The 71,148-nt window shown below is 36.6% G+C and overlaps 5 protein-coding genes across 8 annotated transcripts; 3 read left to right on the top strand and 2 right to left on the bottom strand.

Annotated features, from left to right (window-relative positions):
• Window positions 12,506–22,194, top strand: LOC18771675 (calcium-transporting ATPase 4, plasma membrane-type). 2 transcript variants are annotated; one of them, XM_020567685.1, is made up of 8 exons: window positions 12,506–13,152; window positions 16,340–16,394; window positions 16,509–18,613; window positions 18,705–18,863; window positions 19,996–20,167; window positions 20,263–20,561; window positions 20,749–21,051; window positions 21,397–22,194. In XM_020567685.1, the coding sequence occupies exons 1-8, from the start codon at window positions 12,982–12,984 to the stop codon at window positions 22,114–22,116; spliced, it is 3,984 nt and encodes a 1,327-aa protein (XP_020423274.1). In that variant the 5' UTR covers window positions 12,506–12,981; the 3' UTR covers window positions 22,117–22,194. The 2 variants fall into 2 exon arrangements, with proteins under 2 accessions (XP_020423274.1, XP_020423275.1); XM_020567686.1 differs by lacking the exon at window positions 12,506–13,152 and adding an exon at window positions 15,404–15,693.
• On the top strand, window positions 38,409–45,197 carry LOC18769409 (putative calcium-transporting ATPase 11, plasma membrane-type). Its single transcript, XM_007204606.2, has 7 exons — window positions 38,409–38,720; window positions 40,518–40,572; window positions 40,673–42,633; window positions 42,725–42,883; window positions 43,818–43,989; window positions 44,085–44,383; window positions 44,571–45,197. Exons 1-7 carry the CDS (start codon window positions 38,550–38,552, stop codon window positions 44,874–44,876), a joined length of 3,123 nt encoding a protein of 1,040 aa, XP_007204668.1. The 5' UTR covers window positions 38,409–38,549; the 3' UTR covers window positions 44,877–45,197.
• Window positions 45,908–50,031, bottom strand: LOC18771817 (probable sugar phosphate/phosphate translocator At5g04160). Its single transcript, XM_020567684.1, has 4 exons — window positions 49,436–50,031; window positions 48,504–48,607; window positions 47,444–47,672; window positions 45,908–46,322 (listed from the first exon to the last, which is right to left on the bottom strand). Exons 1-4 carry the CDS (start codon window positions 49,877–49,879, stop codon window positions 46,176–46,178), a joined length of 924 nt encoding a protein of 307 aa, XP_020423273.1. The 5' UTR covers window positions 49,880–50,031; the 3' UTR covers window positions 45,908–46,175.
• LOC18770052 lies at window positions 57,184–66,456 on the top strand. Of its 2 annotated transcripts, XM_020567668.1 has the most exons (10): window positions 57,184–57,306; window positions 57,441–57,509; window positions 57,603–57,937; window positions 61,260–61,820; window positions 62,605–62,790; window positions 63,007–63,228; window positions 63,795–63,977; window positions 64,224–64,406; window positions 64,662–64,802; window positions 65,047–66,456. In XM_020567668.1, the coding sequence occupies exons 1-10, from the start codon at window positions 57,240–57,242 to the stop codon at window positions 66,058–66,060; spliced, it is 2,961 nt and encodes a 986-aa protein (XP_020423257.1). In that variant the 5' UTR covers window positions 57,184–57,239; the 3' UTR covers window positions 66,061–66,456. The 2 variants fall into 2 exon arrangements, with proteins under 2 accessions (XP_020423257.1, XP_020423256.1); XM_020567667.1 differs by lacking the exons at window positions 57,184–57,306; window positions 57,441–57,509 and adding an exon at window positions 59,474–59,686 and having other exon boundaries at window positions 57,517–57,937.
• Window positions 67,015–70,222, bottom strand: LOC18770377 (increased DNA methylation 2). Of its 2 annotated transcripts, XM_020567659.1 has the most exons (4): window positions 70,084–70,169; window positions 69,536–69,601; window positions 67,710–68,755; window positions 67,015–67,386 (listed from the first exon to the last, which is right to left on the bottom strand). In XM_020567659.1, the coding sequence occupies exons 3-4, from the start codon at window positions 68,740–68,742 to the stop codon at window positions 67,133–67,135; spliced, it is 1,287 nt and encodes a 428-aa protein (XP_020423248.1). In that variant the 5' UTR covers window positions 68,743–68,755; window positions 69,536–69,601; window positions 70,084–70,169; the 3' UTR covers window positions 67,015–67,132. The 2 variants fall into 2 exon arrangements, with proteins under 2 accessions (XP_020423248.1, XP_007203069.2); XM_007203007.2 differs by lacking the exon at window positions 69,536–69,601 and having other exon boundaries at window positions 70,084–70,222.

Genomic DNA, 71,148 nt, shown 5'->3' with positions numbered 1-71,148 from the left:
ACTTCATATATCGTTATTTCTATAAAAAGTGCCTTGCATATATCAAATGTATCCCTGAGGTTATTAAAAATTGTCTACATTATGAATCAGACGAAGATTTTGTGACATGCATGGAGTTTCGTGTCGAAGCATGTTATAAATAAAAAAACACATGAATAACTATTGTTATAAAAAAAAAAAAACACGTGAATAACTAATGTTATAAAATAAAAAATAAAAACTTCAATGACATTAAATTATTTTTTCTTCTTTTCAGGTTATATATATATATATATATATATATATATGAGGTGATGTTTTGATTGTTGGTTTCCATGTGTGTGAGTGCTTAAAAATAATGAGCTAAAAGGTTGAAGCTTGAATTAATCTTTTTGTAATTGGTATTTTGGGTTTGTTAGAGAAATGATTGTGACAAATGAGACACAATATGATTTGGCTAAAACAAGCATTCAAATATCATAAAATTCTACCGCTAATCCCAGTGGTGAGGTCCCTCCCCCCTTGGTTACCTGTTCGAATCCTAGGATAAGTGCCCTCCTTCTCAATGCAATGTATCTATCGCTAATTTTAAAATTTTAAAAAAAAAAAATCATAAAATTCTCAATGTCTACATATTTTTCCCCGAGCACATGTGAACTGTTTTGAAAATGTATCTTAAATTTCTATTGTCTATAGAGAGCAGAAGTAGTAATTCGAGTCTCATTCTTCTCCATTCTAAACATAAACCTAGGGGTGACCCTGGCATGATGCAAGTGGCGCCGCTACACAGAGCCTCCGATTTTTGAGGGCCTTCGAAATTTTTTTTTTCCTTTATATTATATATATATATATATATATTAATATTATAAAAACTGTATATATATTCCAAGGTACAGCACATTGACATAAAAATGTATTTGATGGAGCTTGTTTCTAACGCAGCCCTTGGTACAATACCCAAGTTCAAATCTCAATGTCATTCTAACAACAAAATTTTAAATAGTTTTTAAAAAAAAAAAAAAAACAAAAGCACATGAAAAGGAGAAAGATTTCATGCTTTCTTCTTTCTCTTGTCTTTTTGGTCAAATCCTTCTTTCTCTTGAACTCTTATTTTTTTTTAACCGAACATACTAATATTTAACTTTATCAAATGAAAACATTAAAAATTGTGTGAATTTGATTTGTGATTGTTATTACATGCTAATTGATGATGAATTTTAGTTATAAAAAAAAATTATGACATTAAATCATGGCAAATTTTTTATATATAAGTATTTTCATATTAGATTGTGTGAAGGCTCCAATTTAAATTTCACACAGAGCCTTCAAAATCTCAAGACCAGTCTTGAACTACCCTTACTAACCTCATTAGAACTCTCATAGCTTTCAATCCAATGTGCATAAGTGGTTCTGGAACTCATGGTTTGCAGAGACAGAAGGAGAGTTAAGAAGGTTAGGGTTAAAGAAGATTGAGGATTTCAACTTCCAAGAAAAACCTAAATTTAAAAATATTGTCATGTACGGTTGTATTTACCTTAACATCATATTGAAATAAGTAATTCAATATTTATGGACAATTTGGTGTTCAACTCAAATTTTGGGTTTTAGTTAGAAAAAAGAAAAAAAAGTACGTGCTTATTTTTTTCTAGACTATTTTAGTTGCAACGTGCTATATCTGAATGACAAATAAAAAAAATCTTCTCTTCTCTTGTTCGAGAGATTCTTATCGATCATCCCAAGTTTCTCCTCGGTCTCATGAGACCAGGCATCATGGCTCATATTTGAGCAATTAATCTCACAAAACTGCAACTCATAATTAGTAAAATACGGAACAGAAAAAGTACAAAAAAAAAATGTACGTATATTATTTGAAAAATACAAATGAAAAGTTCGACCACTATATAATTAATTTAATTTATTTAAAATTTATAATATATATTATTTTTATTCAATAATATATGAAAAATACGTGTATAATATGTGAATTTTTTTATGTATTTTGTAAATTTTTTGGATGGCTACTAGGTTTATATTTTTATATTTTTATTAAAACTTAATAGAGTTAATTAAATGGATAGGTATCAAAAGTTTAAAAATGATGTGTCAGATCTTAAGTTGTTAGATTATAAGAATAGCCTAGATGTTGTGAAATATCAGTAAATGAATTGTGTGTAAATGTGGAGGCTTGGGATCTATATGCACCTACACGAACATACACAAATATAAACTACTAACAATTTCTTTATAATTTGGCAAGAAAAATGATATGTTAAGTAAATATCTAAATATAAATAAATTGAAGGAAATTTAATTTTAAGGATGAGGTCGGGTTTGAAAGCCCATTCGGAGCCATTTGAGCTGAGAGGAGACAATGGCGGCGGCGACATCATGATGTCGTGGAAAAAAACTTGTGTATATTTTTATTTTCTGGAGAACTTGGTCGGGAATAAATTAAGCTTATAAGAGCATCTCCAAGGGAGATGTCAAATATCAAACATCAAATTTAAAATTGATGGATGATGTGGCAATTTCACATTTACACAGTTTTACACTCCACTCGATATGTAAAATAAATAATTATTGTAATAGTCAAATCATTTAAGATAAAGAAGAAAAAAATAAAAAAAAATAAATGAAAATAACAGCCATCCGTCTTTAAAAAATAATAAAATATTTATTTGACATCTTGCTTTTGGGATGTCAAAAATAACATCTCAATCCCCAGCCTTCATTCCACATCAGCTTTGACACATCAGTTGTGAGATGTTATTTCTAGCTGTTAAATGTTTATTTGGCACTTTTGACACATCGGTTGGAGATGCTCTAAAAACAAAGGTTGAAAACATAGTTATGAGAGGCGGTTAAGAGTGTGAATAAAAAACATGGCAAACCACTACTAGAAAAAGGTACTTAAGGCCATAGCAAATGGCTGCGGTTACTACGCATCAGTGGCTTGTAATCTCATTATTTATTCTTAATGTAATTATATAGATATTAAATGAGAATAATAATGCGAATTGTACTGTAGTGGAAATTCAAATGTGAATTTTATTTTATGCATCGAATTATACATTATATTTTCATTTTTTTTAAAGGTATTAGTTGGCCAATGTTTTAAAATAGTGGCTCTCAAACAATATTAATATTTTAATTAATGGATGCAGACTTTTGCAAAGGTGAGAATGCATGGTGGAATTCACCATTTATAGGTCACGAACACTCTTTATTGTGGCCAAAGTTAATGACAACAACCGTAATTACTACAATTTTCATCAAGGTAGAATGAGAATGAGAGAATAAGGAACCTAGAGAATAAGAAGAGGTGATAGCCTTTCTTCTCCATGGTGGCTGACCAAGAGGGTTTGGGAAAGAGAGGTTTTGGTTTTTCCTTTCTTCCAAAATATCCAACTTGAAACCCTAAAGAAGTATGGTGATATGGCTATGAATATATAGAGACATTTTGTCACACATGTGTTCCCAAAAGCCCCCTTTGTGCCGCACCCTCCCTATCCTTCGTCTTTTTGGGCTACATTGGTCTAACACGTTAATCTTTTAATATGATGCAAGTCCATGAGGTCCATTTCTATAAATATTTAAGTCATATATGACCAAAATTAAAGTTCTATAACTTTAATTAATCAATTAAACTTAGCTAATTAGTTTAATTGATTTAATGACCTAATAAATAAATCACTATCTTGTCTAACAAGTGTTGGTCTTAGTCAACCTTATGTTGACCGTGTCAAGTCTTGGGTCAATTGTTTGACCTTTGACTTTGATCCAGCGGCAAAATCATTTATTCTCTTTTCAATTCTCGATCCATACCTTTTCCGAGTGCGATCTTGTAGGTTTTAATTACCGAGGTTGTTCGTAAGAATAGTTACTTCTAAAGTGAATATGAATTGTATATTTTTGTACAATTCTCCCTATTGGCAAAGGCTAATTGTTATTAGTCCTCACAAGACTTCCATAAACCATGAGTGACACTTAGCAGTATGTCGTGGTCACCCAAGCTAAATAGAATTCATTTTGAGATCCTAGTTAGTTTGTGATTACAATGTAATTTGATCATTCTCTATTACAATACTCTATGTTGTGTATCTTGGGATATTGTTAACTTTTGTCAATTCCCTAACATGACATCTTTAGGTTATATGATTCACTTGGATGTAATTGCAAGCCAAAGATTCAATGAATCATATCTTTAGAGTATTCTCTCTTCTTAATTAGAGTAGAGATTCCTTGTTGTGAGTAAGACCTCCATACAAGAATTCTTGAGTTGATCACATTTAGTGAACTTCATCTCCATAGAGCACTTACACATTTGTCTCAGTGTCGCTACACGAATGACTTAAAACTAGTCATCCATATGACTGAGCAGACATAACATGTACCAGTCTTCACAGCTCACCATTGTCCAATTGGTGATCCTATGACTGGGAACCTTTTAGGATACGATACTTATATGATGGAGAGGTCTCATGAATTTAACTTCTTTAGACTGTTTTCCATTCATATCTTTATCCATGGACTTGTTACTTTATGTAGATTATGTATCTGTTTGGGCCAAAATATTGCATGCCAGCCCATTTTTTGTCAAAAGGCCCATGAACAAAACGTTTTGGGCTTTTTATCTATGGGAAGTAGAAATCAAACCAAGAAGCTAAATTAAGCTCAGGCCTTTTTAGCAGATTGTGAATATAACCCTAGTCTAAATATATATATATATATATAAAAGAACTATTATTGGCCATTTTAAGAAAAATCTCACTCTACCCAAGGAAAAGGCAAGTCAGCAGATCTTTCTATAAGTAGGTTTTTCTCAAGAAATCCCATGTGACTTTCTGACCTTGGAAAAAGTCAAAATTTTCAACTATCACAGAGGAGGTGATAGGGAGTTAATGAAGGCAGGTCTTACAGGAGGACTCTCCATTTTCTGCAACCAAGGAGAGAATATCAAATCCCCTTTTAATATGCAGAGAAGCTCTGCACCAAAGTATGTGGCATCTCCAAGAGATAAGCAGACTATGTTTTTCAAGAGATAAGGAGGGAGCAAGGAGGTTGCTCACTAGAAAAAGCAAATTGACTATCATCATAGACTATGTTCTTTTTACAAAGAACGAACATGGAACAAAAGAGAGTTGGTTTTTCTTTCAGAAAAGCAAGGAAAAGACCTACATGAAAGCTGATTGTTGATAGTTCTTCTCTGCCAAAATGAATAAACTTCCCTCTTTTATGGCATTGAGAAAAGAAGATATTTTCAAAGATCTGCCGCCCATTATTAAAGATTAAAAACCCCACTCCAGCATTTCCTATAAATATGATAGGAGGTGAACAGATCAAAGGACAACCAAAAAATAATCAAGACTAAAACTCTCAAAGTCACAACTGACAAACCCAAAAAGATCAACTGATCTCAAAAGCCTTCAGACACTGAAGCAACCAAAGCTCTTTGATCCACAAGAAACAAATCAGCTGGAATTCAAGTCTCTGATTTCAGCTCAGCTCAGAGAAACAGTTTTACAAAGCGAGATTTCTCACGTCACAAATTTGGTTCAGCACAAAGCCAAGTCAAGTAGAGTCTGGGTTTTTACAAATATGAAAACCTCAAAAAATTTACAGAGAGCCTTGATCAAGCAGAACAGGTATTACAGTACAGCTCCAGCCTAGTGATCATCAATCCAGCCACTTCTGCCCTTTTCAGACCAAAGAGTCCTCAATTCTGCCCATTCAAACAAGCCTTCCATGACTCGAAATATATTGAAGCTCTGCCAAACTCAAACATTGGTATCGATTTTTAGCTGAAACTTACCAATTGAAGGTGTTGATGATCCAATCCAGCACAAACGCATCTAGTCCAGCCCGATTCAGAGTCAACTATCCAGGCAGAAATCGAAGTCCAACGTTCTGTTGTCTTTTTTAGGAGCTGACATTTCTCTTTTGAGTCCTGTAAAAGGCAATTCTGCTTAAACAATTTGCTTTTTTTTTCATTTATTTTGGCTAGAATTACCAGTTTTGTACTGTAAAAAATTGTGAAAGTCCTCACCAACCTGATGCAGGAAAAGAACTTACTTGGGAGATTTTCCTTACCCAAATTCACAATCGCTTGTTTAGAAATCAATAACTTGGGGCGCAAGTTATCTATTTTTAAGAAGTCTGCTAGGGTTTTTATTGCTAGCAGTGGCACGCTCATACACAAAAGAAAGTTGACTTGTTGACCACCAATGGTTTTCAAGCCAATTGGGAACTTTACCCTACCATCACAGGATTAAATAAAAAATGAGTGAACAGTATCTTAGAGTAACATTCATGCCTCTTTGATTATATTGATTATATTATATCCTTAGAATATTCTATTATATATTGGCCTCTAGGGCATATATCTAACATAAGATTCTTATTTGAATTTGAGACTATGTTTGAGTATGTTGTTCTTCCATGACTGGTTGATTATGCTTCTTAGACATTTTGTTACTTTTCACTCTCCTCTTTCTTTCTTCTTCATTCTCTGAAAATGATTTTGGGGAAAAATTATTTTAGAGGTTTAAACAATCCATGAGAGCAATACACGGAGCAGTCAATTGTTTCTAGTAATTATAGCTGACGCCACGATAATTTTTCCCCCAAATGATTTTTTCTTCAAATCATTCTGAGAGAGAGAGAGAGAGAGAGAGAGAGAGAGAGAGAGAGAAGATAAAAAAAGAAGAAGAGAAAAGTAGATAAGAGACAAGGAATAAAGAGGAAGAAGAAAATTGGTGAAGAGAAAGAAGAAGGAAAAAAAAGACAGGAGAGAGAGATAAAGGGATAAATGTAGGAAACAAAGAGAGAAGAGGGAAAGAAAGGAAAGAAAACTGAGGAAAGAATTAAAAAGAAAGAGGGGGGAGAGAGAGAGAGAGAGAGAGAGAGAGAGAGAGAGAGAGAATATTGAACTTGGTGAAAGAAAGAAGAAATGAATCCTCATAGTGGACTCCGTAATGAAAAAGGACACTATATATAGTCCCCTTCTATTAAGGATTTCCTCAAATAAATTTGAGGGACACCTTTTAGGATCCCCTACAAATTATTTTTTTCAATGATCCAAACAATCTAATTTTCACATATTCATACCATAAAATGCCTTCGTTAATGCAAAGATTAAGAATTAAAATTATTAATGAGGATAATATGGTAAATTCACATTTTTTCATATTAATTTCTTTTTAAAATAAAAACAAAATCGGGTAATGGATCCTATTTTTATGGAACACAACTACCCATTATCTTTTTAATTGTTTAAATAATAAAAAAACCAATTGACACATACGCATGTGCTAAGGGGCTATTATATATATAGGGACTAGTATATATATATATACAGTTCTCATCTATTCTGGGTTCCCTAAAATAATTTTATTTTGAGAAAAACCTCTTAAATTAAGAGGGGCAAAACAGTCTTTTCCCCTATGAATTTAAATAGGTCCATCCAATTTGGGCTACACTATTGTCCTATTATAAAACAAAATTCAAAACCCATTCACCAAATCCAAAACCAAAATACTTAATTTATGATATCTTAAATTTTTTTTTTTTATCACTAAACTATACTCTATTTTTTTGGCAAACACTAAACTATACTCTATTTTTTTTTATCACTAAACTATACTCTATTTTTTTTTCTTATATATTTAGCCCATAATGCTAAGTCAAACTTCGAGAATTTCAGAATTAGGGTATTTTGGTCAAGTTATTATTATTTTTTCTTTATAGCTAAAAAGTCTGGGATACTTCTTCACTACTAATGTGATTTTCATTTTTTTTTAAAGTAAAAAAAAGAAAAAAAAAAAAAAAAAGACAAATGTGATGAGTCCAAAATTTAACCACAATAATAAATCCTCAAAGGGAAAATTAGTGTCACTTTCTAATTTGTATAAGGGGAATGCTAGCACATTGTCTCTAACTTTCTCTTTTGGATCTTCTCCCTTTTTTTCATGACAAGTGTTATTTTACTTACACTTAGAGCATCATAAATTGGGGCTGGGGGGGAGGGGTGTAAATTCGGGAGTGTAAAGCCACGTTTTTTGCTCCAATGAGAAAAGATGTAAATCTAAGATGTATAATTGTTTTGTTTGTCTTAATTCATTTTTGCGTTAAATTTGTACTTTGTGTTTACTTTATAAATATTTTTTGTTTTGTATTAGGTTAATTTTAATTTTTCAAACAAATAGATCTAAAAATATTTAAATTCGGAGAAGATATGATTCATCCAAAAACATTAGGGGGAGCATGAAAACCACAAATGAGCAAACAACATGTGAAATTTTTTTTTTTCTAGAAATTACTGTAGCCGTGGGTCCCACTTTTTATGCTGACTTTTCTCTATTTTTTCTCTCTTTTTTCCAACTGGGTCCCACCTGCAAGAGATGTAAAAATAGATGTACAATTGTATCTATATTTACATCTCATGGTGGTGATGTAATTATACATCCATTTACACCCCCATTGCGGGTGATTCCGATCACAACAGGTGTATATTTAACATATATCTCCTTATACACCCCCCACATTGGTGATGCTCTTACAATGTCATTAATGCATCACATAAATTAAATTTTATTTTCCAAGTTTACCCTTATTAAATGTATTATATTTTTTAAATAACAAGCTTGTTTTTGTACAACTTTCTTACTACCTTGTTAAAAAATTAAAAAATAAAAATAAAAACTGAAGTTTTTTATCTTTTTTTTTTTTTCAAAGAGGACGTATGTTTTGTTAAACCAAAAAGAAAGATGATATATGTCATGAAACAAACTTTATTTTTTTCACCAAAAAAAAAAGGGCGTTTTTTCGTATTTAATTTTTAATAATATACTAAGGAAGTTGTAATAAAATTTGAATAAATTGAAGGAATATAAAAGCCAATATATTTAATAAAGATAAATTTGAAAAACAAAAACTAACTTGTGCCATGTATTAGAGCAACTCCACCCATTTACCCTTAGCCATGGCAAGGGGGGAGCTAGGGCAGCCATTATTCACGTGAATAGTGGTTGCCCTTGCTAATAGTATTTTGTGTTTTCACCCATTGCCATGACTAAGGGCAATTACTATTTATTTTTTTTGTTTTTTTCACAAATTTTGTAACGAAAATAATTAATTTGAATAATATTTTCGGATAAGATTTCCGAGTTCCTACGTGTCAAGACTATTCATAATCGGATAAAATTTCCAAATAAGATTTTTGGATTCAAATTTCGGATGAATTTCAAAATTCAAATTTCATACAAATTTGGGTTCAAATTTCGGATGAATTTCAAATTTCAGATAAGATTTTCATCCAATCAAATCAAGCCACGTGGCATGTCTATCTTGCCAAAATTTTCTATAAAACTAGAGGCTCAACTCATACCTCTCACACCACATCTTTCTATATTTTCATTTCTCAGAGTTTAGAATTCATACTCCATTCATTCTCAATGGAAAATTTTAGGAGATGCTTGGAGAGGCAAGAGCGAGAAACAAATGAGAGAAACTGTAGAGCAGATGAAATCAATGAGTTGCAGAGACAAGTCGATGAACAAGTTGTCATAGCAGTGGCTTTGCAAGATGAAGAGAACAAAGGTCGCCGCCGCAGTTCACAAGTCGGCCACCGCCGGAATGTGGACAAACATAGACATTCTCGGGGTAAGAATCTTTTGGAAGATTATTTTATCCCAACTTCTTTGTACTCTGATGTTGATTTTCGAAGGCGATTTAGAATGCAACCCCATTTGTTCAATAAAGTCATGCATGATATTTACAATTATGATACATACTTTGTTCAAAAGTGTGATGCTGCTGGGGTTTTGGGGCTTTTTTCGGAGCAAAAGCTTACAACTGTTATACGAATGTTGGCGTATGAAGCATCTACTAATCAGGTAGATGAGATTGCCCGGATGGGGAAGTCCACTACTTTGGAGGCTTTGGTAAGATTTTGTCAAGCAGTTGAAACTCTGTACACTAGGGACTACCTGCGTAGACCTACTCCCAGGGACCTCTAACGGCTTCTACAAAAAGCCAAAGCTCGAGGATTTCCAGGAATGATTGGTAGCATCGACTGCATGCACTGGCAATGGAAGAATTGCCCAACTGCCTTGCAAGGTGATTACAGAAATAGAAAAGGCCAAAAAAGTATCATCCTTGAAGCCGTTGCTGGCTTCGACACATGGGTTTGGCATGCCTTCTTTAGAGTTGCAGGATCCCAAAATGACCTCAACGTGCTTGGTCAATCCCCGGTCTTCAACGATGTATTGAGAGGCCAGGGCCCCAATATCACCTATCAAGTCAACAATATAGTGTACCAAACAGGGTATTATCTAGCTGACGACATCTACCCGAGGTAGACCACTTTTGTCAAATTCATTCCGAATCCCCGATCCCAGAAGCAAAAATTATTTGCTACCTATCAAGAAGGATACAGGAAAGATGTCGAAAGGTATTTTGGCATCCTTCAAGCTCGGTGGTTGATTATTCGAGGTGCGGCCCGTATGTTTGATGAGGAGATCCTCAGAAGCATTATGATGACTTGCATCATCCTCCATAATATGATTGTGGAGGATGAGTACGATTATGATGCTTTAGAGGTCTACGAACCGGATCCAATGAACACGGCCTTGACACGGATTTATGAAAGGCCCATGGGGCCAAGTGGAGAACCTTTTGAGCCGGAACCATTGGTGAGGGATGATCGTTTCATGACCCAGATGATAGATCGATATACAGAGATGCAATCTTTGTATATTCATGAAATGCGCCAAGTTCACTTGATGGAGCATCTATGGGCGGTGAAAGGCAATGAAGATGAATGATGGAGCATAGATGCTTTGGTTATGTTTTATTTAGTTATGGTTAGGTTGTGTTGTTTATTTATTTATTATGATTTGGTTGTGGTTTGTTATTATTATTGTGCCTTGTTTGTATTTTTTTATTTTAATTTTGTTTTGTTTGAAGTATGGAATATGTTGAATAAAAAGGTATTTTATTGAATGCTTTGTTTATTAAATAAAGAAATCCAATACAAGTCATTAAGAATTACTACTACTAAAATAAAATACATGAATTACAACAACTTTAATAGAAAACATGAAAAATACAAATACATAAAAAGGTATGCTAACTAATTTAATGGTTTCCATCATTTAACCAATCCGTGTTGCTAAGCCCATCATCCCGGAAAAGTCTTCTTCTCATAACATCCCTTCGTTCTAGCTTCCAAAATTGTTTTGTTTCAAGGGACATATGGCTTGTATCCATCGCCATGGTTTCCCAATCTGTCTTGTCCATATCTTTTTTGCGCAAATACTCCCTTTCTCGTGCATACTCGGCTTGAAGGGCCAACTCGTTATCCGAGGGTTTCTACTCCATTTCAATTCTTATGCCGTTTTGCCTTGCAATTTCCTCCAAAAACTTTGAATTATTATTGCTTGAATTACCCGCTTTCTTTGCTTTCGCGGCCTTTCGGCCAATGGGCCTCGGCTCCTTTTCGATGGGTGAGTCTTGACTCATAGGGGAATCGAGAGGTGAATCCGATGTCATTGAATCACGGAGTGGCGTCTCGTTTAACACAACGGTGGGACCCGTCGGAATAATTATGAAGCATTTGCAATAATTCACCACCTCCCAACATTCATGATGGTTGAAACTTTTTTTGCCACCCCCGGTTGCACCAAACCACATCTGTGCTTGAATCATCTATTTAACAAAAAAATGGAAATGCAATAAATATTTAAAATATATTGGATATGCAAGTAACAAAAAAAAAAAATAGAAATGCAATTAACCTTACAAATAAATTAGAAGTGCAAGAAAAATTAAGAAACAATTGGAAATGCAAGAAATATTAACAACATATTGAAAATACAAGAAATATTAACAAAATATTGAAAATGCAAGAAATATTAACAAAATATTTAAAATGCAAAAAATATTAACAAAATATTTAAAATGCAATAAATATTAACAAATTATATATATTAGGAGATTAAACTTAATAAAACAAAAATTATAAAATATTTACCTCGTTAGTGCCATTTTCCCCGCTTCTATAGTTGTCCATCGCTTTTACAGGCATCTCTCCATTTTCCCAACTATTTATTGAGAATTTTCCACCTACTAGATAATGCCATCTCCGTACGAGTAGACTCCGGAATTTTTTCACAAAAGTCGGAATGAATTTTTTTCCACATATGAAAAAATTTCATCTCATTGCTGGACACGGGACAATGACAAATTTGGAGCCAAGCCTCACACGAGGAAACATCTTCCATGGTGCTCTAAGCCCCTCCGGTTTCGATAAAAGAAGCCATAAAAATAAGAAATAAAAATACAAGGTGAAAGAGAGGAAAATGTTGAGTAAATAGTGAATAATAGTAGAAGTATAATGAAATGTATGAGGATTGGTGTTGAAAGTGAAGGGTATTTATAGGTATTTATAGAAAGAAAAAAAAATCAGAATTTTTTAGAATTTTTTTAAAAAAATTTCGATTTTTTTTCATAATTTTATTGACCAAAAAATGCTAGCCGTTGGATTGGATTCAAAGAAGCTGATCGGAGTGCTAGGGGCGTGACACGTGGCTTCTTTCCGTTAGAGCTGGCGTCAGTGCGCTGGTTCAAATTTTTTTTACCATTGACGCGTGTTGAACTGGCCTTCGAGTTAGCCCGAATTGATGGAACCCACTCCCAACCCGAGCTTGGACTCACCGTTGGAACGAATTTTTTTTTTTTTCCCCAGCCTTGGCTCAGCTGCTCAGTGGAGTTGCTCTTACGGTAGGCCACAGGACAAACGTTTTGCACGCACATGTACGGAATCTTTCCTAGTCGTCCAACTATCCGCGTGTGGACTTCTGGATCTTAAAAGACTGCAACTCCAGACCTTTGGCTTCCCCTTCCGTTCCTTTCCTTCTCTCCCTCTAGTCTTCGCCTCCGAGCGACTCTCTCTTTTTCTGCGTCTCTCTGAATGTTGTGAGGACTGAGAAAAAAACAGTGGAAATGGAGAGGTACTTGAAGGACTTCGAGGTGGAGAACAAGAATCCTTCGGAGGAAGCTATTCGGAGATGGAGAAAAGCCGTCGCGGTCGTCAAGAACCCTCGCAGGAGGTTCCGCTACGTCGCCGATCTCGCTAAGCGGTCCGAGGCCGAGAAGAAGAAGCTTCAAAGACAGGTCTCTCTCTCTCAGCTTATGCAGTTTTTTTTTTTATATTTTATTTCGTTAAAAAAATATGAACACGCCGCTGTTTATAGAGGTTTAGCTGGCCTGGTTGTTTGGTTACCGAGAAAAAAAGGGTAGGAAAACAAAAGAAATTAAAACGATTTTCAGTATTTTAATTTGAGTAATTTGGACTGCTAAAAATTCAGTTATCGCTAATCGTAGGTTGTAAATTAAATCGTCATTTCCTGCTGAATGGATGATATTTATTTTGGATTAGAACTCACAAAATGAAAGAAAGAAAGACAAGCAGGAGGCTAGGGATTTTGTTTCGGCTTACAATGCGTTAGTCGTGGGTGGTCCCACGTTTGTTCTCAATTTCTTTATTGTAGTACTGTTTTTCGATCCCCGTCCGTTTGAGAGCTCGTGGTATTGATATCCCCGTCCGTTTTATATAGTTAATTTTTTTTTTTTCCACATGGAGTCTATATCATTAAAAAATGGAATTCACATTCGCCACATCAGCATTTAACTGACTTATTAACAGTCTGATTGATGGTGGGGTTAATTTGTAGGTTTTTCGGGAATTTGAATATGTACTCGTAAATATATCTAAAATTGAATATGAATTTGAACATAACCCTATAATTTAAGGAATTTTATGTAGTTTGTCCAAAAGAAAATATCAATTTTCCGATGCAGTACTTTTTATAGTAGGTACTTGCGTTTAAAATTAAAAAACTCAATTTCATTTGCCTCAACGGAAAACGACGCTTAGTCAGAAATGTTATAACCAAAAAACAGTTTTTCTGGTCGCGCTGATGGGTACGAATATAATAAAAAGACATTTCTGACTTCATCTTCCAAAAATGGCAAGGGACGAAATTTCTAGGAACTTTCGCATGACAAAAATGTCAAAAATAATGACTTTAAAATAAGAGGGTTTCGTCGTGTTGGTAGTGGGTGGGTATTAAATGAGGATAATATGGTAAATTCGCACTTTTTATATTTAAAAAAATTAAATTAAAAGAAAAATCAGAATATGTATCCTATTTTTATGAAACACAACTACCCATTATCTTTTTTAATTCTAAAATAAATTTAAATTTTTTTAAAAAAAGCCTCTCGCAGGCCCGGAAGCGCGTGCAGAAAGGCTAGTCTCATTTACTTTTGAGCAAGGGTTTGATTAGGTCCACCAATTTAATATTTTCCATGCTATTTCAATTTATATGAATATCATTCATCTCGCATATATGTATGTGCAGTCCCGATGCTAACATGGCATAAAAGTATTCTTCACTTGTTTTTTGTTTGTTTTGTTAAAGGAGTATTATGGATCGTATTAAATTATCAAGAAAAATTGTTTTTACATTAACGTCTTGTTTGATTATAAAACTTAAAAAGGGGTTGCAAGAGTTGGCAGATCGTGCTCAACTATGTGTTTGATTTCAGTTGATTGTGATTTTCAGTCAAACACGTGCGCATACGGATTTGGTCGTCTTTCTGAAATAATAATTGTCAGCACCAATGTATGCTTTCGTGTATTAAAAAACAGTATGTTAAGTTCAGTAATTCTTAAACAGAAAATATATATTAGCTCCAACTTCCAACTTTCAAGTGAAATTTGCTAAGTTATATTAATGCTGAAAGTGAAAGATACTTCAAAATAGTATCTTATGGGCCAGAAAAACTTAGTTTTAATTTTGATTTTATGGTATAATACTAGGGTCATGCTAAAGAATTGAGGACTCTGAGATTTATTGCGTGATAATAAATCCTAGGGTTAATACTAAATACTAGGATTCATGATTTTTTTTTTGAGTGCTGCTAAACGAACCCTAAAATTAACTAAGTACACTCTATGATCTAAGTACACCATAATATTTTAAATAAAATATAAAATTAACTAAGTACACCCTATTTAACTACCAAAAATACCCATGTTACACCCTAATACACTCTAATGCCAATCCTAAACCAAGTTTCTCTTTTTACATGAATTCGTGCCCTCTTTTCATATTTATAAATGTATTGAATTGAACTACAAACACGAACATTCAACTTATTATTTGGTTTCACAAGTTATATGAAGGGATTTTCATGGGCCCTTAACATATTATTTGAATCTAAACCAGAAAAGCTATGATGGCATTTCCGATGTTTGCAGCAAGACTACAGCATACCCACATGGTCATGGATCTCTTCAGATAATCAACATTAAACAACCCATAAACTTCTCCCTTTGAAGAACGAATTAAAACCAATTTCTAGAGGAGGGTTACAAAACATTTTAGCTTGTGAAGAACAAATCAAGACAGTATAACCCATTTGATAACAAAATCAAAATGAGATTTACCAATACTAGACGACCACGGCGTTAGTATAATGGTATGATGGGGCGTTACTGTAACGGTGGAGAAGTGGATGGTATGACGACGGTGTTAGTGTGACGGTGGAGGAAACGATATTATGAAGGAGGCGTTGCTATGTTCGGTGGAGGATTCGTCGAGGGTGTTTCACAATTCAATATATCCTTTTTGGTCATTTTATATTAAGGTAAATTAGTAATTCAATAAATAATTTGATAGTAGGGTGTACTCAATTAATATTAGGATTCTTTTAGCAGCACTCTTTTTTTTCCTTATACCCTGAAAATCTTGTTGGTCATACTAGGATTCGTGACAGTTGTTGAAATCCCATTACTCCACCAAATGATCATGATAGTTGTTGAAATCCCATAATATACTATTTCAAACCTGGAAGATTATTTTGTTCAAAACAAACAAAATTGAAAAATAGGCTTTTGAATTCTCCCTTTAGAAATAAAGGAAAGTTTTAGTTCGTATCAATTGTTTGTTAATAGTTCTGTAAATGTTTGTGTTTTTGGACCTGCAACAACTTTTAATACCTTGTATATGTTGAATGCTGAGATGCATTGAGAGTAGTTCAAATCTGATGTAATAACTGATAATAGGACTTCGTTAAAGATCTTATTTGAGGACTGTACAAGAGAAACAACTGCATATATGCGTGCAGATGCACAAATGTGGTTGTAAGCTATATATGTTTGAATATACTCGGTGGTTACTCTGTTATTTTCAGTTGAAGACTTTGACTTGTGAACTTTTACTGCTACTATTGTTCTGGGGGACTGTGATTGTCATCTGTTTTTTGACTTTGTTATTCTTCTTTGTTTTACCAGGAAAAGATTCGAGTTGCTCTTTATGTTCAGCAAGCAGCACTGCATTTTATTGAAGGTATCATCTTTAAGTTTATAGGTCAAGTAAAAGTTCGTTATGTGTGTGCTGATGTCATGTATTCATTCCTTCTCTCTCATTCCTTCTCTCTCTTTGTTATGTGATCTTATGAAGCTGGTGCTGGTGATCGATCCAATGAAAAGCCAGGACAGGATGAATACAAGCTGTCTGAAGATGCCAGAACTGCAGGTTTCAGCATTCACCCAGATGAACTTGCATCTATCATGTGTGGCCATGATATTAAGGCCTCGAAAATGCATGGTGCTGGTGATCGATCCAATGAAAAGCCAGGACAGGATGAATACAAGCTGTCTGAAGATGCCAGAACTGCAGGTTTCAGCATTCACCGAGATGAACTTGCATCTATCACGTGTGGCCATGATATTAAGGCCTTGAAAATGCATGGTGGAATTCATGGGATTTTAAGGAAAGTCTGTGTCTCGCTAGATGAAGGTGTCAAGGATAGTAACATACCAATCAGGCAAAATGTTTATGGCCTAAACCGCTATACGGAGAAACCTCCCGGAACATTTTTTATGTTTGTATGGGAAGCCCTACAAGACTTAACATTAATTATCCTTATGGTATGCGCTGTGGTTTCAATAGGAGTTGAAATTGCCACTGAGGGTTGGCCAAAAGGCATGTACAATGGTGTGGGAATTTTAACTAGTATAGTTTTAGTGGTTATGGTTACTGCTATTAGTGACTACAGACAGTCGTTGCAATTCAAGGATTTGGACAGGGAGAAGAAAAAGATTTTTGTTCAGGTCACTAGGGATAAAAAAAGACAAAAAGTTTCCATTTATGACTTGGTTGTTGGAGATATTGTCCATTTGTCAATTGGGGACCAAGTTCCAGCTGATGGGATTTTCATATCAGGATACTCTTTGCTGATTGATGAGTCAAGCTTGTCAGGTGAGAGTGAGCCGGTCAATGTATATGAAGAGAAGCCTTTTCTTCTTTCAGGAACTAAAGTGCAGGATGGGTCAGGTATAATGCTGGTGACAACAGTTGGTATGAGAACTGAATGGGGAAAGTTGATGGAAACTCTGAGTGAAGGAGGAGAAGATGAGACCCCACTGCAGGTAAAGCTGAATGGTGTTGCTACAATTATTGGTAAAATTGGTCTGAGTTTTGCTGTGTTGACATTTTTGGTATTGGCAGTAAGATTTTTGGTGGAAAAAATACTTAACAACGAGATCACTGATTGGTCTTCAACTGATGCAGTAATCCTATTGAACTACTTTGCTATTGCGGTAACTATAATTGTTGTTGCAGTTCCCGAAGGATTACCATTGGCAGTGCCGCTGAGCCTTGCTTTTGCTATGAAAAAATTAATGAATGATAGGGCACTAGTAAGGCATCTCTCAGCATGTGAGACAATGGGTTATGCTAGTTGCATTTGCACAGACAAAACAGGGACATTAACCACAACCCACATGGTAGTTAACAAGCTATGGATATGTGAAAAAACTTTAGATGTAAAAGGTAATGAGAGTAAAGAAATATTGAGTTCAGAAATATCTGGAGCATCAAGCATCCTTTTACAGGTTATATTCCAAAATACAAGCTCTGAGGTTATTAAGGAAGATGGAAGGACCTCCATTTTGGGGACACCAACAGAGTCGGCATTATTAGAATTTGGTTTACTTTTGGGTGGCGATTTTGATGCCGTGCGCAGAGAGGTTAATATTCTTAAGGTTGAACCTTTCAATTCTGTGAGGAAGAAAATGTCTGTGCTTGTAGCTCATCCTCATGGTGGTAAACGCGCCTTTTGCAAAGGTGCATCAGAAATAGTATTGGGAATGTGTAACAAATTTATTGACTTTAAAGGAGAATCTGTTATTCTCTCCCGAGAACAGGTAAAGAATATCACAGATGTCATTAATTCTTTTGCTTCTGAAGCCTTGAGAACGCTCTGCTTGGCTTTCAAAAATATAGATGACTCTTCCATCGAAAATGACATCCCAGATGATGGCTATACATTGATAGCAGTTGTCGGTATCAAGGATCCTGTGCGCCCTGGGGTAAAGGACGCAGTTCAAACTTGTTTATCTGCTGGAATAACTGTACGAATGGTCACTGGTGACAATATATATACAGCTAAAGCCATAGCTAAAGAATGCGGCATACTCACAGAAGATGGTTTAGCCATAGAAGGACAGGAGTTTCGTAACATGTCTCTTGAGCAGAAGAAAGCTGTTATACCGAGGATTCAGGTTACTAAATAATTTCATTAGAAAATTTTCACCCTCAACCATAACTATTTAAAGATGTTCACAAAAAATTTAAATGTTCATGTGGATACAGGTGATGGCTCGGTCTTTACCATTGGATAAGCACACCTTGGTAAAAACTCTGAGAGATGAATTTGGTGAGGTAGTTGCAGTGACTGGCGATGGGGCCGACGACGCTCCTGCTTTGCACAAGGCAGACATTAGACTTGCTATGGGCATAGCAGGAACAGAGGTTTGTGTCTCAGCTACTTTTTCTTGTGTGTATCTCAACCTTGATGACCTAGCATCATCTTACTCAAATAACTTATTCTATAACACCCATTTTCAGACTGATGATTTAATCCTATGTTGCTCCTTGGAATTTCTTTACCTGTAACTTCTCCTTACTATCACTTTGCAACTTTTTTTTCCTTGAAACTTTCAAATGTTTTCATCCAACAAAATTGATTTACTCCATGCATGGCTACTAACATGATTTGTCACATATTTCATTCGAACTCATTTCATGTATGTCACATGTAGAATGCGTTGACAAGACACATAATCTTTGATGGTAGGACACATGTTGCGCATGTTACTGAGTAAAACAATTATGTTAAAGATATATTCTTGGTGCGTAGCCAGAAGAAAAAACAATTAAGGCTGTAGTTTCGAATTATTGTTGTTTGTTTTATTATTTTTGTTACTAATATTACTATTTTGGTGCCTCATGCCCATATTTACCCTTGGACAGAAATGACCACCAAAATAGAACTGCTTCCTAAGAAAACCTGAAAAAGCCTTAGATGTGATAAGAACTGCCCTCTTACGTACCCTCCTACCAAGAAGCTGGTGAATGCAACTTGATTGTTGTAACTTGTATAACATTTACCAGAAAAAGAAATTGGTGTCTTGTTCTTTTTGTCAATTTATGTTGCTTTTGAAAACCCCTTGACTTGGGGAATAGGCCAACTTGAGATATTTACTGTGATTTCCCTCTGGTCCTCTTGCTAATTATAGCATATACCGCTTGCTAAAGGAAAAGGCAACTCCAAACTACAACATGTACCTCAACGAGCTGCTCTATGACTTTTCTAAATCATATTTGAACCATTACTTTGTCCAAGTAGTATACTTGGAATGGTATCCTTCCAATAAATTTCAGTTGCTCATTTCTGGAAATCGCAAGTCCCTCTGCTTAAATCAACTACTCAATTATATTTAGCTAATTATCGACAGGGCCTTTTTTGGTTTCCTGCAATCTGAATGTGCATAAGGTTAACTACCATTTTGTGTCATTTAGGATTTGTTTTCTCCTCCCGGCTGCTTGATAATTGGATGTTGTTCCTAGTTCTGAATAGCCAATTCATGGATGGTATATACAGGTTGCCAAGAAAAGTGCTGATGTCGTCATATTGGATGACAATTTTAAGACTATAGTAAATGTGGCAAGATGGGGACGTTCAGTGTACATAAACATTCAAAAGTTTGTGCAGTTCCAGTTGACAGTTAACGTTGTTGCTCTAATAATCAATTTTGTTTCTGCATGTGTCTCAGGTATGTTGGTCTGGCAGATTTTTCTCGCATGCTACACCATTATATTTGTTTAGAAAGACACAAATAAATAACGATAAATTTCAGATCTCTTTCAGGATCTGCTTCCCTTACGGCTGTGCAATTGCTTTGGGTCAGCATGATTATGGACACTCTTGGGGCATTGGCACTGGGAACAGAGCCTCCAAGTGATGGACTTATAAAAAGGCCCTCTGTTGGTTGGGGTACAAGCTTCATAACCAAGGCCATGTGGAGGAATATCATTGGCCAGAGTATCTATCAACTGATTGTCCTTGGAGTTCTCAATTTCTATGGGAAACAGCTTCTTGGACTTTCTGGTTCAGATGCAACTGAAGTTCTAGACACACTGATATTCAACGCATTTGTGTTTTGCCAGGTACATTTTACTGGTTAAAAGCAACCCTGGTTTTCTCTTGCATCATCAACATGTTTAACTTTAATACGGCCTATAACTTCTTCTGGGCTATGCATGTGTCCGTCTGTCTCTCTGAAATCTTAACACACCAGCGTAAGTACTCGAATCCCGCATACATATGATGTTTGTTTGCTTTTGTTTTTATCAGGTGTTTAATGAGATAAACAGCCGTGACATAGAGAAGATAAACATATTCGTGGGCATGTTTGACAGCCGGGTATTCCTAGGCGTCGTGGTTTGCACAGTGGCCTTCCAAGTTATCATAGTAGAGTTCTTGGGAGCTTTTGCTAGCACTGTTCCACTAAGCTGGCAACTATGGTTACTCTGCATTTTACTTGGATCAGTTAGCATGCTTGTTGCAGTTGTGCTCAAGAACCCTTGCAGGAGGTTCCGCTTCGTCGCTGATCTCGTTAAGCGGTCCGAGGCCGACAAGAAGAAGTGTCAAATCCAGGTCTCTTTCTCTCTCTCAGCTTATGCAATTTTTACGTTTTTGTTTTCATTTCGTTAAAAAAATATTAACACGCTGCCGTTTATAGAGGTTTTGCTGGCCTGATTGTTTGGTTACCGAGAAAAAAAGGGTAGGAAAACAAAAGCAATTAAAACGATTTTTAGCATTTTAATTTGAGTAATTTGGACTGCTAAAAATTCAGTGATCGGTAATCATAGGTTGCAAATTAAATCGCCATTTTCTACTAAAGCCCTCTCAAGCCCATGACGTGGCTGTAAGTATTGCTAGGCCAATCCCATTTCCTGATTTTAGTTTGAGATAGAACCTAACTGGGGCTAGTTTATGCAGATGCCCCTTCATTCTGTCCCAGGCTCATCAACCACAGCCTCCTTTGCTGAACCAGAATTGGCAGAGTTTGAAGCTATGGACCTGGATGCTCAGCTGCAGAGGATTGAAAAACTAGGATCCACTCCAAGCAAATCCAAGTCCGAAGCAGTGGATGAGGCGGTGGACAGAATAAAAATCTGGCAGTCCACTGAGCTGGATCTGGATGAGAACAAAGAAATTATTGATAAACTGATGAAAGATCTGGACCTGCTGCACAAGGAGAACATGGCTTCTCGACCTATTCTTGAGATCAGCCTGGGTCTGGCCAGAGATGTAATCAACCTTCACAACCGATATGAAGATCTCAAACCCTCCTTTAGTGCTTTTGAATCCTGCAAGGCTACGCGTGAAGCCAAGCTGGTAGAATATCAGAAGCAGAAGTTAGAACTGGATGCATTGGTTGCAGACTACAAGGAGACTAAATCCGCCGCTGATAAGCTAGAAAAGGACATTGAGAACCTCCATAAGCAACTAGTTGTACTAAGGGAGAGGCAGAAGAATCTTAGAGCTGGATTGGGTGCGAAGACCAAGTCTAGTTTCCTTTTGCAAAGCATGGTCGCAACTTCAAGGCATGCACTAGAGATTGCAGAGGCCTCCATTCATCAAGGAGTGCTTCTCCAGTTTGAGATCTCCGTTAAGAAGGCTGGATTGCAAGAGACTCTCAAGAAACTAGGCCTCTAGAAAATATCTATTCTGTAATAAAACTTAGTCATTTATTCATGACAATTATGAATGAAAAGTTCTATTAATTTCTGCCAATCTTGCATTTTCATATTTTCGCCTCATTCAAACATCTCATATGGGCAGAATACACAAAAATGAACCACATATATACATCAACTATTCAAAAGTCAAGCAATAGTTCTATCCACTTCTCCTTCGATCCCAGGATCTGTTTGTACTACTTGTGAATTCCACATAGTTGGATAGAACTTCTTTAACCATTTGCGATTAATCGGTGCAGCATGGATTTCTCCATCTTGGTCCTGTAACCTGTATGCCCCCAATCCAAGGACTTGTTTAATTAGAAAAGGGCCTTCACATGTGGGTGACCATTTTCCATAACCAGCCACGTGGGATCCAAGGGGCAGAATTGCTCTTCGGATGATTTCTCCCTCTTCAAAGCTCTTGTTTTTAACTCTCTTATTATAAGTTCTTGCCACAGCTTGTTTTCCTACTAAGAGTTTGTTAAGGGTATCAATTCTACTCGTGTCCAATCCCTCAAATTCTAGCAGCATTGCCTGTGAATAGTCTTCTCCAACTAAGTTATGTTGCAGGGCAATTTTGATGGACTGGACTATGATTTCCATGGGTAGAATTGCGTCATGTCCATAGGTTAGAGTATATGGGTGAAGGGAATATTATGAGAATGGTGTTGTGTAAAGATTTCTAAAAACTCTACAACCAAACTTTGAGAGTATAAATCACCTAGCATGCCATATCTAATATGAAATCAAAGTAAGAGCAGATGCATTAAATAAACTAGGGATTCATGCAAGTCTCATTTGGTCCCAATCTTTATAAGTCTATGAAAGTGTGCACCAAAGACTCTTTAAATCCTATTTGAGAAAAAGATAAGATGTTCATATCCTTGGAGCGAATCTTGAAACCAAGAATGATGTTCAAGTAGAGGGAGTTAGGATTTTGGCTCGTCAAATATGTCCTAGTTGGTTTAGGATTGTTTTAGGAAAATTAGAGGTATACCGATTCTTGTCCTAGAGGGATTAGGAAAGAATTTTAGTTTTCCTTATACAATTTAGGTTTGGATTTCTGGAAGTCTATTTGGATTTGGATGAGTGTAATTTCCTAATCCACTTAGGAATAGGAATTCAATCAGCCTTGGGACATGTAAGCCAACTCTATATCTATAAATAGGGTGCGGCAGGGCTTATTTTAGAGGTGAAAAACAACCAGATACAGCCGAGAGTTTTGAGATTAGTTCTAGGGCCGCACAAGTTCTGTAATCTCTATTAATAATCAAAGGAGCGGTGATTTCTCTACCTAGAGAAATCACAACTGAACGTAGGCAAAAATTCTGCCGAACCAGTATAATTCTTGTGTGTTTCTAAGTGTTTTAATATTTGCTAGTTTAGTCTATTACCGTTGGTTACATCAAAGAACAAGATCTAGTGTGCGGGTTATTTAACAATTGATATCAGAGATTGGCTCAAGGGGTTCTACGATGTCTAAAGGGAAGATGAATGCGGATTTAGGACCTACGTTAAAGCCCTTTGACGGTAAGGATGACTTCACGGACTGGCAAAGGATGATGAAGAATGTACTGATGCAGCAAGATTTGGATGATGCACTCAACGGTGAGAAGCCGGCAAGCATGACAGACGCAGCATGGACTAAGGTTCGCAAGAAGGCCAAGAGTTCCATCAAGATCCATCTCACAAGACCAGTTCAATCACACATCACCGAAAAGATGACTGCCCAAGAAGCATGGGAAAAGTTGGAGAATGTTTATATGGGCAAAACCATGTCCAATAAACTATTTCTAAAGGATGAACTATTCGGACTTTGACTGGAAGAAGGAGGTGATATTGAAGATCACGTATGCAGGTTCCAGAATTGCATAACTAATCTTCAAAAGGTCGAAGAAACTTACAAAGATGATGGTATGGCTATCATCTTGCTGAGGTCTCTACCTTCGTCTTTCAAGCACTTTCGAACAACTCTAATGTTTGGAAAAGAGTCCTTGAAGCTTGAAGATGTAATTCAAGCTCTTCAGTCATATGCTAAACTAGATCATATAACTGAAAGCTCTCAAGGCCTTTATGCCAAAGGCAAGGAGAGGGGGCGGGAAAAGACAAAGGAAGAGAAAACATGCAACAGAGGTAGGTCAAAATCCAAGAAGAAAAAGGAAAAAAAGGAAGGTTGCTTCGAATGTGGTTTAGCCGATCATTGGAAGAGGAACTGCAAGATTTGGAAAGAGAAGAAAGCCAAGAGGGAAGGAAGCTCAGGTTCAGCTACTGCAGTCACCGAGCATGAGAGTGACGGGGAGTTTCTTTCAGTAACATCAGGCTCCAAGGCTTTCACAAATTGGATTTTGGATACCGAATGCACTTTTCATATGTGTGTAGTAAGAGAATGGTTCGATACTTACAAAGAAGTCAGCAGCGGGGAAAAAACTTAATAAATTTAAGTTATTTCTTTGGCCCAATTATCGATTAGAAGATTTGGCTTGGGGGATGATTCTTCATGTCCTGTAAAAGGAATCGGCACTGTTCAAATCAAAATGTTTGATGGGATGATACGAGTTTTGGGGAACGTTAGATATGTCCCTAGACTAAGAAAGAATTTGATTTCCTTGGGTACTTTAGATGAGGTCGGCTATGGGTACGAGTCTAAAAAGGGAAGACTCAGGGTAACGAAAGAATCACTGGTGGTAATTCGAGGTGACCTACAACCCAATAAGTTGTATAAGTTAATTGGGACCACTATAGTCGGGGGAGCAGCTGTTTCTGTAAATCAAGGTATATAAGACAAGATTGAACTCTGGCATCATAGGCTCGGGCACATAAGCTAGAAAGGGTTGCAAGAATTACACAAGCAAGGCCTGTTGGAAGGCATGTCATCTTGCAAACTGGACTTTTGTGAATATTGTGTTCTTGGAAAGCAAAGGAAGGTATCATTCACGAGTAGCAGTGCAGATAACCGAAGCAAGGAGCAACTCAGCTATATTCACTCAGATGTTTGGGGCCTTGCACCAACCAAATCAAATGGTGGAGCCAGGTATTTTGTTACTTTCATGGATGATTTTTCTAGGAAGGTTTGGGTTTATTTCATGAAGCAAAAATCCGAGGTTTTTGCAAAGTTCAAGGAATGGAAAACAGAAACCAAGAATCAAACTGGAAGAAAGATCAAGTACCTAAGAAGTGACAATGGAGGTGAATATACGAGTAATGAGTTTACCGATTACTGCAAGCAGGAAGGCATCATAAGGCACTTCACAGTAAAGAAGAATCCCTAACAAAATGGAGTTGCTGAGAGGATGAACCGAACTCTAATGGAGAGAGAGAGAGAGAGAGAGAGAGAGGAGCATGAGATTCCATGCGGGATTGCCTGATAGTTTTTGGGCAGAGGCTGTTAATCATGCAAGTTATTTGATTAACAGATCATCATCTACAGTTCTCGGTTTTAAGAGTGTAGAAGAGGTATGGTATGAGAAGCCGGTGGACTATTCCAAGCTCAGGGTATTTGGCTGTAGTGCTTACGCACATATTCCAAGTGATGAAAGGTCCAAGCTCAAATTAAAGTCTACCCATTGCATATTCTTAGGTTTTGAGAAATGAGTGAAGGGTTTCAAGCTTTGGGATATCAACAACAGGAAAAAGGTTGTCAGCCGAGATATTGTCTTTGATGAGACAATCATGCCTCTGAATAAAGTTGAGAGTAGTAGGTAGAAGAAAGACGATGCTGAAATTGAAGCAACAAAGATTCCGTTAATCGGTTCAGACGAAGAAGAAGCTCGGGTGGAGCAAATTGAGCAAGATGCCGAATCTGATGGTTTTGAGGAATAAGAAAAGCATCAGCATCGTTCACCAGTTAGGAATCAAGTGGAGCAAGCAATAAGGTAGATTGAAGGCACTCTAATCTGCCACACATCCCAAAGGGTTCGAACTCCAATCAACAATCCACCTGCATTCCAGAGATGCATAGCACTGGACAAACCTAATCGGAACAAGAAGAAACCTGACAGGTTTGGGTTTAACCAAGACGAAGTTAATTATGCTCTCAACATTAGTCAAGGAGATCCAACTACTTATCGAGAAGCTATAGGAAGTGATGAGCTAGATAGTTGGATAAGTGCTATGACAGAAGAAATGGAGTCTCTTTACAAGAACTCTGTTTGGAAGTTGGTTCCTAAGCCCAAAGACAGAAAGCTAGTTGGATGCAAGTAGGTATTTAGGAAAAAGGAAGGACTACATGAACAAGATGCCGTGAGATTCAAAGCAAGGCTTGTGGCTAAAGGGTACTCACAAAAGGAAGGGGTGGATTATGATGAGATCTTTTCACCCGTAGTCAAGCATACTTCTATCAGATTTCTTTTAGCAATGGCAACTCAGCATGACATGGAGATTGAACAGATACATGTGAAGACAACGTTTCTTCATAGGGATCTAGAGGAGACAATTTTCATGGCTCAACCAGAAGGGTTTATTGAATATGGAAAAGATAACCTAGTATGTCAGTTAAGGAAGTCCCTGTATGGCCTGAAACAGTCTCCAAGACAGTGGTACAAGAAGTTCGATTACTTCATGCTAAAAATCAATTTTAGAATATGTTTATATGACTGTTGCGTGTACTATCATGTGTTCCAAGATGGGATGATCATATTGCTTTTGCTATATGTGGATGACATGCTAATCGCTTGTCAAAACAAGTCTAGAATTCAAGACTTGAAGAAGATGTTCAGCGAGGAGTTCGACATGAAAGATCTAGGTGCAGCACAGAAGATCCTTGGCATGGAAATTCAGAGAGATAGGACCGCTGGAAGGATCTGGATATCACAAGCCAAGTATATTCAAAAGGTTCTTGAGAAATTCAACATGCAAGAAGCAAAGGTAGTTTCGACTCCTTTGGCAGCTCACTTCAAGTTAAGTGGGCAATAGTGTCCTAAGTCCGAGGAAGAGCAACAAGTAATAGAGAAGATGCCTTATGCTAATGTCGTGGGTTGCCTCATGTATGCAATGGTATGCACATGTCCCGACATAACTCAAGCAATCAATGTTGTTTCCAGATACATGGCAAATCCAGGAAAGCAACATTAGGATGCAGTCAAGTGGATTTTGCATTATTTGGAGGGTTCTTGGCGACAAAGGATTATGTTTGAGAAGCAAAAAGAAAATGCAGGGGTGTTGGGATATGTGGATGCCGATTATGCAGGGGACTTGGACAAGAGAAGGTCAACTTCTGGTTATGTGTTTACATGTGCAGGAGGACCGATCAGTTGGAGGGCACTATTGCAACCAATTACAACTTTGTTGACCACAGAGGTAGAGTATATTGCATTGGCCAAAGCTGGAAAGGAAGCAATTTGGCTTAGTGGCTTGGTAAGTCAAATGGGAATCACCCAAGATTGTGTGAAGCTGAAGTGTGATAGTCAAAGTGCCATTCACTTGGCAAAGAATCAAGGTTTTTTTTTTGGAAGATCAAAGCACATTGAAGCAAGATATCACAGAATCAGAAATTGGGTGGAGTCTAAGGAGATTTGGATTGAAAAGATTCATACGGATGACAATGCTGCAAATTTCCTTACAAAGATAGTGCCGGCCAAGAAGTTCAAGTATTGCTGGAACTTGATCAATCTCGTTATTGATTAAAGTGGAGCACCTCCTCACTTGAGGTGCAATGAGGCAAGAAGAAGATTGCCAAGGTGAAGACTCTTGAAGATTTCTAAAGCTGCTTTAAGGAGGTTCAAAGATACTATGGGGTGCAACGATCAAGACTTGGTTTGACTCACCAAGATGGAGATTGTTAGGATTTTGGCTTATTAAATATGTCCTAGTTGGTTTAGGATTGTTTTAGGAAAATTAGAGATATACCGATTCTTGTCCTAGAGGGATTATGAAAGAATTTCCGTTTTCCTTATTCAATTTAGGTTTGGATTTCTAGAAGTTTATTTGGATTTGGATGAGTGTAATTTCCTAATCTACTTAGGAATAGGAATTCAATCAGCCTTGGGACATATAAGCCAACTCTATATCTATAAATAGGGTGCGGCAGGGCTTATTTTACAGGTGAAAAATAGCCAGAGACAGCCGTGAGTTTTGAGATTAGTTCTAGGGTTGCAAAAGTTCTGTAATCTCTATTATTAATCAAAAGAGCAGTGATTTCTCTACCTAAAGAAATCACAACTGGACGTAGGCAAAAGTTCTGCCGCACCAGTATAATTCTTGTGTGTTTCTAAGTATTTTAATATTTGCTAGTTTAGTCTATTGCAGCTGGTTACATCAAAGAACAACATCTAGTGTGCGGGTTGTTTAACAGAGGGAGTGGTCCCTTTGATGTTGATTCTCCATCTTGTAGCTCTCCAAATAGGTACAAAGATTTGCACCTCCCCAAAGCTCTTCACCAATAATTAAATGGGATGAGAGAATGAGTAGACAACAAGTGAAGAGTGGTGCTAGCACCTTTACTTTATGTGATAGATTCAAGGGGTTAAGGAGAGAGAGCTTGATGTTTTCTCTCTTCCAATTGACCAACTTGAAAAATCCTAGGATGATATGACTCTATAGCTACACACTTATAGGATAAAAAAATGTAACAAGAGTGACAAAAATGCCCCCAAGCCTAGTGTAGCCACACCCATTTTTTTTTGTTTCATCTTTTTCTATCTTGGCCCAACACATTAATCCTATAATATGTCACATATGTGCCTAAGTTCATATGGTCAAATCCCTTTCGAATTTCCACGCCATATGGGATCTTTAATTAAAGTTTCATAACTTTAATTGAATATTAAATTAATCTAATCAATTTAATTACTCTAGTGACTTGACTAATTCAATCACTCCCTTGTCTAACGAGTGTTGGTCCCGATCATCCTTAGTTGACCGTGTCAAGTGTCGGGTCAACCATTTGACCTTTGACTTTTGACTTTGACCTTTGACTTTCACATTGACTTTGACCAAGTCACAAAATCATTCATTCTCTTCATAATTTCCCAATCGATTCCTTTTCGGTGTGCGATCTTATAGGTTCTAATTAGCGAGGCAGTGGGTATGATTGATTCACTCTGAATCAAGTGTGAATTGTATCCCTCCATACAATTCTCCCTATTGGTGAATGCTAATTATAATTAGTTCTTACAGGGCTTCCACAAGCCATGAGTGACACCTAGTAGTATGTCATGGCTACCCTAGCTAAAAAGAATTCATTCAGAGAACCTAGTCAGTTTATTATTACAATGCAATTTGATCCTTCTCTAGTTCAATACTTTATGTCATATTCTCGGGATATGGTAAACTTGTGTCAAAATCTCTAATATGACATCTCTTGATTATATGATTCAATTTGATGAAATTGCAAACGTTCTTGTTTAAATGTCCATCCAATACTTTGGCCAAAGATTCACGAATCATATCTTTAGAGTATTCTCTCCTTATTAAGAGTAGAGATTCCTTGTTGTACATTCACCTGTCTCTGCGTACACGCTGAGAATCCTGAGGAACACCTTTAAGTCACATCATTTTGATACGACCGTATAGTGCTCTCAAAGAGAAACAACATATACAAAGACAACTGTGATGTCCCAGGTCTAAGGATTAATTTGCATGATCACAACTTAGAATTCTTTGTTTGACACTTGTGAGTAAGACTTCCATACAAGAATTCTAGAGTTGATCGCGTTCAGTGGACTTCATCTTCTATAGAGCACCTACACATCTGTCTCAATGTCTCTACACGAATGACTTGAAACTAGTCATCCTCTCAATTGAGCAGACATAATGTGTACTTGCCTTTGCAGGTCACCATTGTCCAATTGGTGATCCTATGACCATGAACATTTTAGGATACGATATTTATATGTATGGAAATGTCTCGTGTATCTAACTTCTTTGGACCACTTTCCATTTATATCTTAATTCATGGACTTATTACTTTATGTACGTTATGTATCTAAAGCAATGTTCTTGTCCCTTTACTATTATATATTATTTCCTTAGAATTATCCATTTTATATTGGGGTCATGCCAGTTGCCTCTCTCTTTGAAGTTCTAGAGGCCAATAAGGTTTCTGACAACTTTTCATGCCATTGCCTTGGATTTTCCTGATGATATTAATGATCACCTTCTTGCTTGATTCTGCCTATCCATTTGCCTGAGCATAGTAATTTGATCTTGAGCCTACTTGCCATATCTTGCATCTCCCTGGATATGAAGGAAGTCCCTTTGTCAGTTGTAATTGATTCAGGTATGCCAAACATGTGTACAATCTGCTCCTCAATGAAAGTGATGATCTCTTGAGATGTAGTGGATTTGACTGGTTTAGCCTCCACCCACTTAGTGAAGTAATCTGTAGCCACAGTGATGACACAGTGGTGTTTGCTACTGGCTGGATAGATCTTACCAATGAGGTCCATTGCCCATCCCCTGAATGGCCATGGCTCAACAACTGGATTCATAGGAACTGAGGGAGCTTGCTGGATTGGTCCATGTTTCCGGCAAGCTTCACATCCTTTAGAATATTCTATGCAGTCTTTCACCATGGTAGGCCAGAAATAACCATACCTTTTGATCAGCCAGCACATTTTTCTTCCGTTCTGATGAGCTCCATAGATTCCCTCGTGGACTTCTCCCATTACTTTCATGTATTCTTCCTTCCCCAAGCACCTCAAGAGTAGCTCATCCTTGCTCTTTCGGACAAAGTCTCCATTCCACATGAGATAGTTCAAAGCCATGATTCTTATCTTCTTCTCGGAAGGAATGGTTGGATACTGCAAATAACTAATTATAGGCAATTTCCAATCCTCCTCAGTCATTATGGTAGAATTGACATCTATCTCCATTCCCCTGGTCAGAACAGATGGTAGACTCTTCTTCCCTACTTTGATGATTCTCTGTATGCAGTCTTCAGGTATTTGCACTCCTGTTGCTATTTGAGCCATTTCATTGGCTGCAAAATTCTCTTCCCTTAGAATATGTTCCCAAGTGGCTTCCCTGAATTCTGCCAGGAGATTTTAGGCTGCCAGCAAATAAACAGTTAAGGAAGGATTCAAACACTTGTATGCTTCAGCAATCTGCTTCATAACAAGCACGGAATCTCCAAGCATCTCGAAGCCAATGATCAAAGCTTCGTACTCTGCACTGTTGTTGGTGCACTGAAAATCTAGCTCGAATGAATAACAGTGTTTGATTCCTAATGGATCTTCTAAAATAATTCTTGCTCTAGAAGCCAGGTTAGTTTTAGACCCATCAAAATACAACTTCCAATGGGTGGGATTATTGAGATAGGTGTGAGCTCTACTCAGCAGATCTGCATTGGCTATATCCATGGAATCCATGTTCTCAATCTCTTCCCCTGGATGATCTGCAAAAAAATTTGCAGATGGCAAAAATGACAGTGGATCAGCCTCTATTCTCTTCATAAAACCCTTTTAATGCCAGAGGGCCAACTGTTGGTGTAGAGTGGAAGGAACACATAAGCTTTGGTGGATCCAATCTCTCCACGTAATGCATTGTAAGTGGTAGAAGTGGTGTCTACCACAAAGAAAACAATCTTCAGCTTCTTGGTTCTTACCGTGACATCCACATCCAATATCCTATGGGTCTTGGTGATGCCCCCAGCGAAATTGGTGACTGTAAGACTGTTCACCCGTTTTCATGTTTACTCCTGAGGTGGAAGGGCGAAGTTCCCCACTGGCTTGGAGACCATTGGTTGGTCTACAAGTCAGCTTTCTTTGGTGTGTGAGCGTGCCACTGCTAGCAATGTAAATTCTAACAGACTTCTTTTTAGAGCGGATAACTTGCGCCCCAAGTTACTGACTTCTAAAACAAATGATTGTGAATTTGGGTGAAGAATATCTCCCAAGTAAGTTCTTTTCTTGCCTCAGACTGGTGAGGACTTTCAAAATTTATCTCAGTATCAAATGGCTGTTCTGGCCAGAAATATTTGATAGAAGTTGGGCTGTTTTAGGCAGAACTGCCTTTTACAAAACAATAGATATGCATATTGACGCTAGGAAGGTTAAAAGATGGCCGGAACTCCATTTCTGCTTGGATGGAAGGCTCTAGCTTGGGCTGGACTGGACACGCCTGGGTTGGTCCGTACTGCTTCGTGACTTCAGATGCCAGGCTGAGCTATGAATCGATACCAAAGTTCGATTTTGGCAGAGCTTTATGTTTACTTCACGCTTCGTGAGGCCTTTTAGTGGGCAGAACTGCAGCTTCTTCAGTTTGAAGGGGCAGAAGTGGCTGTTCTCGAGGACTTAGCAAGCTGGAACTGCACTGTAAAATTTGTTGAGGTTTTCATATTTGTGAAAACTCAAACTCTGCTTGTCTTGGCTTTAGCTGAACCAAATTTGTAACGAGAGAAGTCTCGTTTTGAATGACTTATTTCGCTAAGTCTGAACTTTGGAAGTTCTGATCTATAGCTGGCTTCTTGTGTGGCTCAAATGAGCTTCTGGTTGCTCCAGTTTGTTTGAAGGTTCTCAGTGATCAAGTGATCGTTTTGAGTTTTTTGCCTTTGGTTGATTTCTGATTGTTTGATTGATGAATTGAGTGTTCTTTTTTGTTGTTGTTGGGTGTCCTTTTCTTCCTTGCCTACTTTCGTTTTTATAAGAGAACCTCTTGGGGAGGTGATTTTAATTCTAAATAATGGGCAGCAAAAAGATCTCCTATAATGTAAAGTAAAAAAGGGATTCTTGTCAATCATGGCAGATAGGCTCTCAGTAGTCACCTCCTAAAGCAGTCCCTTCCCTGGTTTCCTGGGTGGTAGCTTTCTATTTCAACCAACGCCACCGTCTGTGTAGGCTTTTTATGGCGGTTTGGTTTTTCTTTTGTATTTTCTGAACAGCTCCCTGTTTCCCGTTCTAATTTAGGAAGCGTGACCTGTGAATTCCTTGGAAGATGGTGTATTGATTTGGAGCAAAATCTCGAACACAGATGGGTTTTGATCTTCTGTTGGCAGTGTTTCAGAGATATCCCTCTCATATTTTAAACTTAGTTGGAATTGCTGACTTTTCAAAGTTGAGGTAATCACGTGGGTGTGTTTTTGATCCCTTGGGTTTGAACCTAACAAAAATTACGGGCTGATCCTTGAAGCCCAATTGAAAGTTTCCACGTTGGTCTTTCTTAGGCTGGGGCTTCGTTTTCGACATTTTGGCGTGAAGCCCAACCTGTCTGGACAGCTTGGGCTGGGCAGGAATTTTCACCATGGGCCTGTCTTTTGTATTTTGGCGTGCTGAATTTAGGCCCAAACAAAGACGCGTTGGGATTAGTCTTTTTCTGTTCTGTCCAGCTTAACCAATAGTCTATGAGGTAGTAGATTGATAGATGCACCTCTATTTCTTCTGAACTTTCTTAATCTTCTTCCGATTCTACCTCAACCAAATGGACTGAGGAAGATGGTGTCTTGTAATATGCGCATTTGGAAGAATTTCTCTTCTGCTGCTCTTCCCTTAGCAATTCTTTCATACTTGGAAGCTTTATCTGCCAATTCTGCCAAGTCTCCAAACACCATTCCATCGAATCTCTTTCTTAGAGAAATATTGAGGGTGGTCTGAGCCATCTGGGCCTTTCTTCCAAGGGGATTCTGCACTTCATTTTGAGTTTCCTAAACCTGGTGATGAAATCCTAGGCAGGTTCATCCTCACTCTGTTTAAGAGCCGCAAGATCACTTATGGTGACTTCTGGCTGGATTCTGAAATAATAGTCGTGGAAAGCATTCTCCATCTGCTCCTATGTCTGGATAGAATTGGTTGGTAAATTGGTATACCAAGTAAAAGCTTGTCCGAACAGGGAATTCCCAAAAAGCCTAAGCTTCAATAAGGGATTATTCTCTATATCTATGCATTAGACAAGGAATTTGCCTATATGTTCGACTGATGACGCATGAGCGTATTCTCCATTGAACAAAGTGAAAGTTGGTACTTTAAAACCAGGGGGTAAAGGCATCTGATTAATGTAAGCTGGATATGGCTTCTTGTAAGTGGGCCTTTCTCCTTTTCTGACCTCAAGATCCATCATCTCTCTAATCATTCTTTGTAGTGCCCCCATGTCATTCAAAGCGTTAACATGAGGTAAGTTCCGTCCCTGTTCTGGCTAATTCTGTTCAGCCCTCTGTTCAATTTTGTATGGTCTGGGTATGACCTCCTCCCTATATTCTTCATCTTCTTCGAAATCTGGATGATTCATCCAGTTTGCCCATAGCTTATTCCTGTCGTTGTTAGCGAAAGGATTAATTCCTCATCTGCCTCTTCTACTTCTTGCTAGTTGGGTAAATGGATTGGGATCATTCTTCTAGATCTATAAGGCAACATTATTGGCTGTTCAGGCAGGTGTGCCACTAACTGGCCATGTGGAATCTCTGGCCATGGAACAACTGGAAGTTTTGGCTGATTCTGGGGAGCCTGAACTGGTGCTGGGCCTAGTGGAAGAATTGGAGCTTCCTATTCTTGGGTGACAAAGGCTCATCCCCTTTGTCCAGCCTGGATCTCTACTACTCCAGGTACTCCAGCTATCTATGCAATGAGGGGATTTTCTTGGTATGGCCATGCCAATCCTAGTGGAGGTCCGAAAGGGAGTTTTAGTTGCTGGACTACATTGTCTGGATCTGGATTCCTCGTAATAGCAGCCTCACGATCCTTCCTAAACTGCCTATTGACTTGCCATTGCATCATGGCTGTCATGTTGTTCAGATTGTCATGGCTCATTTGTGCTGCAGCTTCTTATCGAAGCACAGCCTCCTGTATTTGGTTTATCATTTTGGAGCTAGATCGGGAACATCTACTCCTGGTATTGCCGTAAGCTGAATGCCTAGCATCACTCTCTTCTGATTCATGTCCTTCTTCTCGGAAAGCTGGTTGATCTCTTTCCATGGCAAAGCGTGGGTTCTGGCTTGAACTTCCAATATTCATACACTAAAAAGTGTTTTTAGGAGTATGTATATTGTGAGGTCCCACCGTGCGTGCCAAATTGTTCACTCGTTTAGATTTAGTTCCTGTGATGGTATGGTAAAATTCCCCATTGACTTGAAAACCATTTATGGTCAACAAGTCAACTTTCTTTAGTGTGAGGGCATGCCACTGTTAGTGGTCAATACTCTAACAGACTTATGAAAATAGATAACTTGTGCCCCAAGTTACTGACTTTAAACAAGTGATTATGAATTTGGGTGAGGAATATCTTCCAAGTAAGTTCTTTTCTTGCCTCAGACTGGTGATGACTTCCCAATTTCTCATAGTAAAAACTAGCAGTTCTAGCCAAAATGAATATTGAAAATAAATCAAACTGTTTTAAAGAGAACTGCCTGTTACACATTTTAAAACAAAAGGGAACTGCCACATATGAAATGACAACAGAACATTAGGCTTCGATTTTTGCTTCGATTGTTGCTTGTGACTCAGGCTGGACTAGATGTATCTGTGCTGGATTCAAACATCAGCACCTTCAACTGATGAGGTTCAGTTGGAAATTAAGTTTTAATCTATTTTAGCCATGAAAAGGCTTGTTGGATGGGCAGAACTGGGATTTCTTCAGTCTGGATTGGATTGGAGTGGCTGGATTGGCAATTTCTGGTCCGGAACTACACTTCAGCACCTGTTCTGCTTAATTGTGGATCACTTGTGATATGTTCTGATGATTCTCAGATATCAAGGCATCCTTGTAAATTTGTTGAGGTTTTCATATTATGAAAAACCTGAATTTTTCTTGATTGGCATATGCTGAACTAAATTTGTAATGAGAGAAATCTCGTTTTCTTTGTGAATTACTTCTTTAAGTTGAACTGAAGTCAGACACCTGAGTTCTGCTTGTTTTGTCAGAGACTGGATGTCTTTTATAAATCAAAGAGCTTGGTTGCTTCAGAGTCTAAAGGCTTTTGGGATCATATGATATGTTTGAGTTTGTCGGTATAACTTGAGAGTTTTTGTTTTGATTGAATTGTTGGTTGTCTTTCATCATGTTCACCTTCTTTCATATTTATGGAGAATCTGAATGAGCGTTTATTCCTTAATATCTGGAGGACAAATTTGTTGAGAGGATTTTCCGTTCCAATGCAAAAGAGGGGAGTAATTAGTCTGACAAGAAAACCCATCAGCAGTTAGTTTCCATGATGCTCAATTTTGATCTTCTGACAACCAACTCTCCTCTCTCTTGCAAATCTTTTGTAAACCCAACTTGCTCTTATGCGAAGCCTTCACGAGCATAGAAAGGAAACTTGGCCCTCCTTTTGTGGCATTAAATGGTTATGGGGAGTGGTTTTCCGATTAACCCTTCTACCAACTCCCCATCACTTCCTCTGCCCTGTTGACACCTTGACTTTAGAGTCACGTGGGCTTTGTGGAGAGAGATTTTTCAAAATCTGCTGACTTGATTTCTGAAATTGTGATCAACGGTGATGATCAAATTTTGAGCCTTTGGAGAGATTAGAAGCTAGGCTTTAGTTTTAAAGCCAATTAGAAACTGATTTGTCCAAATTAAATCACCATTAATGGAAATTAATCTTTAATCTGTAAATTTATTCCTTGCAAATTGGTTCGCAAACGTCTGGGCTGACTTTTGATTTTAACAAAACAAAGCCCAAACTCTTGTTTTTGATATGGGTTAATAGTCAATTGGGTTGGCGTGTGGAATTTAAGCCTAAACAGAATGGATGATATTTATTTAGATGAGCATTTTGTATTAGAACTCACAAAATGAAAGAAAGAAAGATAAGGAGTTTTTTCTTTCCTTGATTTTCTCTGCTATAATCTATAACACCCATTACTGATGATTCAATCCTATGATGCTTCTTGGAATTTCGGTTCCCGTAACTTCTCCTTACAATCACTTTGCAGCTTTTTTTTCCTTGAAACTTTCAAATGTTTTCATCCAACAAAATTGATTTACTCCATGACATGGCTACTAACATGATTTGTCAGAGAGATAAAGGGATAAACGCAGGAAACAGAGAGAAGAGAGAAGGAAAGGAAAGAAAACGGAAGAAAGAATTAAAAAGGAGGAGAGGGAGAGAGAGAGAGAGAGAGAGAGAGAGAGAGAGAGAGAGAGAGAGAGAGAGAGAGAGAAGATTGAACTCGGTGAAAGAAAAAAAGAATAAATGAAGCGTTGAAAGTTGGTATCATCGTATGGTAAAAAATAGATATTCGTAACCAATCCGCATCGTGGACTCCGTAACGAAGAAAGACCCCATATACAGTCTCCTTCTATTGAAGGTTTCCTTAAATAAATTTGAGGGACAACTTTTAGAGTCACCTACAAAAAAACAAAAACAAAAACAAAAAAATTCAATGATCAAAACCATCTATTTTTCACATTTTCATACCATAAAATGTCATTGGTTAATGCAAACATCAACAATTAAAATTATTAATGAGGATAATATGGTAAATTCACACTCTTTCATATTAATTTTATTTTAAATAGAAACAAAATCAGGTAATGAGTCCTATTTTTATGGAACACAACTTCCTATTATCTTTTTTAATTCTATAAAATAAAATAAAGAACCAATTGGCACATGCGTGAGCATATGCTAAGGGGCTAATATATATATACAGTCCTTATCTATTGAGGTCTCTCAAATAATTTTATTTTGAGAAAAACCTCTTAAATTAAGAGGAGCAAACCTGTCTTTTCTCCTATGAATTTAAATACTCCATTCAATTTGGGCCACATTGTTGTCCTATTATAAAACAAAATTCAAAACTCATTCACCAAATTCAAAAGCAAAATACTTAATTTATGATATCTTAATTATTAATTTTTTTTTATCACTAAACTATACTCTCTTTTTTTGGCAAACACTAAACTATAGTCTATTATATACACTAATTTTTCTTATATTTTAGCCTATAATGCTAAGTCAAACTTAGAGAATTCCAGAATTAGGGTATTTTGGTCAAGTTAAATTGTTTTTTCTTTATAGCTAAAAAGTCTGGGATACTTCTTCACTACTAACGTGATTTTCGCAAAAAATTAAGAATTAAAAATTAAAAATTTTTTTTTAAAAAAAAGACAAACGTGATGAGTCCAAATCAAAATCATGTGGCGAGAAAAGCAAAATCATAATTCGCAATAATTTAATCCCCAAGGGAAAGTTAGTGTCACTTTGTAATTTGTATAATCTGTCAAATCACGTGACAAGAAAATCAAAGTAAACACTTTTCCCACAAATAATGCACACATAAACAATATTCTCTGATTAAATAATCCCACCAACACGGTAAACCACGTGACGTGGCCTCCATCTACGGCAGGCCCCAGGACAAACCTTTTTGTACGCACATGTACGGAATCTTCTCCTTTGGCTTAGAAGTCTGCGACTCACACCTTTGGCTTCCCGTTCCCCTTCCCTTCCCTCTCTCCCTCTAGTCTTCGCCTCTGAGCGACTCTCTCTTTTTCTGCGTCTCTCTGAATATTGTGAGGACAGAGAAAAAAACAGTGGAAATGGAGAGGTACTTGAAGGACTTCGAGGTGGAGAGCAAGAATCCTTCGGAGGAAACTATTCGGAGATGGAGAAAAGCCGTCGCGCTCGTCAAGAACCGTCGCAGGAGGTTCCGCTTCGTGGCCGATCTCGCTAAGCGGTCCGAGGCCGAGAGGAAGAAGCGTCAAATCCAGGTCTCTCTCTCTCTCTCTCTCTCAGCTTATGCAGTTATTGCGTTTTTATTTTGATTTCGTTATAAAAAAAATAAAAAAAATTATGAACACGCCGCCGTTTATAGAGGTTTTGCTGCTAAAAATATGCAGTTTTTACGTTTTTATTTTGATTACGATTTTGTTTTTATTTTGTTTGGTTACCGAGAAAAAAAAGGTAGGAAAACAAAAGAAATTAAAACGATTTTCATATTTTAATTTGAGTAATTTGGACTGCTAAAAATTCAGTGATCGCTAATCGTAGGTTGTAAATTAAAACTCACAAAATGAAAGAAAGAAAGAGAAGCAGGAGGAGGCGTGTGTGGTCCCACGTTTGTTCTCAACCTTTCTTTATTATAATACTGTTTTTCGATGCCCGTCCGTTTCCATGTGATGCCCCCATGCCAGGTGGGGCTCACGTTCGACTGACGACCTTTTGTACTATTGTATTGATGGGTTCACTATGTTTCTTGCGTTTAATTTCGTTTGCCTCAACAGAAAACGACGCGTAGCAGAGTAGTCCATGGTTTACATAACGACGACGCGTAGTACGAATATAAGAAAAAGACCTTTCTGACTACATCTTTCGATAATGGCAAGGGATGAATTTTCTAGGAACTTTCGCATGACAAAAAAGTCAAAAATAATGACTTTAAAACAAGAGGGTATCGCCGTGTTGATAGCGGATGGCTATTGACAGAGATTATTGGCCAGAGATTATTGGCCGAGTCCCTGTCCAATTTGATCCTTAAAATGGGTGGCTGGGTCACCCAAGTGGGGGCATCGTGGGCTCTTTAAATTTTCTATAGATGATATTTCACACACTCGAATCTTAAAATATTAAGATTAGCTTCTTTCTGTTTTATCTTCTATATATATATATATATGGGCAAAAAGCAAAGAATTGTGAGACATTCAAAATATCAGAAAATGGTTTAATGCAAACATTCAGAAAAATTGTTTTGGTAAGGAGTATTATGAATCATATTAAATTATCAAGAAAAATTGTTTTTACATTAACGTCTTGTTTGATTATAAAACCCAAAAAGGGGTTGCAGGAGTTGGCAGATCATGCTCAACTATTTGTTTAATTTCAGTTGATTGTGATTTTCAGTCAAACACGGTGCACACACGGATTTGGTCATCTTTCTGAAATAATAATTGTCAGCACCAATGTATGCTTTCGTGTATTAGAAAACAGTATGTTAAATTCTAGTAATTCTTAAAAAGAAAATATATATTAGCTCCAACTTCCAACTTTCAAGTGAAATTTGCTAAATTATATTAATGCTGAAAGTGAAAGATACTTCAAAATAGTATCTTATGGGCCTAAAAAACTTAGTTTTAATTTTGATTTTATGGTATAATACTAGGGTCATGCTAAAGAATTGAGGACCCTTTGATTTATTGCGTGATAATAAATCCTAGGGTTAATACTAAATACTAGGATTCATGATTGTTTTTTTCCTTATAGCCTGAAAATCTTGTTGGTCATACTATCTTTTGAAATCCCATTACTCCACCAAATGATCATGATAGTTGTTGAAATCCCGTAATATACTATTTTAAACACGGAAGATTATTTTGTTCAAAACAAACAAAATTGAAGAATAGGCTTTTGAATTCTCCCATAATATACTGTATATGTTTGAATATACTCGGTGGTTATCTGTTATTTTCAGTTGAAGACTTTGACTTGTGAACTTTTGCTGCTACCGTAGTTCTGGGGGACTATGATTGTCATCTGTTTTTTGACTTTGTTATTCTTCTTTGTTTTACCAGGAAAAGATTCGAGTTGCTCTTTACGTTCAGAAAGCAGCACTGCAGTTTATTGATGGTATTATCTTTAAGTTTATAGGTCAAGTAAAAGTTCATTATGTGTCCGCTGATGTCATGTATTCATTCCTTCTCTCACTTTGTTATGTGATCTTATGAAGCTGGTGCTGGTGATCGATCCAATGAAAAGCCAAGACAGGATGAATACAAGCTGTCTGAAGATGCCAGAACCTCAGGTTTCAGCATTCACCCAGATGAACTTGCATCTATCACGCGTGGCCATGATATTAAGGCCTTGAAAATGCATGGTGGAATTCATGGGATTTTAAGGAAAGTCTCTGTCTCGCTAGATGAAGGTGTCAAGGATAGTAACATACCAATCAGGCAAAATGTTTATGGCTTAAACCGCTATACGGAGAAACCTCCCCGAACATTTTTTGTGTTTGTATGGGAAGCCCTACAAGACTTAACATTAATTATCCTTATGGTATGCGCTGTGGTTTCAATAGGAGTTGGAATTGCCACTGAGGGGTGGCCAAAAGGCATGTACGATGGTGTGGGAATTTTAATTAGTATAGTTTTGGTGGTTATGGTTACTGCCATTAGTGACTACAGACAGTCGTTGCAATTCAAGGATTTGGACAGGGAGAAGAAAAAGATTTTTGTTCAGGTCACTAGGGATAAAAAAAGACAAAAAGTTTCCATTTATGACTTGGTTGTTGGAGATATTGTCCATTTGTCAATTGGGGACCAAGTTCCAGCTGATGGGATTTTCATATCAGGATACTCTTTGCTGATTGATGAGTCAAGCTTGTCAGGTGAGAGTGAGCCGGTCAATGTATATGAAGAGAAGCCTTTTCTTCTTTCAGGAACTAAAGTGCAGGATGGGTCAGGTATAATGCTGGTGACAACAGTTGGTATGAGAACTGAATGGGGAAAGTTGATGGAAACTCTGAGTGAAGGAGGAGAAGATGAGACCCCACTGCAGGTAAAGCTGAATGGTGTTGCTACAATTATTGGTAAAATTGGTCTGAGTTTTGCTGTGTTGACATTTTTGGTATTGGCAGTAAGATTTTTGGTGGAAAAAATACTTAACAACGAGATCACTGATTGGTCTTCAACTGATGCAGTAATCCTATTGAACTACTTTGCTATTGCGGTAACTATAATTGTTGTTGCAGTTCCCGAAGGATTACCATTGGCAGTGACGCTGAGCCTTGCTTTTGCTATGAAAAAATTAATGAATGATAGGGCACTCGTAAGGCATCTCTCAGCATGTGAGACAATGGGTTCTGCTAGTTGCATTTGCACAGATAAAACAGGGACATTAACCACAAACCACATGGTAGTTAACAAGATATGGATATGTGAAAAACCTTTAGATGTAAAAGGTAACGAGAGTAAAGAAATATTGAGTTCAGAAATATCTGGAGCATCAAGCATCCTTTTACAGGTTATATTCCAAAATACAAGCTCTGAGGTTATTAAGGAAGATGGAAAGACCTCCATTTTGGGGACACCAACAGAGTCAGCATTATTAGAATTTGGTTTACTTTTGGGTGGTGATTTTGATGCCGTGCGCAGAGAGGTTAATATTCTTAAGGTTGAACCTTTCAACTCTGTGAGGAAGAAAATGTCTGTGCTTGTAGCTCATCCTCATGGTGGGAAACGAGCCTTTTGCAAAGGTGCATCAGAAATAGTACTGGGAATGTGTAACAAATTTATTGACTTTAATGGAGAATCTGTTATTCTCTCCCGAGAACAGGTAAAGAATATCACGGATGTCATTAATTCTTTTGCTTCTGAAGCCTTGAGAACTCTCTGCTTGGCTTTCAAAAATATAGATGACTCTTCCATAGAAAATGACATCCCAGATGATGGCTATACATTGATAGCAGTTGTCGGTATCAAGGATCCTGTGCGCCCTGGGGTCAAGGATGCAGTTCAAACTTGTTTAGCTGCTGGAATAACTGTACGAATGGTCACTGGTGACAATATAAATACCGCTAAAGCCATAGCTAAAGAATGCGGCATACTCACAGAAGATGGTTTAGCCATAGAAGGACAGGAGTTTCGTAACATGTCTCTTGAGCAGAAGAAAGCTGTTATACCGAGGATTCAGGTTACTGTATAATTTCATTGGAAAATTTTCACCCTCAACCATAACTATTTAAAGATGTTCACAAAAAATTTAAATGTTCATGTGGGTACAGGTGATGGCTCGGTCTTTACCGTTGGATAAGCACATCTTGGTAAAAACTCTGAGAGATGAATTTGGTGAGGTAGTTGCAGTGACTGGCGATGGGACCAACGACGCTCCTGCTTTGCACGAGGCAGACATTGGACTTGCTATGGGCATAGCAGGAACAGAGGTTACCTTCATCCAACAAAATTGATATACTCCATGACATGGCTACTAACATGATTTGTCACATACTCAAACTCATTTCATGTATGTCGCATGTAGCATGCATTGACAATACACATAATCTTTGATGGTAGGACACATGGCGCGTCATGTTACTGAGTAAAACAATTATGTTAAAAGATATATTCTTGGTGCATAGCCAGAAGAAAAAACAATTGAGGCTGTAGTTTCGAATTATTGTTGTTTGTTGTATTATTTTTGTTACTAATATTACTATTTTGGTGCCCATATTTACCCTTGGATAGAAATGACCACCAATATAGAACTGCTTCCTAAGAAAACCTGAAAAAGCCTTAGATGTGATAAGAACTGCCCTCTTCAGTACCCTCCTACCAAGAAGCTGGTGAATGCAACTTGATTGTTGTAACTTGTATAACATTTACCAGAAAAAGAAATTGGTGTCTTGTTCTTTTTGTTAATTTATGTTGCTTTTTAACACCCCTTGACTTGGGGAATAGACCAACTTGAGATATTTACTGTGATTTCCCTCTGGTCCTCGTGCTAATTATAGCATATACTGCTTGCTAAAGGAAAAGGCAACTCCAAACTACAACATGTACCTCAACGAGCTGCTCTATGACTTTTCTAAATCATTTTTGAACCATTACTTTGTCCAAGTAGTATACTTGGAATGGTATCCTTCCAATAAATTTCAATTGCTGATTTCTGGAAATCACAAGTCCCTCTGCTTAAATCAACTACTCCATTATATTTAGCTAATTATTGACGGGGCGTTTTTTTTTTTTTCCTGCAATCTGAATGCGCATAAGGTTAACTACCATTTTGTGTCATTTAGGATTTGTTTTCTCCTCTCGGCTGCTTGATAATTGGATGTTGTTCCTAGTTCTAAATAGCCAATTCATGGATGGTATATACAGGTTGCCAAGGAAAGTGCTGATGTCATCATATTGGATGACAATTTTAAGACTATAGTAAATGTGGCCAGATGGGGACGTTCAGTGTACATAAACATTCAAAAGTTTGTGCAGTTCCAGTTGACAGTTAACGTTGTTGCTCTAATAATCAATTTTGTTTCTGCATGTGTCTCAGGTATGTTGGTCTGGCAGATTTTTCTTGCATGCTACACCATTATATTTGTTTAGAAAGACACAAATAAATAACGATAAATTTCACAACTCTTTCAGGATCTGCTCCCCTTACGGCTGTGCAATTGCTTTGGGTCAACATGATTATGGACACTCTTGGGGCATTGGCACTGGCAACAGAGCCTCCAAATGATGGACTTATGAAAAGGCCCCCTGTTGGGAGGGGTACAAGCTTCATAACCAAGGCCATGTGGAGGAATATAATTGGCCAGAGTATCTATCAACTGATTGTCCTTGGAGTTCTCAATTTCTATGGGAAACATCTACTTGGACTTTCTGGCTCAGATGCAACTGAAGTTCTAGACACTGTGATATTCAACGCATTTGTGTTTTGCCAGGTACATTTTACGGGTTAAAAGCAACCCTAGTTTTCTCTTTCATCATCAACACATTTAACTTCAATACAGCCTATAACTTCTTCTGGGCTATGCATGTGTCCGTCCGTCTCTCTAAAATCTTAACACACCAGCATAAGTACTCGAATCCCACATACATGTGATGTTTTTTTGCTTTTGTTTTTATCAGGTGTTTAATGAGATAAACAGCCGTGACATAGAGAAGATAAACATATTCGTGGGCATGTTTGATAGCTGGGTATTTCTAGGCGTCATGGTTTGCACAGTGGCCTTCCAAGTTATTATAGTAGAGTTCTTGGGAGATTTTGCTAGCACTGTTCCGCTAAGCTGGCAACTATGGTTACTCTGCATTTTACTTGGATCAGTTAGCATGCTTGTTGCAGTTGTGCTCAAGTTCATACCGGTCGAAAGTACAATTAAGCACCATGATGGATATGAACCGCTTCCTTCTGGTCCTCCCGACAGCATAGTTTGAACAGGCACATCGAAACTGCCCTTTTTTCTTCTAAACAACTTCCTGAGGTTTGAAAAATAATCCCAGTTTTCCTTTATAAACCTGCGAAGTTGTTTGAAGCACAGTGATGCTTGAAATCCTTCAATGCCATGTTGGGATTTCATTAGTTTTCCCAGATGCCTGAGTGGTTACGGGTTACAGCACAATCTGCATCACTGACGTGTAATTTTGTATTTCAATTTATAATATAAATTGAAAGACTTGAAATCCCAATATATTTCAGAATATGAAATTTTCGAAATCTTGAGATACCTTCTAATTACAATCCAATTTTCTTCGGAATTTTCAGATTTGGAACTATTGTTTCTTCAAATATCACGTCTTGAGTTTTGGGAGTAACCATGGTTTTTTTTTTTTTTTTTATAAATAATAAATAGTATAGCCGACCGGCTATACTCGGGGTATTTTAATTTTTTTTAAAATAGTATAGCCGAGCGGCTTTACCATAGTTTAAAAAAAATATATATATATAGTATAGCCGTGCGCGATACTTGTTTTCATACACCTAGACGCTAGGCAGGTCTTTGTTTTTTTTTTTTTTTTCCATAAATAGTATAGTATCCTGCTATACTTAGAAATTTTAAATTTTTATCAAAACTAGTATAGCCGCGCAGCTTTACTACAGTATTTACTGGATGGTCTATGTTTCGCAACAGCATATCATTACCACAATTGCCATTGCTTTACGACCGGTTCCAAAAATATTAGTATTTGGGAGGAAGAATGAGAAACAATCATATACTCTTACTTTGAAAAGTGAAGCAAAAATGATACATGCAATTTGATACGGTGACTTAATAGAAGTCCCATCGTTATTCTTGATAGGAATCATCGTTTGGTCTGTAGGCTCGAACAAGTTCAAACTCAATCCCGAAATTTTGGGGTGGAATCCATTGCCAAACCTTAGTTTTTCAAACTGAAAATCATGTATGAAATATTTCTTACCGAATGCAATAAAGTATTTTGATACCTTAGTTTTACTCCAATCTTGGTTCAAAGAGAACATGGTTCGAAAATGGTCTATAAATAATTAGGATCGAATGTTGTACAAAGGCGTTGCTTGTACATGTAATAATACAACAACACAGTGAACTCTCTTTCTTTCTCTAATACAACACCGCAATGAATTCTCTCCCTCTATCAACTAAAACAATATTCACTAAGAATAAAGTTGCACATTATCTCACTAACCTCTTCACCAAAAATACTTAAGCCAGCAAATACAAAACAAACAAAAGAATGGTAATTGCCAAGGATCAATTATCTAAACCTCCGTTTTGCTTCTCCGTAAGCAACAACTCCCGCAACAGTTATCATGTAACCACCAATACCGATAACAGTGACAGGATTCTTGAAAAGAAGAATTGAGATAACAACAGCCACAGCACCTTTTGCATTGCCTAATACCTGATGGCAACATAATTCCAGTCAAGAAATTAGATGGGAGTTCAAGAAGAATAACAAAAGATATAAAAAATAACAGAAATTTTAGTCACCTACAACAAATTGATTCAACTGCATTTAGAAGTGTTTGCACGAATTGTGCAATGAACCTTCGTATATGCATATACATGGAACCCTAACATTAGACGAACAAAAAAGAAAACAAAATTTTAGAGTCATTCGAAGGAGCTGAAGACGTCAACGTCCAAACTATGTGAAGATGCAGTGGCTGCTGAACCGGCTTATTTTTTAGGCTGCTAGCAGCAACTTTCTTTGACCAACAGCAGTTTTAATCAATTTTTTAAAAATCCCAGTCCAGATAGGGTTGACTAATTAAGCAGGTGTAGTGTCATCCTATGAGCTTATATTTTAACTATCAGTTTTTGGGCTACTGGGAATCGGAAAAAAGACACTTCTGATTGACCGGCCTGCAGACGCTTCAGGAGTAACGAAAGCATTGTGTGTGTGTGTGTGTGTGTGTGTGTGTGTTTCCAGCCTACAGTCAAATGATTAAAATGGTCCACTTCCTAGGTTCTTCAAGGATCATCCATGCAAAAACAAAACATAACGAAAAAGCCTAAGATCTAATCAGTTAATGTGTGCCGGGCGACCGAATCCATGCAAAAACAAAACATAACGAAAAAGCCTAAGATCTAATCAGCTCATATGTGCCGGGCGACTGACACAAAATAATTTGCCTCGCCGGGCAACCCACCGCCACCGCCAGTCGACCGAGGCAGGAATGCACGTCTTGTAAAGAGCTGGACTGTAATTATATACATACATATATCGAGCAATGTTCTCTTGTCAAACAAATGCTTATGTTGCAAGACTATAAATTTATATCAAACATTTCAGAATAAACTAACATGATCAATGGTCCATAATAGTGTGGCAACCTAAGCATCATATATTGGGAGACATCTGGTCAGAGAACCTTTATGTATGCACATATACCTAAACATACATTATATATTGTGTATCATTTTTTATCCACTGAAATTAGAACAATCGACCTAGTAATTTGGGAAATAATTATGTAAGACGCAAAGAACTAGGAAAAACAAGGTGAGAGATGTCAAAACCTGAAGTGTTAATGCACTTGTATGTTTGGTCACCAAGAAATTTGACAAATTAGCAGAATACGCCATTACTGAATTAACCAAAAGAAGTAACCACATGAATTTATGCTCTCTTCCAAGTGACAGAGTGTCATCTACGACATTGGGCTCCATTATAAGTGCAGCAGGCAACAACACTAGAATAGCAATTGGAGACATATACAGCAGCAAATTCATGGAGTTCAACTTTTCCCTGTTAAGTACAAGACATACAAACAGACCAAATAGTAATAAAACACCAGATCAAGAAAAAAGGAGTGCTCCAATTTGGCTTGAGATGAAGATGGAAGAGAACTAAAAAGGAAACATTTACAATTTGAATAGAAAATATCACAATTCTAACTAATCAAAAAATTATAATATTCTTTGCAGAATGTCCATTCCTTGTCAACCAAGTCGAGCAAGATGGGAGTATATCCACGTGTATATCCAAGAAAAAGCGCAGAAACACCAAATAGAATCCATTCTCGTTTCTTTAACTTAGAGGAAAAAAACTCACAGTTTAAGTGTTTTAGTCATGAGTCCTAATCGTAAAAACAGTTCTACTAGCTCACGATTGGTTATTATATTTTAATTTAACTATATTTAACTATATATATTATGTCTGTCTGCAAAGAAATGATTTAGATTGATTTGCGCAAACCCGGAATCTTTGTAGCTACATGAAAACATGAGTTTCAGGTCTCTTTTGGGGCAGGTAACCAAGAAAACGGTTGGGTGTGAAGCAATCAAAGGGCTTCTATACTTCTCTAGCCTACTGCTAAATGGCTTTCACTCCTAGGACCCTCATCCCTTGCTTCATTCTTTGGAAAGTGAAAATATGTAATAATATAATATTTGAAAAACAAAAGTTAGATTCCAACACATTCAGAGATCAGCCTTCATAAATTATTGAAGTTCACTCAATAAATTATCAGGTGGTAAATGTTAATTACCTGAAACAGTCCAAATATAGAGAGTTAATATAAAGTTTAAACAAGTGTTCAGATGAGAGATTATACAGTGAAAAGCTTTCAAGTTTTACCCTTCAGAAGAAAGTAGGATACCCTGAAGAACAGACTTAAAGGCCCTTGCAGCAGTTGCACTAATGCACATAACAAACCCAAAGAAGTGAAAACTTGGCTCACCCTGCCACCAACCAAGAAATTCGTGTGATTCCACTAATATTGCAATGGAAGCACATTGCTTATACGAAAAATGAAAAACGTAGATTACAGTATGACATATGAATAAGGAACCTAGCAGTCCACAGCATCAATTAACTGAATAGTTTATTTCTTCTTCTCCTTTGTTTATTATACATGTATAGTTTACAAAGAAGAAAGGATAACAAAACAAGTAGAGAAACTAAGAAGCAGGCTGTTACATTCTTCAAAACTATCAGATACAAATATCATATGCCAACACAAACTTGAATCACCAGCCTCGCATCACTACATTAGCCATACATGGTTTTGGATTATGGTCCATCCTTGTTTCTTAATTGATTACACCAGCCACGGTCTAGCACCGGTCATTATCAATTACAAGTGATTTAGTTTTAATTTTTTTACCAATATCCTCTCTATTAAAAGAACAGAGCATTTCCAATTACTGTAATCTTCAATACCACTTCTCAAGCCAAATGCAATAATCACCGGAAATTGACATGATTTCAAGTTTCAGCCAGATAGAATATCTAGCTAGTGTAGAATAAACCATCACAAGTTAACCCCTGTAGCTGAACTCCAGATCTGGATCAGTAAGTAGCATCTCTCAACTATATATTCATACGAAAGTAAACAAATTCAAAACAAGATACACCGGGAATTTAACAGCATTTGTATACAGACCAAATCAACATTAACTTTCCCAAAAAATTAAAAAATAAAAACTACACAGAAGCAAATAAAAAGCAATGTTAAAGCTATGAAATGGTGATTACAATAAATGATCCAATGAACAAAATAAGCATACCCCACTGGCAATCACCACTCCAGTAACAACAGGCACAAGAGCAGCATATGTGACCCAAGCCTCCCTCTTAAGGGTCGCCAAATACGCAAAAAGGGCAGTGAAAAACGGTGTCGTTGCACCGACAGCCTGATTAAACGACACCGCAAGGTATCTGAGTGAAATATTGCCACCCACAACAGACCCACAAAAGACAACGCTCAAAGTTGCAATCTTGACGAACTGGGACTTAGATTTGAGGGTCTGCAAAGGCACAACCTTGAGGAAAACAATGGAGATGTAACTGAGAATGGCGCAGGCAGCCATGTGGCACATTGTGAGGAAGATTGGGAATCTGAAGCCATAGTTTGAGAGCAAGAACTTGTTGAGTAGAATAACACCAATGTTTGATGAGTACCAGAGGATTACGAGGGAAGATATGAAAATGGCTTGTTTCTTTGACGACATTTTCAAAGGTTTTGGTGAAAAGATTGGTGCTTGGATTTGTTTTCTCCTTGAACCAGGTGCTTGGATTTGTTTGGAGAAGCTCTCATCCGAGCTTCGATCTTCAATGGAAAATAATTATTTCCTCTTTTTGGTCTCTCGGTTTTTTTTTTCTTTTTTTTCTTTTTTTTCATTTTTTAATTTTTTTTTTTTCGGTGAAATCCTTTTTTTTTTTCTTTTTTTGATATGTATGTACGACGTGTAGCGTGGGTGGAAAGGAACATGCCATCGTGGCATGAAAGAAATGTTTTTTTTTTTTTTGGGGGGGGGGGGGGGGGGGGGGGGGGGGGTGGTGGTAAACGTGATGATGCTAATTAATTCTAAAGTCCCATTTAGGATTGTTTTTTTTTGGTCAAAAATTTGATTTACTTTAAAGTTAAGCATTTATCAAAACTGGATACAAACAGTAGTTTAAGGTATTTTGTAAAAATAAAATATCTTGATTATTTTAAAAGCAATAATTTTTTGATAGTAACCTCCCAAACCCACTATGAATCCCCATTTTTTATTAAAAAAATATTTATTCTATATTATAACACTTAAATGTCACCTTAAATTATCATTCAAATCAATTACATTCTATTGAATTATAAAATTCAACTCAACAACTCAAAATAATCTCAATTCAATTTGACAAAATTAATTAAATATTATATTATAATATATATTAATTGAAAATAAATATATTACTTCTTGGGTCAAGCCTAGGGATGAAGATAACAATACAATCCCCGTCCCATCCCCGACCTAGGATTTTTAGAACTCAGGGGTCCCCATACTCGCCCTCGATTTTCTCATGAAATTTCCCGCCATTACGATCAGGGAGCCAATGAGAACTCAGCCCAACAGAGATTTATGTCATCTCTAGGTGGAGAGGGGATGGAGAGCGAGAACGAAGATGATATTGTCATACCTAGCCCCGAACCGGCATGCTTTCATACCTACGCTAACTGTTTTGGTGCCTAATGTAGACTCTTTTTATCTCTTTCTTGCTCTCTCTCTCTTCTCCATATCTCTCTCGCTCTCTCTTCTTTGTACTTTTTCTTTATTCTTTCCTCAGTGGAAAGAAGATCTTGTTATCTGAGTCAAAGGAGGAAAGCAACTTGTCTTCATATGAGCTCCCACCGCCTTATAGATCTTGTTGAATTGACATCAATTTGTTTGGTGAACAAACCATAGTCAATTGATAGTCTTAATAATTCAGCGTCATTGTGCCAATCTCCTCCACCGAAGGTGTCTATTCAACTTTTGGCCTTGGCTCGTCTGTCTAAGCTTGGTATGGTTATCTATAGGGGTGGGTAAGATTTGGATTGGATCGATTTTACCTCAAAATTATGATCGAACCAATTATAATACAATGGTTTAGTTCGATTCAATTTTAACAAAAATTAGAGAGGGAACCGAACCGAACCAAACCAATTAAAAACGGTTTAATTTGGTTTGGTTCATCTAGTTTGGGTCTAAGCCCAATTCTATTTTCTTTTGTATTTTTTGAACATTGTTAGCCCAATTACAACCAAACAATTCACAACTTGCTCTATCATTTTTTCATTTTCTAGAATATCAAACTATCCTAAAAATCAACATGCCATAAATCTTTAAATTTCGATAACTATTAATATAGCTAAATATATATAGTTACAGTCCTGATCTCTTGGACTACAGGGGTCCAAGAGATTTATGGTCACTCACCGTTGGATGTACATTCAACGGTTCACTCACTCTTGCACTCCTTTTTAAAAACTTTTTTGAACCATTGGATTAATATCCAACGGTGGGTAATGCACCTAATTAGAGTAATGCACATGTAAAATAAAATATAAATAAATAATAAGGTTAATTACACTTTTGGTCATTAGGTTTGGCTCGAAATCAAATTTGGTCACCCTGATTCTAATTTTTCCAATTTTGTCACCGTACTTTCTATCATTAACAAATCAAGTCCAATGTCTTACATACGTTAGTTTGAAGGCACATGCTAGGTTCATCCAGGGGCTTTATTGTCAACAAAATAATACTTTTAAAAAAATAAAAAATAAAACAGAAGAATTATCTATTAACCCCACACTTTTCTTTGTTCACCATAATACTTAAATTATTAAGTTCTTAAGTTTTATTATTTTGTAAAAAGACAAAAAAGTCATCCAACTTAATACATGGGGTGTGAGGTTGATGACTTTTTTTTTTTTTTTTTTTTTCTGTTGAGCGTGTATGTGAAAATTTGAATTAAAAGTTGGAGTGAACAAAGAAAAATGCAGAATTTAAATAAAAAAAACTCAAACAGAAAACACAAAATTAAAAATTAAAAAAAAAATAGAGAAAGGGCATGCAGAGAAAATAAGCCAGCAATCACCCCCACAGCCCAATCCACCTGTACCCTCCAACTCCTCCTCGCTCTCTCTCTCTCCATTATTCCAATCATATTAAACAAAACATGTAAAGCTGCTTCAAAACCTTCAACAAAACCAGAGTTTTCATCAAGATCTACCCAAAATCCACCTCAACCCTATTCATTTTAATCAAACCCACACCAATAAACAAACCCATAAGAAGGATGGCGTCTATTTGGCCCATATATCACCTCATTGAGAGTGTACCAAGAACCATTGCCCATGGACGACACGACCACTTTGACTGTCTGCCAAAGTCTCTCCTCCCAGTCTTCATCAAGATTAGCGACGTCAAGGCGCTTTCCTCCTCCAATTTTACCATTTGAGAGAGAGATAAAGCTGGAGGTCAGGAGGGGGGAGGAGGGTTGTTGTCGTGGTTTTTCGGGGTGGGTATCGGGTGGGGTGGTCTGGTAATGGTTCGGGCTCCTTGTTTGAATTTTTTTTCTTTCTGTTTCCTGGTTTTTTTATTTTTTTTATTTTATATATTTTTTAAAAGTACTATTGTGTTGACAATAAATCCCTTACAGTGTGTTTGGATGAGGGAAATAAACTTGGGATTTTGACCAAAGTCAGAATTTCTAAATAGACATGAACCAATTCCCGTGTTTGGATAAGAAAACATAGAAATTTAGAAATTCCGCGTGGGAAAAAACATGAAATTTGGAGATCATAAATCCCAACTTTAAATTCTATTTAAAAGTCATCATTTCTTAAATCCCAAGAGAGATTGAGTTTTTAAAACGTATCAATTTACAAATAAAAGTTAAATTCCGTGTTTTAAATCCGTCACCCAAACAAGAAACTTTACAATTTCTAGAACATTAATTTCCGTCATTTTAAATTCCGTCATTTATGAAATCCTTTGTACTTTTAAATTTTCTCATCCAAACGCACTGTTAATGAACTTAGCACTGCACAGACAGATTTAAGAAATTGGACTTGATTTGTTAATTACTACAAGTAGGGTGACGAAATGGGAAAAATTAGAATCACGGTGACCAAATTTGATTTTGAGTCAAACCCCAATGAATAAAAATGTAATTAAACCTAAATAATACACACGTAGAAGGTCCGTTTTGATTTAGGACGATTTATAAAAGCTCAAAATTAAATCATATACAGTTCGATTCGATTTTTAAATTATTTGACTTTTTCTTAGTCAAAACTAAACCAAACTGATAATTATGGTTTGTATCAGTCGGTTTCATCGATACAGGATTAATGCCCATCCCTAGTTACCCACCCTACCTAATAAAACAAACTATGTGACCATAATTTATCATACCTTTAATCTGTAACCATAATTTATCATACCTTTAATTGCATTAATCAAGTACATAAACCTTGCTATGTTCGAACCTCAAAGTCAAGTTTGGCATGCCCGTAATTAGGCTTTACAAGCCCATGTCAGCCTTGAAAATACCACTAAACCTCGAGCCCAACTTAATGGTGTATTTAGACGAAGAAATTTAAAAGTATTAAGAAATTTATAAACTATTTAAAATGATGTAAATTATGTTCTAGAATTTGTAAAGTTTCTTGTTTGTCTAATGAATTTAAACATGGAATTTAACATTTTAAAACTTCTACTCTATAGGAAAGATATCTAGCCCTAAATTCTCTAATAAAGACGGAGTCTTACAAGGACCTGTGCACTGCCCCTATATAAACCTTGCCATTCACAAACTAAGGTATGCCATATCTGTATATAAAAATAATTCAAATGAGGAATGTTAAAGTATAGCGCAAGTTGTGAGGTTACTTTTAAATTGCTTTAAAAAAAAAATTCAATTCTTTGAAAAAATATATAACTTATTAAACTAAATTTTCATTGGAAGTGTGGAAGTTCTGCTAGGAGTGAGTGAAATAATAAATTAGAGCATTTCTAATGGTTAGAATCAATGCAGTTGTAATACATAAAATTTAATTAGAACAGTAAAAATCTCACTTGTAATGGTATGATTTAGTTCATTGCAATAGAATGTGCTATTTGATGAACTAGCATCGAAGAGAGTCGTCATTGACGATAAAGTGGGACTTTGGACTTGCCGAACGAGCTCTTGCCACGGGAGAGGAAAGCGGGGCTGACTCAATGTAGAATTGAGAAATCCATTCAAGGGTTAGAACATTCTAATGCTAGAACAGGGAATACGAGAAAACAACAGGATCCATTGGTTAAGATTTGGCTTCCCTCTATTCAATTGTAATAGGATAATTATGCGACTCACATTCCAACAAAAAATAGAAAAAAAGAAACAACTTCTTTGAAAAAAAATAGAAATTGAGTTTGATAAGTGTGAGGGTGGGATGGGAGGGAGTAAATAAATTTGGTAATATATTCCTTTTTAGTAATTTCATTTTAGTTTTTGGTAATTTCAATATTGGGAATAGTGAAACTTATTCGACGAGAGCATGTAAATTACGTGGCAAGACTGAAAACATGAAAAAGAGTATTTGTCAGGTGATATGATATATTGGTCCTACACATCAGGACGTGGCTTCTAGATCTCTCTTGCATGATTGTAATCGACAAACAATTCGTAGGTAAAGGAAAATGTTTCGATAATTATTGATATTTTTAAACGAGAACTGTTAAACACACTATTAGATTATTCCTCCGCCCTAATTCATTTATTTTGCAAGAGTGCATAAAGCTACCTTTTTTTTTATAATAAATACAAGCGAGCGATAGTCTAAACTACAAAAGAGAAGAGGATTTCTCACACTCTCACACATACACACTACCAAAGTGTAAGAGTTCGAATATGAGAATACTGGTCTGTAAGTTAAGACTTTTTTCCATTAGACTAAACCCTTTTTACAATGTTCTGACCAAAAAAAAAACCAGAGACCCTGTTACCAATACATGAGGTTACTTTTGAACTAAAAATAAATAAATTTTTTTTTGAAAAATAAAAATAAAAATTCTTTGAAAAAAAAAAATAGAAACTTAGTTTTGATTATAAGTGTGGAGGGTGGGATGGGATGCAGTGAAAAAATATAGTTGTTTTATCACTAGTGAGGTTTTTTTTTTTCTTCTTTCTAAAAGGGTTTCATTGCAAGGTGCGGAGGAGAGTGGTGAGCTGGGAGTGATTGAAACAAAAAATAGCACTCTTAACATTTTTTTTTAACAATGAAGTCTTCATATTTACAGTTTTTGAATCATTAATAACTCAAATCAGTAGCCTCGTTATAGTCGACAAAAAAAAAGGTAATTAATGAAAATTCTTCAACAAATATGAATATTTTCAAGAGATATTTAGTGATATACCTATTTCTAGCACTAATATTATAAATAAACCATACACAATTGAATTTATATAAACAAACTCAAAAAAAAAAAAACTCAAAAAATGACAGCTGGCCTTATTAAATTTAATATTAATTATTAAATTATTTTGATGCCATATTAAGTGTTTTAGGTATTTTTATGAGATTTTGGGATTGAGCTTATTTTAAAAAATTGATGGCAGTTTTGTAATTTATAAGAAATTAAATTTTTTTTATTATGTTGTAAATGAACTTTGAGTGTGTTTTTAAAGTCCATTTCATATGGAGTATTTTTATAATTTGGGCCTCTATATTGGGTATAATAATGAATCTCCCTATTTTCAAATGAGAAATGATAAACATATTTTAATATATATAGTCCCATTCTATTGAAGAATCTTTCAAATAAAACATAAACATTTTAAATTAATGAAATATAATACGAAATGGGCCATATAAAAATTTCCTATGTAATAATGAACCTTAAAAAAAGAAGTTACTTTTTACTAAAAGAAAACAAAGAAGTTACGTAAATGACCATATTACCCCTCATCAAATTCCGTTTCCTTCCCACCCATTCTCTCTCTTTCCGAAACGAGCAGCAGTTCGTCGCTTTTAATAGGCAGCAGCAGCTCTCATTTCTGTCACCAGCAGAGCCAGAGAGAGTGAGAGTGACAGAGAGAGAAGACGACTCTGGTACGCATTTTCGCTCTCTAACTTCAACGCCGCGAAACCCTAGGCATTGCTTTCTCAGATTTTTCTCTTTCGGAGAATGGGCTCTCATTTCCACTCCGATTCTTAGCGGCTTTTCCCTTTCCTTCCGTTCTGTTTGGTTTCCGAGAAAGGTACATTCTCTTATTTTCTCTCACTTTCTCCGTTACTTTTACCATGGCACAACCTACTGGAGCTCCTGTTTTTCATGCCTCGACGCTAAAAGAGTAATCTTCCTTGTTTCCCTTACTCTGTCATTTGGTTAAAACTTTCATTTTCAACTACTATGCTTGAACTTTCTCAATCAGTCTTTTGTTGGTGAGATACTCACATACACATTTACGAGCTTTCATTATTTCTTTTATTTATTTATTTATTTATTTTATATAATACTAATTATATATACTATTTTCTTTTTCCGGCCGGGGTGGGGGAAAGCTGCAAAAGGTGATTACTTGCTGCTATAGTTTTTTGCCCGTTTTCTTAATAGTTTGTGGGTAGCTTTTGGCGGAAGAACTGGATGACTGTTTGGTTTTATTAGCTTTTTTAAGTAATAAGAAATATTAAAATATTGCAGTGGCTAAGCTTTTAGTCATTGCACTCCTTTATTGTTTGTTTTCTAATTTAACGATTGGAATGTAAGTCCCATTTGCATATATGTTCATTCTTAAGGTATTCATTAAACTTCTAGTGGTGTACTGCTGATTACGATTTCGGTTCCATTTTCATAAAATAAGTTGCTGGATAATTGGACTTGGTTGACATGATGTTCTGAACCTAAGGTTAAGCCCTCTTTCAAGTTAGCATTTGCTTCAAACTTCTATATCAAATGAACGAACTTAACTATCTTTGTGCTCTAATGTCCTGGTCAAAGAATCATGACTTCGTCGTATTTGCATTTCAGGATATTATATACATATATATATATATATATATATATACCTTTGAAATTCATGGATTGGGATCTATGGAGTTCACCATATGACTCTTGGGATCTATGGGATTCACCAGATCATCAAGGTTTCCCTAACCTCTCTTGCACCATGCTGGCTAGTTTTCATATCGAAGAAATACATTGTTGTAGATCTTATCTTAGGTATATGTGGCTGTAGAGTTTGTACTAATGTTAGCTGAACTGAATGCTTGCTTATCAGTTGCACCTGGGAGCACTTACGGCGCTGAATCTGGATGGGAGTGCGACTTCTACTTTGGTTGTGGTCGTGGTATAATATGTTTCTTTCTATATCATTGGTGTCATTCCTTGTTGTCCCTGTTTGTGCTTTAATAGCCACATTGGTCTTTTCTTATGGTTATAGATCTGATAGAAGAAGATGCAATAAATGAGAAATGTTGCATACAAGTGTTGAAGATATTAATAACAAAGGCAGATACTGAAATTGATGAACTTGAAAAAGATTTGGTGGCTCTTCAAAGTGAACTAGCCTGGGCTGAACATGAAGAATGGTCTGAAATATGCGGTAGTGCTTTGAGAGAAAAGATTGTTTGGCTTGACATTTCTACAAGGAATTTGAGAAGTATAGATGAGAATAATAATGACATCCAGTTACTAATGCATAGAGAACCTGCAGACAATATACACGACATAGTGAAGGCTCTTCTGAGAACATACTTCCCGGAGAAAGATGAGCAGGTGACTATTAAAACTTAGTCTTTGCTTTTAATTTTTGAAAAAATAAAAGGAAACTGAACTTTATTAATAAAAGCAATTGTACAATACTGAGGACAAGACTCAAAACCATCCAAGACAAAAATAAAAAATACATTAAGAAACAACAGCATTCCAGTTTGATAAAATAACAGAAAACAAACTCTTCCTTAACTCCGAAGAGAATCCCAGAAACACAACATCTCCCAGAAATAATCAATCTCCTCATCCCTTGCATCCTCAAATACCCATCTATTTCTTTTTGTTCACACTACCCAAATAATAGCTAACATAGCACATCTTCCCAAGATCACATCCCACTTTCTACCTCCAAAATACTTGTGCTTCTTCCAAAACAATGCCACACTTGTTGCTGGAATCACCCAGCTCAAATTAACCCCCCTACATAACCTTAACCAAAGAGTAAATGCTACTGGGCAGTGAAAAAACAGATGAACAACGCTCTCATCATCTTTCTTGCACATCAGACACCAATGAGGAGAGAGACAGAGATAAGGTCTTCTCCTTTGAACCATATAACAGGCATTAGCTTTTCAATGAGCAATAATCCAAGCTAACCCCTTATCTTTAGAGGTATTTTGGTGTTCCATATTGTAGAAGAGGGAAGGAAATGAGAAAGAAAAGGATTATGCACAAGCATAACACTCTCCAACCAAGATACTAGAGATATGAATTCCCCAACTTCCTGATATTGAAATTTCTACTAAAACAGAACAGCCAACATCCCTCCAATAGAAGAATTATGATGTTGTGATATTCCATACAAGCTAGCTAAGAATGGCACAAAGCTGTTTCCCCCACCCATATCTCTTCTCAAAATTTCACCCTTTCCTCATTACCCACCACAAGTTGACAGCAAGAGGAAAAAGAATTGGAGACTTGAGAAGTATCTTTCCATGGGCATCTGCTTGAACCATGAATCACAATGTTAGAATACCACCCCTTCTCTTGCATCCCGTACGTGCTTTTAATGACAGCATGCCATAGGGAATCTCTGTCCAAATAAAATCTCCATAATGGAGTATTCACTTTTAATGTTGATAAAAAGGTCATTGCAAACTCGCAATCCGAACTCGACATGGTTATACGAAGCCTCCTTTATAGTGTCGCATGTTTTCAAATTTATTCACCTTCGGATCTGCCAATCATAGGATAGTTTATTTCCTCCTACTTTGTTGCTTTTCAAAGGCATGTTTGGATTAGTTGAGATTTTCCTCCTCTTTATCTGCCCAAACTTTCTTCTCCTGTTTGTTGCTTGTTGGTTCTGCATTTTTCGAGATCAAAACGTTACCTTTGGAATGAATGGTATTTGATGGGACCTATCTAGAGAAATGGGTCAACTAAAAAAGGTTTATTAATTTATATGCACATGATTTTTGTTTGCTGTTTTTGAATCCAGTGCTTTTAATGCTCATAACGATCCTAATTTTGAAATTTGATCCTCTAACAATTTTATAATGAACTGATATAATCAATACATATTTTTCTTTCTACAAAAAGCGGACTCCAGAAGTCATTGCCTTAAACTCAAGCTCAGATTCCTCACTACATGATACTGGACTTTTGGATGGGCACAAAGACTTGAATAAATCTGACTCACATAGTGTTGTAAAGGAGGAACGTGGTGAAATTGGCATTACTAAGGGAGAAAGATGTACAAGTACGACTTTGAAGTTTCAAGAAAAGAAAACAAATGACTCCAAAACAATTAAGGTCGGACAAGCTCTATCCCTCTTATTGTTTAACTCATACCACTATATTATTCTTCAAATTTGAATGAATGTGCTTACAACTTTAGGTTACGCTACTTTGGACTATTTATTTATGTGTGCAAGTCTTCCTCTTTGAACATAAGCTGTTTGTGACTGCTTACAATGTAGCATGACTCTGCAGTAATATCTTAGGTTTGTTCAAGTTATCATAATTTCAAACTGTTTTTCTCTTTGACATGCAAAAGCTTTCCAGATGCTCTTGTAACTAATTTTACGCACGATGTTTGACAATATTACTAACAATGCAATATTAAGAGCCAGATTTTGATATAGAAAAGCTCAGGGGTGGTTAAGGATTTCTGAAGTAAATATTTTGGAGGTGAACTGGGACTCTTTCAAGTAGTCGGTGTCTATTAGTTGTGTTTATTGTAGAACACAATCAGACCTGGCTGTGGGCAAAAGGTTTGGGGGCAGGGGGAATAAATAATGCAACCTGAGGCCAGGCTTTACGTAATAATTGCTTATCAATAGCTTGAATATATTGAAATAAGATTCATGGAGAACCTTTGCAGCCCTTCAAGTATAATTAAAGAAAAAAAATTAGCAGCATATTTATGCAAAGAACGCCTAACAATAGAACTTGTGTCAAATAGACAGGTGTGCAAGAAGGTGAATACGTGTGATTTGTTTCACAAAAGGAGACCTAATTGTTGTCTTTCTCCTAGTTGGTGTATTATGTGTAAAATGAAAGGGGAGAGTGCAGATCATCTGTTTGTTCATTGTCCAGTAGCTCAAAGTTTGTGGTATCCATTATTCAGGGAGGCCGGAGTAAGCCATGTAATTCCAGAAGGGTGCCATTCATTGCTTAGTGAAAGACTTGCTGCTTTTGGTAGAGGAGAGAAGGCTAGGTTGTTGTGGGCTTCCGTTTTATCATATTTCAAGGACCTTTCTCTATCCATTATTTCTCTAGATTGGAAGGCAGCTCTAGGATAGCTTCTCTGTTGTAGTTTTGTTGCTGTATTTCTCTTTTAATCAGTGTTATCCTGTTAACTGGTGGTCTCCTTGTTCTCTTTGTTTTTGGACTCCTCCTTGTCTTTTTGTATTTTATCATTTCTTTCATAAAACCTTTTTCTTCTAAGGGTTCACACCAATTTGGGGCCATATTTCAAAACCTTCTCTTGATATTTGTATTGTCTAGATGGCTTCTGAATCGAACCATATTCCAAATATATATGAGGCCTCAGTTCAGTAAGACTTAACAGACTCTAATTTTTCAACAATATAAAAGCAAAAAACGGATTTACTATTAGATTTTATTCCATAAACTTCTTAAACATGCAATATTCATAGACCATAATGAACGTAAAACATTTTGTGGATGTTATCTCTTGACTAGAATGTCGGATAGTTAACTGCGCAATGTCTTTTAATATTTATCGACTTATTTCACATAAACAAACATGTTCCCCCTTCCCCCTGAAAAAAAAAGAGGGTTGAATTTAGGTTAGGAGATCTTTAACAATGAATTATGTCGTATTGCCTTCAGTTGACACATGATCTTTAACAATGAACAGCCTGCAAATACTAATATCATGGATTCCAGCCCAGATTCTTTAAGACTTGCAGCTGACTACTATGACAAAAAGAAAACATCAAGCAAGAGTAATTCAAAAAGCACTCAGCAATGGGAGGCCAAAGGACAAGGTCTTACTTGTGAGGAAAATAAAACATCAACCATGATGTTTAAGAATGAAAAGCCTGCAAATACTAATATCATGTATTCCAGCCCAGATTCTTTGAGACTTGCAGCTGGCTACTCTGACAAGAAGAAAATATTAGATTCAGAACATGCAAGGCAGTGGGTGGCCGAAGGACAAGATCTTGCTCCTGTGGAAAAGAAAGCATCAACCGTGACTTTTAACAGTCAACAGCCTGCAAATATTGATGTCATGAATTTGAGCTCAGATTCTTTGAGACTTGCAGCTGGATACTGCGACAAGAAGAAAACAACATATTCAGAAAGCACTACGCACTGGGAGCCCAAAGGACAAGGTCTTGCTCCAGACGAAAAGAAAATTATTCAAGATGCATCTATGTTCCATAAAGAGAGGAGTATGCAAAATTTAGAAGTTGAGGTTTGAGTCTCTCTCTCTCCCTCTCTCTCTCTCTCTCTCACTGTTTTCATTTCTCTCATTTTCATTATTTCAATGCAAAATTATGCCATGTGTTGCAATTTAGATTAAATAAATGTGTCTATTAGTTGAACCTTCTATGCAATTGTAGACATGCCGTGCTGCAGCCCTGATCTTCTTTTCTTTATAACTTTTTAAGTACATCTTACTCGCCATCAATACGAAATCACCGACCTTAAGATGGCTTTTTTTATGTTCAGATTTCTTTCACTTTCTATCAGATTCACCTTTGAAGTGTAGAAAATGCCTATCGAGCTGGCTAACACTGTCCCTGGTGATTGCAGTATTGAGGAAACTGTTATAGCAATTAATCTATCAGTCTCATATCAAGTTATGAACTTATTATTTATGCAATGCAGAGAAGGCTATACCCTTGCAATACTTATCTAGAACTATGGATCCATTTGGTGTTTCCATCTGGAGAGCAAGCAGAGTTCATGAATCGCATATCCACTATTATTGTTTTACGCATTTAAATTACAGGGATCGTGCATCTGCAGCATCCTAGTTGTGCAACTGAAAATCAAGTAGTGCTGTAGCTACAAAACAGCACTTGTCTCTTACTTTCTTAACTTGTGCTGGAGATCATGTGTTTAATAATTTGCAGATTCATCATTTTTTTAATACCTTCACCTCTAATAACCTATCTTCTATATTTGTCACTCATAATTTCATAATAGGATTTATAGTCTGGACATAATTTATTTATTTATTTTTGTTTTAACAGCATGCTACTATCAAAGATTCAAGTACAAGTATCAGCTGCCCTGATGAGAATGACATATTGAATTTTGTTTATTCGGAAAGCATTGATGAGAAGGTGGATGAATACAGTTCAATACCTATGGCAGATATTACAGGTTCACTATCGAGGCCTGATGGATTTGGAAGAGATTTTGGTAAAACGGTTGAGGTACTTGCAGCTGCATTGTTTGTATAACGTACATCAGAAGCTAATGTGCATCCATAGTGCATAGTCAGTATGTTTGTGTGCTCTAAGAGTTTACCATTATTGAAACCACAACTTAGGTTTTCTTCTAGAGCTCAAATTAGGTCCAACTCTGACGTATTCCTTCTACTTGGGAGTAGCTCTACAGTACTAACATTTTGTTTCTCTTTTGCTCTTTAGTTTCAAATTGAACTGCCTGAAGATGCTAGTGTCAAATATTTCAGCTCAGATTCTCTTAAATATGCAAATGGCTGTTCCAGTGGGATGAAAAATTCATGCCTGCCTCTTTTGGTAGAAAATGGATATGAGGAAGTAAGGAAACAGCCTTCTACTTCCACAGACAAAAATCAAATGTTGAGTTTATCTTTAAATCCTGAATCAACCCTTGAAAAAACCGAAAAGGTACAAGAAGCTCTCCATTCTCTGTAATAGATATACAGTTACATCTCTATAACAATTATGTTACTAACTAGTACATCTCTGTAATAGTAACAATTATGGTACTCATAATATTGATTTATGAATACAAATCGTTTCTTTTCAAAAAAATAAATAAATAATAGAGATATTTAGTGATATACCCATTCTTAGCACTAATATTATAAATAAACCCTACACCATTAAATTTCTATAAACAAACCCGAAAAAAAACCCAAAAAATGACAGCTGGCCTTATGGAATTTAATATTGATTATTAAATTACTTTGATGCCCTATTGAGTGTTTTGGGTATTTTTATGAGATTTTGGGGTTGGGCTTGTTTTAAGAAATTAATGGCAGTTTTGTAATTTATAAGAAGTTAAAAGCCTCTTTGTTATGTTATAAATGGGCTTTGGGTGTGTTTCTAAAGTCCATTTCATATGGGGTATTTTTATAATTTGGGCCCCTATATTGGGTATAATAGTGAATCTCCCTAAATAATATTGATTTATGGTATGAACATAATTTATTTTTGTTTACAATGAACAGCATATTGCTATGAAAAATTCAAGTACAAGTGTCATCTGCCCTGAAGAGAAGATCAAATTGAAAATTTCTGATTCAGTAATTATGAATGAGATGGTTGAAGAACATGCTTCAATGCCTGTGGCAGATAATATAGGTCCATCATTGAGGCCTGATGGACCTGGAACAGATGTTAAACTGGTTGAGGTACTTGCAGCTCTCTTGTTTGTATAATAAAGATGAGCACCTAATGTGTATCCGTACTACATAGTCAATATGATCATGTGCTGTAAGAGTTTAAAACTACTACAGTACCTCTCTCTTTTCTGTTATAGATAAATTACATCTTTCTAACAATTATGTTACTTCTACATCTCTGCAATGGTAACAACTATATTACTCATAGTATGACTTATGGTCCGGCCATAATTTGTTTTATTTTACAATGAACAGCTTGTTACTAAAGAAACTTCAAGTACAAGTGTCAGCTGTCCTGATGAGAAGAACAAATTGAAAAACTCTGATTCAAAAATCATGAGTGAGAAGGTGGGAGAACACACTTCAATACCTATGGTAAATATTGTAGGTTCATCAAGGCGTGATAAATGTGGAACAGATGTTGATAGAACAGTTGAGGTACTTGCAGCTCTCTTTTGTTTGTATAATTCTCATCTGCACTTAATGTGTATCCAATTATCCGTACAACATAGTCAATATGATCATGTACTGTAAGAGTTTACAGCTACTGCACCTTATGTCTTATGTTTCACTTAGTGCAATTCAACTGAAGGAATAAAAAGGTCCTAGTCTGAATTATTCCTTGTACGGAATATTTTTGCAGTAGATCTTAACATTTTGTTACTCTTTTGCTCCTTCATTTCAATTGAACAGTCAGCAGATGGTGTTGTGAAATATTTCAGCTCAGATTCTCTTAAATACGCAAAGGGCTGGTCGAATGAGATGAAAAATTCTCGATTGATTGAAAAAGGATATGAGGAAGGAGGGAAAGCAACCCATCAAAAAATAGAAAAGGTAAGAGAAGCTCTCTCTTTTCTGTAATAGATATACAATTACTTCTCTATAGCAATTATCTTACTTTCTTATGGTTAGTTACAACTATCTTCCTTAAGAATTTAAAACCTAGGGAAACCATCCTTGTTTATAAACCTGTAGTTGCAGTACCAGGCTGACTGCACTGCAAGGGATCACAATTCTTAGCTCAATACCCCTTCTCTGGTCATTAACTTGTAATAAGACATGTTTCTCTTTCTTTTAGGAGCCTGCAAATGCTCTTGTTAAGTATATGAGTCCAAATTCTTGGAGACAATCTGCTGGCATCAACAAGAGGACTGAAAGTTCTGAATCCAGATTATGTGCTTCAAGACAGGGAAAAAATGAAAAATCTGATGTAGAGCAAAAGCTAATTGACTTTGTTCCTAAAACTGCACAGAAAGTGGGCATCAAAGAATCCAAGGTTATTCTTGCTAACAAGACAGTATGTTCTAATACATGTTTAAAGGCTGCCGGGGATGTCAGTAATAATCTACAAATAGTCAAGTTTCAAGAAGGTGGTCTCACTGACCTTGGACATTTTGCTTTGCCTTCAAAAGATCAGATGGGTGAAGATACAGCCAAGCCTAAGTTAAATGATGTAGGAAAACCAGCAGAAGAATCTCAAAAGGCTAATGCTGACCTTCACAAGAAACCCCGTGTGAACTTGGGTTTGGAACCACAAAAGCCAAAGACACAGAGGAAATCACCATTCAGTATGAAGAATGCCCAAGAGCCAAGTTTTCCTCCTACAGATACATCGTTCATTCCACATTCCAAAAAGGAAAGAAAATCAATAATTGATGATGACAACACCAGTTTAAAGCAGTTTTTAAGTTTGATGCACTTGAAAAAATCAGTTCACACCACCAAAGTTTCAGCTTCACAGTCACAAAAGAAGAGGAAAAGGACTTCAACTTTATCACTTACTGCAGAGGTTAAAGATTTGCCTGTAGATTTGGGTTTGCAAGATTCACACAAGGATGCAACAGATGGTGGGAGTAAGAAAGATCTTCAGATTGTAGTCTATGAAAAAACGGAAGATCTTCATATCATAGAACCCTACTCTGTTGAAGATGGTTCTTACACTGGGGCTTTGGTTCCTCACACAATTTCAAGCTTGAAGAACAAGAAAATAGTTGAACTGAGGAAGTTGGCACAGAAAATCAAGCTGACAGGGTATTATAAGTTACGAAAAGAGGCTCTGGTTGAAAAAATAGCCAAAAAACTCGGCTGTTGATTCCATTTTGTCCATGTTTGTGGCTATGTTCCTTGGACATGTTTGATGAGTTATGAATGGATCCACTGGGGTGTAAATAGTATCATAACATACTTCTTTGTCCGTAATACCCTACACCTTGTAGTACAGGAAAGAAAGTGCGGCCATCCCCTTTATAGGTTTAAGTTACGGGTTTGCATGAAATCGTAGTTCATATATTGCACAAAGAAAACATAGAACTTTGGGACAATGGAGCTGTTTAACTGGAATAGGACGTCAGATTTGCTCTAGGTTTTTGTATACAAACTTTTGCTTTCGCATCTGAATACAAGAATTGATGAAACAACTGTCTGCTTCTTAGTGAAGGGATATATTTAGTTTCTTTTCAAAGATTTGAGTAAATTATGAGGTGAGAAACAAACGACAGTGCAGTTTTTATATGTGCAGTCGTATCCAATGAAGTTCTTTTGACATTTGTTCATTTTAGTCTTTATTTCACCATTTAATTTTGTGGGAAAGGGATCCTTTGATGTTGGTTTGAGGAGTAAGTAGTAGATTTGCATAGATGACATCTTTAACTTCTGTTATTTGACATATGCTAGCATCGGTGTACTTTTGATCGGGAGCCAAACTCCAGGAAAATAATTGTGTAATGGTAACACAACATGGCATATCCGCATGGCGTTACAAATTTACTTAAATTCTAATTTTCGGGGTAAACCGATTGCCAAATCAGCGGGAGCCATTCAATCTACTAATCAATGTGCTAGACCTCAGATCGCACATCACTAACTTGCTTACTGGCATATCCACCACCAATTGCAAGCTTTTGGGCAAAATTAGTAAATCAAGAAACTGAAAAGTTCCTCTCAAAAAACAGAAAAAAACACTATGTTAACTGATTTCAAGAACATTAGCCTTCCGTCAGCAAGGATCGATTAATAAAAATTTTAAGGGTGGCTGATGTGGACGTAATAATATGAAATCAGCTGACTAAATAGAATTTGACCTTCACCATGCATCCATTCAACGGCAATATCACGAAATAGAATTTGGTAATATCACAAATATACAGGGACTGACTAAATTTTAGTTAAGCATATTTGACATCTTTTCGTTTCATCACAACACCCTCCAGAATTCCGTCTGTCCCAAAATTACCAGAAAACTCCTGAGGATCAACTGGACCAGGCAGCTGAAATGAGATAGAAAAATGCCCTGATGGACACAGATTCTGTGTTCGCATTTCAAACATCTGAGAGTATCTGTAGACTGTCTTCTCACCTGTTATTGTCACTCCTCTTATCAACACTCGGCCCTCATTTTCAACTTCACAGCTGAAGTCCCCTGTAGTGAAAAATGAAATCATCACTCTGCATCCGTTTAGTTAATGAAGTATACGAGTGGTAGTGCTAGCATCGAAGAGGCCATACAAGTGGCTGTGGACAGACATATGTGAGAGATAAGTCTCCGCCACTTAGCCGTGGTTTATTGAAAGTGAAATATGTGTCTCGAATCATTGGTTAAACATTTTTTATATTTATTAACAAGGCTGCACCAAGACATGCACTCATGTCTGTGTAGTTTCTGTTTCAGCACCTGGAAATCTATTTATTATGCGTTTCATTTCAGTAACTGATTCAATTTTTTAAGTTGATAGAGCAACTTACTTTCATCTCTTCGCACTCCAGGAAGAGATACACGAAACAAGTATGAATCCTCACATTCTCCAATGTCAATCAGCCCTATTGTTGGTCCCACCTGCCTTTTTGCTGCACTGCCAGTTAAAGCAAATCCATCTCTGGTGGCAGCTACAATATTGGACCACTCTCTTTTAGTTGGAAGAGAAGGAAGAAAAATCATAGCAGGATCGACCTTCTCCACAGGATCAGAGTCATCTTTAGTAGATAAAGGGGCCATATAACTATACAGCACAGGCGTACCGTTATATGGCACACTACTGATAGGTGCCACGACATGCACATGTTTCAGAGGATCATTCGATTCCACGAGATTATCTAAATGTTTTGTTCCCCTAGAACTTTGACAAGAACTAGTGGGAGGTGACTCTCCATTGGACTCCGGCTCCTGCACCGACACATTATATGAAACACTTCCATCAGGATAAGTATGCAGCCTTGCAGCATCTCTATCCAGAAGAAACTCCTCCAGCCCAGTTAGCCTCTTAAATCTTTCAATATCCTCTGTCTTAATGTAATGCGTTTCTGGGTTATTAATAAATACGATGTTCTCAAAGATATTGTATCTGTTACTGAACTGTGAATGGGAGTGGAGTAGGAGAGGAAATAGATCAGGAAACTGAGGGTAGTTGGCTGTGGTGTCTTCTCGATGGCTAAGGAGGTTACCATGGAAGAACTGGTATAACACAGGTAATTTAACAATGGCAGATTTATGAGCCTTCCGAAGAACATAATAGTACACCTGCTCTACCTCTGCAGTTTTCAGGTGGGATCCACCTAGTTGCTTAAAAGTATATGGTGGAAGTCGCTCGGCTATTCTCTGCAGAACTGACTTTGGCGGGCTCTCTCCTTTAAGACCAGGCCCAAAGTAGGTACCCATAATGAAGTACAAGAGGAAGCGCTGATCATCATTTGCCATCCTCCTTTCGACATTGTTAGAATCTAAACCTGTGACAGAATTAGATTGTGTAGCCTGAGATGAGCCATCCATCACGGCTGCCATTTAAATTTAGAATCTGCAAGAAGTTTAGATACAATAGGATATTATAAGCACGCAATTACTCTGACACTGAAAAATAACTTTTGATTACATTCATGTTTCAGATCAACTCATCTTTTCACTTATGTGATTTAATTCTCCTCTAAGAACTTACCTCGCAACCCAACCCATTCAAACATAAGAATGCTGTATGAGACATTTGAAAAGTTATTCCTAGAAATCAAATCACTTTCTCTCAACTCACCATAAGCATACTCTACTAAATGCAGTCCTTCTTGAAGATTCTCTCTCTCTCTCTCTCTCACACACAAAGCAGGTGAAGCACAAGAAAAAGCAGGTGAAGCACAAGAAAAGACAATGTAGTCACGTAGAAAACCATTAATAACTGAATTCTCATATGGATTGTCTTTCTAACAACTAATATTGCAAAGAAAAATAATCTGACTGATAACCTAAAGAAAGGAAATGATTGTGGACTCCAGATTCAAATTCCTTTTGTTGCAGTGGCTTTCGAAAAGCATCAGTGAGAAAACTAGCAGTGAAATGCTATATCTAATATATCTCATTCAACATTTTTTCTTAAAGTCACTGTAGTTTTGAATTTTGAAAAGCATCTCTAAATGCTTGTCAAAAACACCCTACAAACAGAAGTAGCAGCTGCTCACTAAAATGTACCATGCCTCTGCCCTGGAAGAGCAAAAGCACTACCCTGAAAAACTTCATCTGGTGCAGCCTAAAACCATCAATGAAAACAAATGCAGCTCAGGCTATCAGCTGTGTTAAGAAGTTCAATGACCTTTAACAAAACTTGCGTGTGGAGACAACCGCATGCAAATCCCAAAGAAGCATTTTCAGGCTGATCCTGTGCATATGAGTGTAGCAAGATATAAAGAGTTAAGCATATCCAATTTAGCAAACACTGTCACTGAAAGAGATTCTCATACCCATTTAATCAAACAGTTAGCAGGCGAGGTTTAATATGAAAAACCATCATCATAATAACTTCACCAACATCATAGACATCCCTTCTTACCAAACGGCAACAAAAGCAACTTGATTTAACCGAGTAAATAAATTATACAAACAAAAACGAGGAAATATTAAACTGAATTGCTCCGCAGCCACTTCCAAATCATGGAAATTAATTAATGAGAGGCAAAAAAACATCAACCCTACCCATTTACTGTAATGCAGAAACAAAAACATTGGAGAGAAGTAGAAGCAGTTCCGACGAATTCCCACAAAAAAGAAAAAACAAAAGATACACAAATTTGCTCAAAAGTTAAACCCAAAAGAGTAAAAGAGCAAATTAACGGTGAGAAAGAGGAAATGAAGGATGGTCACCTGAATGGAGGAGCCGCAGAAAAAGAACGGAGGAGGCAGATGATCGTCGGAGAGGAATAAAGAATGGTATTCGGGCCGGGTTTTTGCTTCACGGGTTGAATAGACGGTGGCTGTAAATAATTTAAAAGTGAAGGGTAACTTTGGAATATTTTTTGAATAAGGTATTACAGCATCTACAATGGGTTCTCTAAACCACCTTTTTAGACAAATTGAAAAATATAACACCAAGCATGCTCCATATCCATCTTCTAAAATAAGGAGACCTATAGGAGCTCATAAATCTGAAAAGAGAGAAAGAACTCCTAGTCCCCCTATAATTTAACATAATTTAAATTTTATGGTTATTCGTAGCAATGGTCCCTTAACTATACTCGAAGTTATATTTTGGTCACTCAACTCAAATATTAATTGCATAGGTCACTCAATTGGGTGTTGTGTTACACCATAGTCCCTACCATCAAGTCTGTGACTTTTTTTGTTTAAAATGATGACGTGACAAGCATCTTTTAGATTATTAATGGGCAAATGTGGCTTTTTAGTTAGGATTATTTGTAGCAATGATCCCTCAACTATACTCGGAGTTACATTTTAGTCACTCAACTCCAAAAAATAGTTATAGATGTCATTCAATTAGGTGTTGTGTTGCACCATTAGTCTCTACCGTTAGAGAGACTTGACGGTAGGGACTAATGGTGCAACACAACACCCAATTGAGTGACCTCTGTAACTAATATTTGAGTTGAGTGACCAAAATGTATCTCCGAGTATAGTTGAGTGATCATTGCTACAAATAACCCTAAATTTCATAAAGAGCTTCTAAAATAACTTTTATATGTTTTTTTAGCTAAAATTTAACTAAAAAATAGAGAGCGTGATTGTAGATGCTCTTAGATCACATCCACCCATTTGCCATGACAAATAGCAAGGGGAGACAAGGGCTGTTACTATTCAAGTAAATAGTGTCATCACTTGCAAAAGGCTTGTGTTTCCACCCATTGCCATGGCAAATGACAAATATTATTTTTTTTATTTTTTTTACTTAAATGATTAATTTGGATAAGATTT

The sequence above is a fragment of the Prunus persica genome, chromosome G7 (assembly GCF_000346465.2).
Source record: "Prunus persica cultivar Lovell chromosome G7, Prunus_persica_NCBIv2, whole genome shotgun sequence".
Lineage (NCBI taxonomy): Eukaryota > Viridiplantae > Streptophyta > Magnoliopsida > Rosales > Rosaceae > Prunus > Prunus persica.
The sequence above is the reverse complement of the archived record's forward strand: the minus strand, read 5'-3'. Positions and strand labels throughout refer to the sequence as shown.

Coding starts and splice junctions, on each gene's coding strand:
- LOC18770377 (XM_007203007.2), bottom strand. CDS start 68,742: ATGGCAGCCGTGATGGATGGCTCATCTCAGGCTACACAATCTAATTCT. Junction 67,387..67,709: donor TGGAGTGCGAAGAGATGAAA/GTAAGTTGCTCT, acceptor TTTTCACTACAG/GGGACTTCAGCTGTGAAGTT.
- LOC18770052 (XM_020567667.1), top strand. CDS start 57,593: ATGGTTATAGATCTGATAGAAGAAGATGCAATAAATGAGAAATGTTGC. Junction 62,791..63,006: donor ATTTTGGTAAAACGGTTGAG/GTACTTGCAGCT, acceptor TTTGCTCTTTAG/TTTCAAATTGAACTGCCTGA. Junction 63,978..64,223: donor CAGATGTTAAACTGGTTGAG/GTACTTGCAGCT, acceptor TACAATGAACAG/CTTGTTACTAAAGAAACTTC.
- LOC18771817 (XM_020567684.1), bottom strand. CDS start 49,879: ATGTCGTCAAAGAAACAAGCCATTTTCATATCTTCCCTCGTAATCCTC. Junction 48,608..49,435: donor GAGTGGTGATTGCCAGTGGG/GTATGCTTATTT, acceptor GGTTGGTGGCAG/GGTGAGCCAAGTTTTCACTT. Junction 46,323..47,443: donor CAAGTGCATTAACACTTCAG/GTTTTGACATCT, acceptor TGTTGCCATCAG/GTATTAGGCAATGCAAAAGG.
- LOC18769409 (XM_007204606.2), top strand. CDS start 38,550: ATGGAGAGGTACTTGAAGGACTTCGAGGTGGAGAGCAAGAATCCTTCG. Junction 40,573..40,672: donor AGCACTGCAGTTTATTGATG/GTATTATCTTTA, acceptor GATCTTATGAAG/CTGGTGCTGGTGATCGATCC. Junction 42,634..42,724: donor CTGTTATACCGAGGATTCAG/GTTACTGTATAA, acceptor ATGTGGGTACAG/GTGATGGCTCGGTCTTTACC.
- LOC18771675 (XM_020567685.1), top strand. CDS start 12,982: ATGGAGAGGTACTTGAAGGACTTCGAGGTGGAGAACAAGAATCCTTCG. Junction 18,614..18,704: donor CTGTTATACCGAGGATTCAG/GTTACTAAATAA, acceptor ATGTGGATACAG/GTGATGGCTCGGTCTTTACC. Junction 20,168..20,262: donor TGTTTCTGCATGTGTCTCAG/GTATGTTGGTCT, acceptor GATCTCTTTCAG/GATCTGCTTCCCTTACGGCT.